This window comes from Bubalus kerabau, chromosome 12, assembly GCF_029407905.1.
Source record: "Bubalus kerabau isolate K-KA32 ecotype Philippines breed swamp buffalo chromosome 12, PCC_UOA_SB_1v2, whole genome shotgun sequence".
In the NCBI taxonomy this organism is placed as follows: domain Eukaryota; kingdom Metazoa; phylum Chordata; class Mammalia; order Artiodactyla; family Bovidae; genus Bubalus; species Bubalus kerabau.
This window is the reverse complement of record NC_073635.1, coordinates 31,339,865-31,400,812: the sequence shown is the minus strand read 5'-3', so window position 1 is coordinate 31,400,812 and position 60,948 is coordinate 31,339,865. Positions and strand designations below refer to the sequence as shown.

The 60,948-nt window shown below is 40.4% G+C and overlaps 1 protein-coding gene across 2 annotated transcripts; it reads right to left on the bottom strand.

Moving 5' to 3' along the window:
* Positions 1–4,641: 4,641 nt before the first annotated feature.
* On the bottom strand, positions 4,642–53,338 carry UBL3 (ubiquitin like 3). Of its 2 annotated transcripts, none has more exons than XM_055542455.1 (5): positions 53,260–53,338; positions 16,907–17,015; positions 12,394–12,480; positions 7,968–8,045; positions 4,642–7,664 (listed from the first exon to the last, which is right to left on the bottom strand). In XM_055542455.1, exons 1-5 carry the CDS (start codon positions 53,305–53,307, stop codon positions 7,612–7,614), a joined length of 375 nt encoding a protein of 124 aa, XP_055398430.1. In that variant the 5' UTR covers positions 53,308–53,338; the 3' UTR covers positions 4,642–7,611. The 2 variants fall into 2 exon arrangements, with proteins under 2 accessions (XP_055398430.1, XP_055398431.1); XM_055542456.1 differs by lacking the exon at positions 53,260–53,338 and adding an exon at positions 52,123–53,234.
* Positions 53,339–60,948: the final 7,610 nt, after the last annotated feature.

The window sequence follows — 60,948 nt, the reverse complement described above, 5'->3', positions numbered from 1 at the left end:
TCTACCACTAAGCCACCTCGGGGCTACTCACAGTTTCCTGGCCAGCTCACCCCACTCTTGTGTCTGGGCCTTTGCATTTCCATTTGACCGCATCACTGCCCCCCCCAGTCCCGACCTTTCTCTCTGACCCTCCACCATGCTCCTTTTCCTGGGTAAGGCCTACTCACATTTCCGGGGGAAAAAATTATTTTTTTTTATTATGATAAAATATATGTAAGACAGAATTTACCATATTAAGTATTTTTAAGTGTGCAGTCGGGGCATTACATACATTCATCATATTGTGCAAACATCACTGCCATTCATCTCCAGAACACTTTTGTCTTCCCAAACTGAAACTGAGTCTCTATCTCCCCAGCCCTGCCTTCCCCGACTCCTGGTCACCTCTATTCTACTTTCTGTCTCTGTGAATTTGCCTATTCAAGGTACTTTGACTAAGTGGAATCATTATTTGTCATTTTGTGATTTCTTATTTCACTTACAATAGTATCTTCAAGGCTCCTCCATGTTGTAGCATGTGTCAGAATTGCCATGCTTTTAAAGGTTCTGTTGTCTGACAATACCACATTTTGCTTCTCTAGTCACCTGCTTCGGAGAAGGCAATGGCAACCCACTCCAGTGTTCTTGCCTGGAGAACCCCAGGGACGGGGGAGCCTGGTAGGCTGCCATCTATGGGGTCGCACAGAGTCGGACACGACTGAAGCGACTTAGCAGCGGCAGCAGTCACCTGACTGAGTGGTTGTCATCTTTTGGATACTGTGAATAATCTTGCTATGAACACTGACCTGCAAATCCTTCTCGTTTTTATGATTCCCCTTGGACACTGTCTACTCCCCAAACCAGTTTTGATTCCCTACCATTCAGGTAACCTTCCCCCTTTGCCCACCAAATTTCTAATTTTGTTTTTTTCTCATTCCTATTGTCCTGGGGTGAAAACAGTCAGTAAAGCATGTAGGTTTTGCCTCAGTCTCTACTCTCTAGGGACCTCAGCTCAGAAATATATACAGTTAAGTCCCCTACATATGAACCTTTAACTTTCAAACTTTTAAAGCCTGGAAATCCCCAGAACAGAGGAACCTGTTGGCCGAGTCCAGCGGGTTGCAAAGACACAACTTAGTGACTGAACAACAACACTGTATGGAGTACAGTAGTTCAGTATCTTTATTCCAAGCCTTGGCAGGATGTCTGGAAGTAGTGATGGAGCTGGCACTGCTAAGAAGTGCCAACTGGAATCCTGCACTGCTCTACTTCTCAAGGTACTGTACAGTCTAAAATGTTTGTTTTTTATGTATTATTTGAGTGAAAAGTACTATGAACATATTACAGTACAATACTACACAGCCGGTTGTGTTAGTTGGGTGCCCAAGATAACTTTTTGGACTTACGGACAAATTGGATTTACAAACACGTTCTCGGAATGGAGGGCTTTCCTTGTGGTTCAGCTGGTATAGAATCCACCTGCAATGCAGGAGACCTGGGTTCGATCCCTAGGTTAGGAAGATCCCTTGGAGAAGGGAAAGGCTACCCATTCCAGTATTCTGGCCTGGAGAATTCCATGGACTGTATAGTCCATGGGATCGAAAAGAGTCGGACACAACTGAGCAACTTTCACTTTCTTGGAATGGAACTCGTTTGTATGTAAGGGACTTACTGTACTAAGGGATGGTCACATTTCAGCTAAAATGTGATGGTAGTTCTTTGGAGACATTGAGGATTAAGGAAGTCTTAGTAATTATCTAGGGGTCCCAAGACCATCCTCACTGGTAAGAAAGGCCACACTGGAGGGGAGGAGGAAGGGGAGGGTGCCTAGAAATGAATGAGGGGTGTGGTGGGGGGTGGTGAGAGAATAACCCTGATGCAGAGGACAGAAAGGAACAGAGAAATTCAGGAGTGAGTCAGATTTAGCTCCTGTTAACTAATCCATTCTTGCACCCAACGCGTGACTCTCCTCTGCATCCTCCCTGCACGAAAGGACCTTTGTTCCTTCCTACAGCCTCTGCTTGAACACTTCCTATAACAGCAGTCTCACTACTCGAAAAGAGCTGCTTTCATTTCTGCACTTCAGAACCAAACGGAATCAAAATCTGCCTACTTGCAATTTCTGCCCCCGAGTTCTGTTCTGACCACTGCAGCGGCTCACGAGGTACCATGCCTTTCCTGCATTACAGACCTTCAAACATGTGAAAGGTTATCTGCTTCTGTTTTTTCTTTGGGGGGTTTAATAGCTCACTGGTGACATCATTTCCAGCTCCTTCGGTACCCTGGTCACCTTTGGACACCCTCAGGTGTGTCACTGGAACTTCAAACGTGGGGCCCAACACAGAACCCAGATACAACGCCCCAGGAGGGGGCCTGGGGCAATGGTGGGAGGTGGGCAGGGGGGCGGTACTGCTCAGCCAGCGTGCACAACGGCTCCTACAATCCTGCCCAGTATGTCCATTCAGCTTTGGTGACTTGAACCCAAGGCGGCCAAGTTCCTCATTTCCATCTCCAGCCTCTCACCCCTTTTCCATTTCCACTCCATTTGTTGTAGTCTTTCCACTGTTTTCCTGTGTTATTGGTATTTAAGTGGTTCAGTTTCTGGCCATCTGCAAGGTGACCATTCGGAGCCACAAGTGTTCAGGTTTCATTCAGCTGATGTGAGAAGCCTGGGCATTAATATGATAATGTAAAAATTTTAAAAACTCCCCAGGTGGTCCCAGCATGCAACCAGGGTTGACACCCAGCAGCGTATTGCTGCCCTGTCCTTTTTGAACACAGTAAACGTGTACTTCTTATTTCCTCTCCATCCAGCTCATTCCAAGCGAACATCATTCTCTGAGGTGTTAAGACATTTACTATACGCACCCTTGATTTACGTGGCCAAGCTCCCGGTCTGCTTGTGCTAAGTTATGAGGCTGGAGAGCTGACTTGTTGCCTCGACGACCTTCTCAATGTCTTTTTTCCTTCCTCATCACAGTAACTTGTGACTATATGGTCATATTTACTTGTGAGATCTGCATGCCGAACTTTCATTTTTTCTCTCCTTTTCCTAATCTACTTCTACGGGACATCTAGAACCACGCGGGTGCCTGGCCTCTACTTCCAACAGAAGGCCCTTTGACAGGGTTGCAGGTTGGTCAGGTAAGTTCTTTGCCCAATCAGTGCTCTATTTATCTTAAAATAATCCTTACAACCCTACAAAATAGGTATTATTCTTAATCTACACATGAAACAACCAAAACCCAAAGGTTAAGGAACTGGACCCTGAAGCCCTGCGGTTTTCCTGCATAGTATCCTGTGTTCTGAGGGCTGAGGGGCAGGGGTAGTCAGGACGGAGATGTGTTAAAAATCAAATTTTTAAAAATGCCTGAGAAGCAGTGGTAGAAAGCAGCACGCTGATTAGTGGAGCTCTGTTAAGAAACCCCACCTCCCACCCGCGAGAGAAAAGCATGGTGCGTGATCAAGAAGCAGGGACTATGAGAGGAGCCAGGCTCCAGAATGCCAGAACATCCACCTTATTGAGCAGATAGCTGAGAACGAAATAAATCCCTCTCTTTTATCATCACGTGGAACATGTGGCCAGACCAAAGAGCAGCATGGATTAAACCTGGAGGTTACAGCCCTGTAACCTCTACATCCTGCTCCCTCTACTGTTCCCCTCTACATCCTGCTCCCTCGTTACTTAAAATGAGGTTTCTTCTACTACAATGTAGACTCCCTGTCCATCAAAATAAGATGTCTGTAGAAAATACAAATCAGATACTGAATGTCTGAATGTACAGTAACTACACTCTAGAATTAAGTCTCTACCTGAGACACTCTGTTTTCAAAACAAATTACTTCTAGATCTACATTAAGAAATATGTATTGTTCTTTTTGGCCGCACCAGGTGGCGTGAGAGATCTCCCAACCAGGGATGGGACCCCGGACCGCTGCAGTGGAAGCACAGTGTCCTAGCCACTGGACTTCCAGGGAAGCCCTCACTTCCTGCTTTTAATTGGTGGAATCAAAGGAGAGACTGGCACTCCCCTTTTCACAGCATTAATTTACAATGCCTACTGTGTATTCCTTTAAAGTTGTCATCTTGAAAAAGAGGCAGAATTATAAAAAATATCACAAGACATTTGATTTCACTGTCAAGAGTCACAAAATAACTTAATAAATGAAATGTTCTCATGTCCTAGTACTGGATTAAACTTTACCAAGACTTAGATGTTGACTTGATTTTGTCCATGAGCTCTTTCAGAAGTCAGCTCTCCAGTCACCCAGTCCGTGAAAGGGCTTCATGTATCAAGAGTCTTCTGAAGAAAAGCGTGCCAGGAGGCCGGCTGCGACAGACTGAGGGAGCCACTGCCAATACCCACTGCCACGGCCAAGAGGCCCGCTCTGCCAGGACAGGGAAACTGCCGAGGAGACGGCCAGCAGCCTGTGCTTTGGTTTCAACCACAAGTGTAGGCTATGCGTGCTCCTTCAAGCCCTCCTCCCACCCCCAATCACCTGGTTTGGCTAACCAGTGACTATATCACAAAATAATAATGGGAAAAAAAAATTAAAGAAATGCCTCTGACAGTTACCAATAAGGACAGTGTGAAGGCGTACTCCATCTTACTTGATCACTTTCTCTTTGGTTTAGGTAACACAGAAGAATAAAAGGGCTGACACAATACTGCTTTTACTGAAGAATGTAATGAAATAAACTGAAGGAAAAAAAGAGGAAAATAGTGGAGACACAAAATTTTTACACCAAAATTATGAACATTAGTCATTTAAAAGAAGAGAAATATTCTACAACAGATGAAGAAAGTTTTAATTTCTTTTCACATTAAACATCATATACCACAATCAGCTAACAGAAATTACTGTAACATTGGTCAAGATGACATAAAACTAAGGATAAATGCCTGTTATGAGGAAACCTCATTTAATGTCAGTGATGATGTCAGATACTATACTTTTCCATGATAAGATATAATTTATCTTGAATAGAAAGTAAATAAGTCAGATCAAGGAGACATGCTGAGGTTTTAATAAAGAAGAAAAGCTTTGCCTTTCCCAGAACGCTTAAAATCCAGGACAATTTAGGTAAAAGACAGGAATTAAATACCAAGTGCTAGGAGGGCCTCAGGCCCGTAACTCAGACTGTGTTCACAGGACTGGACCTCTGCAGCCCTCGCCTTTCCGTGCGCGAGCTACTGTTTCTGGCAGAGGGATCTTCACTGGGATGTGGCATCAATTTTAACCGTCAAACAGTCCAAAGAACTATTTTAAAAAGGGACAGTTGAGTATTTTCATGTATACACTATTAAGGCATCTAAATTTTTGGTGTTTTCAGTATATAATTTTACTGCTATATTTTTTTTTTTCATTTTGCACAACAATGATATTAGGTATTAAGTGACACATTTCTTTCTCTACTAATGATCCAGTTTATCCATTTTGCAAACTCCAAGTCTTGTGAAGGGAAATTTATAACGTGGTAACACATAGAAAAATACATAGAAAACCAACAGGGAATGTGGTTAGCCATCATAAAATTTCAATCATAATTTACTGATAGTCTTTAACTTTGGAAAAACAGAATAATTAGAATTAAAATAGTATTAAAAATAATTACCAGTAGTTTATATTAGGAAAGAATAGAGCCATAAATGGCTTAATTGCCCAATTAAGTAACTAGATTCTTTAGTCAACACTAACAGAATTCACATTTGAGCCAGTCAACAAAGCATATAAATATTTAACATCTCTTGAATAGAGCATCTTAGTGATAACAGAGACTACCTACTGCTACCCATTGTCATGACTGTGCACAAATTAACCAGGTTAAATATCAGATACACTGGGAATCCTCCCAAAACTAACAATAGAATATTCAACAAATTTTCTTAAAGATTCAGAAATAAAAATTGAACAATTATAACATGGATGAGACAGTACTTAAACAACTATCAACCTAATCAAAGACCTTTAAAATTACCACCAAAATGCACTATGATATTTTTTTATTTAGTGTGCAGAAAGAATCTATAAGTACAGGTTGCAGAAAGAAAATGTTTAGTACTATTTACATTCATTTTAAAACTCTGCTCTATACAAATTTAATTCTGATCAGTATGAACAATATTTTTGTAGATCTACTGCATATAAAGCCTTTTCATCAAAGCATTAACAATGAATAAAATAACCTGATTACCTTTCAACGAAGCTGACTGAAGCCGTTTACACTCACTGCTTAGAAGGGCCGTGGACACTCGTCTCAGTACAGAACATTATGTCAGCCTGCAACTTCATTTTTATAAAGGCTAGAGTTATTTATATGCAATATTGTTCTATATACTACACGCCAATCTATATTTAAGTTCTACAGTTAGGTATTTTATGAGGTTTTTATTAAATATATTCTACACATATTCTCAATTTCACCCAGGAAGAATTTCTTCCCAGTGAAAAAATATAAAATCTTTTATATTTTTTTACAGGTTTAGATGAAACTAGCTCATGCTTTAGTGCTGTGCAAATTGTTTTTAGCATATCAATTTTTAAATTATCGGTACAAAACAAAAGAATGGCATCCTTAATCAAGTATGCCTTGAAAATCAGCTTTCGATTTTAATACAATTGCAAGCACTAATACCCAAGGCAAACTACATAAAGAAACAAAATTAGTCCTATGGAGAATTTTTAATTTTAAGAATTCATCTGAGCTCTCATTAATGAGTAAGTATGACACGGGACACAGAGATGAGCAATAATTACGGAAAATTGAATTTGCTGATATTCAAATACATAAAAGTGGTGAATCCATGAGGTTTTCTAATATTTCTGTGCAATCATGGAAATCTACGAGTGACTGGAACCCCCCCGCGTTAAGGCTAAGACGCGCGCCCGCCCTCTTGTGCTGTGTGAACAAGCCCCCGTCAGTCTGCCTGGAGTGCGCGTGTGAAGGAAAGACACCTAGCGTCACGAGCCTCTGCTGAGCGCCTCCAGCAACAGGCACACTGTGTCTTTTCATCTGTCGCAGTGAGAACAGCGCGCTTGGGGCAGGATTCTGTGCCAGTGCAGCCGCCACGGCTGCCTTCGGTAGAATTCACCCAACATTTTAGGTTCTTTTCCATTTTTTCCTCTCAAGTTGGCCCAGCAATTAACTTCATTAATTGCTGAGTGTCTTCCAGTGTGGATTTACACATATGAGTATTTCTAGGTACCATAAACCATGTTATAAATTCTGCTGATGAAGAAAATAATTGACAATCATTTTTAGTGCAAAATTGTATTTGGAACACTTGATTTGTTAGTTCTGGTGATGAAAACTTTTGTGGCAGCAAAATGGTTTCTGCTATGAAAAATCACTTGTTAACTTTTCCCCTGGAGATTGACTTGCATTCAAAAATCAATTTATATTTTAAAACTGCTTAACATAAACAAAACTACTAGAAATAAAAAGTCATAGTGAAAAATGTCCTTGGTTCTTTTTACTTTCATGAGAGAAGATGACAGTTTTCACGTGGTGGTTGAGGTCCATGGGTCTACAGGCAGACTCTTCCTGAAGGTTCTGAAGCGATGCCGAGTCGCCCCTGGCCCGGCAGCACGCAAGACAAAGACCACGCCACACCGCGCCTGGCAGACCGCTTACAGGATGACACAACAGTTACTCTCTCCAGTCTTTTCACGATTCCTCTGACCTAGGGAAAGTGAAGAGAAGCCTTGTTTATAAAGATGCTTGGGGGAAGCAGAGGGATTCCAGCATAATAAGAAACAGATTTTTTTTTTTTTTTGCTTAATGTTGGCATTTTTTAAAATTAAAAGGCTATAATAAATACCCTTTTAGTTTTAGCCTGTCTCCAAAATGCCTGGTTATCCGCTTAGCGAGCTCTGACTATAAACTATGAAAACATCCTTTCCCCAGAATATCCAAGAGAACTGGAACCATTTGTGAATGCCTGCATCTGTGGTGCAAGGCAGAAAGCTCCCAGCACACAGCTCACCTTGGGAGTTTGGCTCTGGCAAGGTCTCTCTGGCCACCAAATGCATCACTGTTGTTTTGCCAAAAGGAAGCTTTAATGCTGTGTGAAAAGAAGACAGTTTGTTACATATACATCAACCTGTTGGAATCACTCACCAGAATTGAGACCACTTTAAAAATTGACTGCTTTCTGTATGACTTCCTCAACAGATAGCACTTCTTACTGGATACAGCATTTCTTACATAATGAAGTTAGGTTAATATTATCAGAAGCAATTTTTATAATTCAGAAATTATTTAGCTATGACTATTAGTTTGACATATAAAAACATACTGTGTAAGGAAGGGGAAAGAGAAAATACATAATTGCTTAACCTAATTTTATTTAGTCACCTAATAAAATTCCTGCATCAAAGAGGTCACCACAATGTAGAAATAGAAGAAATGACATATTAATGATTTTAAACATAATAATAATACATAATTTTATTATTTTCAACCTTATATTCTTCAATTAGAAAACAATTTTCTTTAAAAGGTTACTTTAAACGAATCACTGTTTGGCATTATTAGTAATCACTGTTTTCTAATCAAGCCTTTAAAAGGTTTTTCTCATTTATAAGTAACAATTTTTATTATGAAATATTTCAGAAAGAGTAATATAACGCACCCATGTATCTATGAACCAGTTACACAAAGTAAATCCCTTTGTCTTTCTGTGTATAAAATGAGAAGGAGACAGTGGAGCTACGGCCTGGAGTTGTTTCTGCAACTGCAACGTTCTAGTTCTGAGTTTCAATCTATCCCCTCACTTGGAATTGAAGGCAGGCTCAGATCAGTACCCAACAAGCTCAGCCCTCCTGCCACCCGCTGTTTAAATCTTCTCTATAGGATGATGGTTAAGAAGAGCCCTAATAATCTTCAATATTCCTAATATTTCATATGATCAAGGTGACTTTCCATCTTATTTAATGCTAGCCAGCAGCCATGAAATTAAAAGACGCTTACTCCTTGGAAGGAAAGTTATGACCAACCTAGATACCATATTGAAAAACAGAGACATTACTTTGCCAACAAAGGTTCATCTAGTCAAGGCTATGGTTTTTCCTGTGGTCATGTATGGATGTGAGAGTTGGACTGTGAAGAAGGCTGAGCGCCAAAGAATTGATGCTTTTGAACTGTGGTGTTGGAGAAGACTCTTGAGAGTCCCTTGGACTGCAAGGAGATCCAACCAGTCCGTCCTAAAGGAGATCAGTCTTGGGTGTTCTTTGGAAGGACTGATGCTAAAGCTGAAACTCCAATACTTTGGCTATTTCATGCCAAGAGCTGACTCATTGGAAAAGACTCTGATGCTGGGAGGGATTGGGGGCAAGAGGAGAAGGGGACGACAGAGGATGAGATGGCTGGATGGCATCACTGACTCGATGGACATGAGTTTGAGTGAACTCCAGCAGTTGGTGATGGACAGGGAGGCCTGGCGTGCTGCGATTCATGGGGTTGCAAAGAGTTGGACACGACTGAGTGACTGAACTGAACTGAGCCACTATTTGGTCTATTCTAAGTTGAAGTGAAGCCTAACGGCCCCAAATACACAGTAGGCTGAAACAAGAGTGCCCTTACTAGATAACCTCCTGGGCCTGCTTTAACACTGAAATGCAAACAAAATTTTATATTACCAAACATTTCACTAAATGTATTGGGAAAGCCTGAATGAATTTGCAACGTCCACACACCAAGCTGTGGACCACTCTCACACCACTTCCTGACCACAGGCAGCCAGCCCTGCACTAAAAGCACATCCTGCCACTCACTCACTGTGAGATGGGTTCTGAGTGCCATCTGCCTCCTCCTGATGCCTCAGTTTCCCCCACCCAAACTGGGAGACAAATTCGAGCACCCGCCCCTTACCACTGTATTGATTAAAAGAAACAATCCAGAGAAGTGCCTACCACAGGGCTCGGCCCAAAGAAGCACCCCATAAATTTTACTGCAATCACCATTATCATCTTTCTGAGCAGCAAGAAAAATGGGTCTCAGAGAACAGGTGTGCAAACTGAGATGCAAATGTGGAGAAACACTGTGGTCAGGCCTAGGAAGCTGCTGAGGGGCTTACCCATTTAGGCTACACATCTGACTAATGGGAACAGTTACTGTTCTTCTCCATCTGAATTTTAACTTGAAAGAGCAGACACCGACACTAATGGCATCAGAGGAGAAAAAGGAAGGGGGATACGAGACCTGAGACGCCCTCTCTCCTTCACTGTGGGGGCTCTGCCTTCTGCTGCGGCAGTGCACAGCAGCCAGGACACAGGTCCCCACGCTTCACACAGGAGCCACCGGGGGCGACACAGCCCTAGCAGGCAGGGAGACGGGGAGGGGGACTGGGTGCGCAGAAATCTGCATTTAAAGGAAGATACCGACACCCACAGGGTGGCAGGGTTACAGTACAGAGCAACCCTCGAGCCGTGTAGAGCACGCCCAGGCCTGCTCCACGCTGGCCATTCAACGGTATGATGCTGTGCACCGTCTCCTCAGTACTCACATTCAAGAATATAGGAGACAAAGAAAAACAGTAACCAAAGCCCCTCAAGGGGTGAATGTCATTACCCAGATTTACTGATCAACTTAGAGGATCCAGGTTATATTCTCATATTGTCTAAATCACAAGACCAGAGAGATGGTTGGTTTTAAAAAGATTGACAGCAACATAGAAATAATGTAAGTCAATCTATTAATCGTTCAAAAACAAATTCCAAAAAACAATCAATGATTTGATTTTAACACAAATTCTATGATCTTTAACATGAAGTTGGAGCTTTAGGGCCACAACAGAGAGGTAATTAAATTAAGTAGGTGAGAAAATGCTCACACAGGTCAACACTTAAAGGGAAGTGGAGTCTCAAGACGCACTCGTGGAGTCAATAGGTTAATTCAGGCCATGTCTCCCAGTGACATTCCAAGAGTTACTTGAGGCACAGATAATCAAAAGAAAGGCTAAAATACGGTCCCATTTTCAATGAATGTGAAATACAGCCAAGGACAACACTTGTAATTACATACTGAAACGTTCTATCTATCTGTCATAATAATCATTTGCATTCATCTACTCCAGCCCTCGTCACACAGTATTTTAACAGTGAATTTTATCTGCTTCTACTATCTAATACCAGAGTACCTTGAAGGAAGAGATTCTATCTTTTTCAGTCCTGTACCTTTAACTGTTTGGCACTATTGTCACGTAAGAAATAAATAGATGCTGAATGAATGAGTGAATGAATGAAAATAGCCTATCTTTAAGGAAAATCAGATTAAACATTTCAATTGTTAGGTTTAGAGAAAAAAACTCATGACTATATGTATACAAAGATACATTAAAGTAGATCACTTCCTCTGCCTACAAATTTCTATTGTTAATTATCACAATATATTTGAAATACCTGTACTTAAAAACAAATTCTGCTCATGGTAGAAAATGCATCCCCGTGCGGGGGCACTACTGAGCCACGTCTCTTCATTCACACGTGAAGAGCAGCGAAAACTGACACAGTGTGTAATGCGTGCAAGCGCTGCTCTGAGGCCCTATGGCCATTCTACCTTACTGACGAGGGAACCACACTAGGATAGAGAGCAGCAAGTGGCCGGAGCACGGTCACGGAGCCAGTGCGCAGCGCAGCTAAGCTCCGACATGGACAACCTGGCTCTAAGGTCTGCTCTTCCAGTCGCTATATGTCACCGTTTCTCTAACATGACTCACTCACCGGTACTTCTGCATGATTAGCAATTCCATCAATTATAGTCAAAATGAAAACATCCCTTCAATATTATATCTGAAAATCCACCATCATAAACTTTGCCAAGTTTGTGTGTCTGGATTTAACTTAAAAATATGACATCTAAATTATATTGCTATGCTATGCTAAGTCACTTCAGTCGTGTCCGACTCTGTGTGACCCCCATAGACGGCAGCCCACCAGGCTCCCCCGTCCCTGGGATTCTCCAGGCAAGAACACTGGAGTGGGTTGCCATTTCCTTCTCCAATGCATGAAGGTGAAAAGTGAACGTGAAGTCGCTCAGTCGTGTCCGACTCTTAGCGACCCCATGGATTGCAGCCTAACAGGCTCCTCCGTCCATGGGATTTTCCAGGCAAGCGTACTGGAGTGGGGTGCCATTATATTACCCAGAAGTAAAATTACACTACATTTATAAAATAATAAGTGTGGATTCCCATCTCTAATGGCTTAAGAGTTTATTTTACAAGGTGGTAAACACTTAAGCATAGAGCTGAAATTAGAATGCAAAATGTAAAAATGTAGACATACCAAAAACTAGGCAAAATTCATAGAGTTTGAAATTGTATGTTTTTAGCAAAACCAGACATGAGCATCTAAACAAACAAATGATGCTGCTGCAAGACAGGCACTAAGTCCCATTACAAAGGTGGCCATTACCTCCTAATGTGACATTTCCGTGCAGAAATCTTCCTTGATAAATAAGGCGTAGAATATTTGGACTGCTGACCTGCTCTTCTTCCCAGTCTGAAAAGAACCAGGGAATTGTTAGGTGCATTTCAACATAAAATTAAGGTATTACCGCATTGTTCTAAAATTCTGATCCCATTCAGATGAAGAGTATCAGAGAGGACACCTGGAGCTTCCTGCTAACTGGAATAATCACGACTCTCGCAAGCACTGTTCTCACTACTTCTCACTATACAGCAGGAACTGCTTAAGGTTAGTCTTTGCTTCTTAAAGAACACCAAAATGTGCCAGAACACAGTCCTGAAGTTTAAAAACTAAAACAAATGAGTTGGGGAAAGTCTAATCCTAGTTAAAAAGAAGTCAGTTGAAAATTAATTTTGATTATCAAAATAACAAAACATCGCAATATTCCGGTATCTGTACCTGTTAAAACATGTATTTGAGGCTGGAAACAGTAGGTTTAACAAAGATTTTTAAAAGCGTTAGTATATTGGTAAAGAGCATAACAACAACAAAAAATTATACCTCAGTAACTAGAAAATAAAAATTTTAAAAAGCAGAACAGTGTCTACTTTTTCATAATGTGGATAACTTTATTGCTTTTTTAAAGCCAATTGATAAACACTACAGAAGATACAATTTTAGTTCACTTTACCCAAAATTCTCAGAATGAACTTGAAAAGCAACAGATATCACAAGGTACCATATATACAAGTATGAAATCTAGGATAATGTGCAAAGACAATGGAAAGACAACTGGTGTGTAGGATGGATAACAGAATACTTCAGTTTAGAGAATACCTTACCTTATTATGGTAAAATACGGAATACGATTCTGTCAAAACAGTAGTTTGAGGACACTGTATCATGACAAAGTATGGGGTTAGTAATTTTCACTACCTTGTAGATATAGAATTTGAAGTTGTGACTTTGATAGAGATTTGAAAATTCCATCATCACCTTTCTTAAGAATTCTAGCATCATGTGTGTGTTTCCTACAGAAGTTCCTGCTTTCATGAGATAACTGTCAACACAAAAACTAGTTTAAAAGACTCTCAAGAGCAAGTGACAGAAGATAAAGGAGGTGAGTGGAGGGTCTCCCTTTTGCCTTGTTTTGACTGTTCAAGATGATGAAGTGCGTTTGATACCACCAGTGCCTGTGGGTGACTCAGCATGGCCGGAAAGAAGAGACGAGCGAGCCCCTGCCCCGCCCCCAGCCTTTCCCGCATCCGTCCCCCTTCAGTGCCCTCTGACTCCCATGGTCCCAGGCCCCTCTCCTCCAGAAGGAAGATCGAGTTGTTAACACTTTGGTATGGATTACTTTGAATTCATCACACCCAAGATTATTGTGAATAGAATATTTCCTTTAGCATTGTTCATTTGGTCAATAAATTTGGAAAACTCAGCAGTGGCCACAGGACTGGAAAAGGTCAATTTTCACTCGAATCCCCAAAAAGGGCAATACCAAGGAATGTTCAAACTATCGCACAATTGCACTCATTTCACATGCTAGCAAGGTAATGCTCAAAATCCTTCAAGTTAGGTTTCAACAATAGGTGAACTGAGAACTCCCAGATGTACAAGCTGGATTTAGAAATGGCAGAGGAGCAGGAGATCAAACTGCCAACATCCACTGGATCAGAGAAGAAGCAAGAGATTCCAGAAAAACATCTATTTCTGCTTCACTGACTATGCTAAAGCCTTTAACTCTGTCAATCACAACAAACTATGGAAAATTCTTAAAGGGATGGGAATACCAGACCACCTTACCTGCCTCCTGAGAAACCTGTATGCAGGTCAAGAAGCAACAGTTAGAACCTGGACATGGAACAACAGATTGGTTCCAAATTGGGAAAGGATTTTACGTCAAGGCTATATACTGCCACCCTGCTTATTTAATTTATATGCAGAGTACATCATGTAAAATGCTGGGCTCGATGAAGCACAAGCTGGAATCAAGAATGCCAGGAGAAATGTAACTAAGATCATGGCATCCACTCCCATAACTTCATGGCAAATAGATGGGGAAACAATAGAAACAATGACAGACTTTATTTTCTCGGGCTCCAAAATCACTGCAGACGGTGACTGCAGCCATGAAATAAAAAGACACTTGCTCCTCGGAAGAAAAGCTATGACAATCCTAGACAGCATATTAAAAAGGAGAGGCATCACTTTGCTGACAAAGGTCCATATAGTTAAAAACCTATGGTTTTTCCAGTAGTCATATACGGATGTGAGAGTTGGACTATGAAGATGCTGAGCATCAAAGAATTGATGCTTTTGAACTTTGGATTTGGAGAAGACTCTTGAAAGTCCCTCGGACTGAAAGGAGATCCAACCAGTCCATCCTAAAGGAAATCAGTCCTGACTATTCATTGGAAGGACTGATGCTGAAGCTGAAGCTTCAATACTTTGGCACCTGATGCAAAAAGCCAATTCACTGGAAAAGACCCTAATGCTGGGAAAGATTGAGGGCAGGAGAAGGAGGAGGCAACAGAGGATGAGATGGTCAGATAGCATCAATGAATCAATGGACATGAGTTTGAGCAAACTGGGAGATAGTGAAGGACAGGGAAGCTCGGCACGCTGCAGTCCATGGGGTCTCAGAGTTGGACACAACTTAGCCACTAAACAAACAACATCACTCTCAGACATTTGAAAATGCTTTTCACAGTCTTACTTATCTATCTGCCTGGCTGTGAAGACAATCCAGTATTCTAAGTTTAGTTACTTCAGCTCTTCTGAAATTCCTTCTTACCTATGACCTTTAGCTCCAGTCTCTTTCTGATTCAGGAGCTAGTATTGACTTGTTCCTTGGTTATCAGCAAGAAGAAAGACCCAGTCATTTCAAAGTATTTGTCTAAAGCAGTATTTCTTAAACTCAGGTCTATGAATCCTTAAGACAGGTTCTTTGGGTCTGAAAGTCCCAAAGAATCATCAAGAGTTTTTAGACTGTCTTTTCATTTTAATGATAACCTGGATGAGATTATCTAGATAATTCAAAGTATTACCTTACAACCAAGTACAGCCTTGGGACTTTAGTGCTCATGTATGCGTTTAAGCTTATGACTGTACTGGTACCAAGCAGTACTTCTTTAATTGTCAAGAGGTTAACAAGAAAAGAACAAAGGTCGACTTAATACATAAATGACATGTTCCTGTCAGTGAAGGCTGAATGACAATTTGGTACACTGTGTGCATGAAGGGTCTGTGGTAAATCCACCCATAACTGGGTTATCTACAGCCAGCGGGAGAGGAGGCACGCCATTCTCCACAGTACCATATTCATGGGGCAAGCAGTGAGTGAGTGTTAGCAAAAATATGCCACGTGGCACATTAAAGTTGTTAATTTGAACATTACTGGTTTTAGAGCTATATTTGCATTTTCTTTGTAGATCTGTTTTAGTTTTATGGTTGTATAGAAGTTAATAAGGATTAAAGAGTTTCTTCTAAAAGAGCTTCATATAACATTATTTTAGGTTGAGCACTACTGATCTAATTGATTCATTTTGTATACACTGTGTTCTTTGTTAATACAAGTCTTGTGCTTTAAGAAGTACAAACTGTTTTGGTTAGCTCCTCTGTCCATGGGATTCTCCAGGCCAGAATACTGGAGTGGGTAGCCTTTCCCTTCTCCAGGGGATCTTCCCAACCCAGGGATCGAATCCAGGTCTCCCACATTGCAGGTGGATTCTTTACTGTCCGAGCCACCAGGGAAGTCCAGTAAAATTAGTGAAATCAGCACAAACAGTCGTATCACTAGGTACACGCAATTAAGAGGATTAAACTGATTTGGGTTAGCTTCATAGGAAGAATATAAGCGGAAGACTCGTTTGAGGATGGTATGAGTCTTATTACATGGAAAAAAAACAGACAAAGGATCTCTCTCTCTCACACACACACACATAAATGCACACACTCCAAAATTCTGTCATGGATATTGGCTTGAAAATGCAAAGCATAAATGGATTTTATACCTTCTTGACCTTGTAGTAGTTCAGAAAACACAGGAAGTGACATGAATGAAATATTCACTTTCTGTCAAATGCCACCTAAGCAGGTTGTGTACAGAATAGACCAAAAATTTAAAAAATGTGTTATAATTTGTTAAAGATAGTTTTTCTTTGTTTTTACTTTGTGCTTTGGTGTAAAGAGAGTTACTGATATGAAAGTGTGTGTGTGTGTGTGTGTGTGTTAGCTACCTTGTGTTTTCCTTTAAAAAAAAATTTTCTTTTACATTAAAACAGCTTTAAGGCCACACAGCGACCTGATGCCCAGGCTCCTTTACCATTCTGCAGTGAGGGAGCTGAAATGCCAAACCCAGCAGGGATGCAGCAGCCCCTTAAACTTTAAGCCTTGTACCATCAATCATTTGCTTGTTTTCTTATATTTTACTTACAACTTTTTCAAAATGTCTGTGAAACAAGGCAGGGCACAAAGAATCAACATTATTCATTCTCAAGAGAAAACCACTACTCACCCATAGGCCAGTTGTCATACACGTGCTTTGCGATGTCAGAAGCAGAATCATTAGGAGAAAATAGGAACTCTTTCGTTTTCCCGCTCACCAAGATGAGGCGCAAGTTTATCTGAAAGAAGACAATGATTCTTTTAAAGTCTTAACATTTTTAAAGTAAAATAACAACTTTTCATTTCAGTCACATTCTCAATTAGTAATAATGCCATTTTCTGTTTTTTATTTACTTAAATTCTGATAAGATTCTTTTTAAAGGTCTAGAATTTGAGACATGATTTTCATTATTTAATACGTGTGTATGTGTGTGTGTGAGAGGATATATTTACCATATAAATGAACAAAGGGAAAGCAAAATTCATTATGCTTTTATAATGTTCATTGTAATTGTTCGGCAGTTTTCCACTGAACAGCTAATACACGTTGTTACCCTGCAGATCACATCACTAAATAGGAAAAAAAATTCAGTTGCTAATATGCTTCTTAGAAAAAAGGAAGAGAAAAAATAAACTATATGCAACTTTTTATCCTATAAAAATCATTCAAACCTAAACAAATTAACCAGAAACTATAATTTTGAAGAACTTCATTAGAGTTAATTGGAAGAGTCAATAACAGTAGTTCCTTTAATCCCAATGACATGATCATCCACTTTGGTGGAGCTCTGTATAACAAAGAACACAGGTGCACCCTCAGTGGAACACCTAAGATGGACAGTAGAATTAACATTTTTGAGAGCCACTGGATTTACATTTCCAAGTCAATACAGATTTGCTTACACCATTCTTAATATAGTTTCCAAAATGTTCACTTAAAATTTTTCTTTGTCCATAATTCACACTTTTTTTCAACCACAATATTCATTCATCTCCCTTAAATATAGGTGAGGTTTTCTATACCTATAAGGCCTGTTATGTGAGAGGAAATAACACCTTCCTAAAAAAGAAGGGTACAGCCAGAGCCCAGTTTCTCTACACACAGAGCACAGAGACTGCCAGTGCACCAGGTCACCCAAGCTCTCCTCCTCAGTTACTAACATCTTTTTATTATTATTAAAAAAAAAAAAAAAAAACAGTAAATGTGTAAGATGACAAAGTCTACAACGAATAAACTGGAATCTACTGCAGCACCACCAAGATACCAGGTCACTCATTTACTATCTGCCACCACCATGGCCACTGCTATTCCCAGTACCTCAAAATCACCACCTTGAAAATGTACTGATAATTATAAAATATCTCCTCAAGCAAAATGTTATACACACCCAACTCTGCATTCAACAGGATGTAACTGGATTTCACAGCAGATAGAGTAGAATCAGGTTCCATATTAGAAACCGTATTCTAACTGCTATGTATCCTATTATCTCAATTTTTAAAGTATTTCAAAAGATAAAAGAAACAGAAGTCTATATTTCAGGTGAAAAGCCCTTTTGATATGACCTGTGAGAATTTTTTGCTGTCTTTCCTAAATAAAATTAAATTATACCAAAGAACTTAATACAGGAAGAGGTCTGATGAAACAACACTGTTGGAAAGAAGTAATTTGATCCAGGAACCTTAAGTTCCATTAGAATAAAATTCAAGGAAGAATTTACAATAATGATTCAGTTGTAAGAAAGCACCACCTTCTTTCTTTCCCACAACAAATAAGTAATGAGTGACTGCTAAAGCAAGGAGCCTACCGTCTACATAATAGAGTGTGAGTTTTAGTTCTCACTCATACATAACTATTCAACACTGTCTCTTTATGTGTGAATATGGGTAAATATCTATTTGCTCTGAACTTACAAGGAATCTTTTAATAGCTTCAAACTACTGCAGAAGGGCCCTTCAGCCATTAATGCCCAAGAAATTATGCCCTTCAAAATGGGTCAGCCACATGTCTGCTTCACTCAGAAAGAAATATAATTAAATCCAGGCTTCCTAAGAGTTATGCAAATGATAGGAACCTACTATTTCCTGGGATCAACTTTTAAGTTAAAAATTAATTTCTACTGAGCTTTTATTCAAGTTATAATATTTTAAAATAACGAAGAAAATAGAAGAGTACTTGACCATGACCTTCCACAAAGGTTACACTGGCACATACTTTACATTTTCCCTAATATCCATCAGCAAGAAAATGGACAAATAAATGATAGTGCATCCTCATCATGGAAGGTTCCTACAATCGTTAAATGACATGAGATACAGACCTATATGACTTGATGTGGAAAGACATCCACAATGTATTAAACAAAAAAATAATACACACACCTCCACCTCATGAATACATAATGCTAACTGCATTCATGCTGCGAAGTTCTTGGCTTTTCCTATTTTAAACCTGATACAATCACTGTCACTAAAAAGCTCTTTCACATTTCAAAATCAACAGTCTAACAAATTTATGTCTATCAAGATGATCAGAATGTTGAAAACTTTTGGCCTGTAGATGTGTCTGACACAGTTCATTTTTGTTTTAAACGTTTACAGGTGGACATTAACTTTTCAGTTTGACACATATACTCTCAATTTACTCACACTGGTCTGCTTTATACACTTATACCTGGATGGCCACAGAAATTAAGTTTATAATTCTTGGTACAGTTTGAAAGTGGCTTTGAGCTACAAATTGAGAAACAAAAGAGTAAATCTTGAAGCAATCATCCAAACATCTAGCTATATAGGTTGGTCAGTAGCTAATTGTTCTTATAGTACAGTTAGGATTTCCTCAGCGGGTAAAGAGGGCAATGCAGGAGACAAAGGAGATGTAGGTTTGATCCCTGGGTTAGGAAGATCCTCTGCAGAAGTAAATGACAACCCACTCCAGTGTTCTTGCCTGAAAACTCCCATGGACAGAGGAACCTGGTGGGCTACAGTCCATGGAGTCGCAAAGAGTCGAATACCACTGAGCAACTAAGCAAGCACAGTATAGGTAGAATCTATCATGCTCATTCAGATTAAATGTCAATTACAGCTCCTCTCAGTAAACGTATAGCAGTCCCTACAAATGTGAGCTACTTTCTTTAGAAAGATTAAGTATTAATTATTTAAATACTTTTTAATGAAAGACCTTTTTTCTTCTTTGAAGCCAAGGTAAGTCAATCTATAATTTACCTTAAAAGAATCTCTGCTTGTGGGGTACTGGTATTCTCAACACATCAACAGTGGGTTACAAACAACACTCTTATTTACAGCTTAAAATGTGATATACTCATATACACACTCATCTAAAAACAAAACTGTTCATCAGGACTCTGAATGACTTGGTAGGAGATGGAGTTCTTATTACGGAATAATATACCCAAGGGATGGCACTTAGACCATCCAAATGAATGATATATATTTTATAATTACTTTGGAGGCAAAACAAATCAAAACAAGACTATCAGTGAAGCAGAACTACCATGATCATTTCCTGTAAAGCCAATGGAAACAAAAGAAGCTCTTTCATGCATGTAATTTCAAGTTTGTTTGTTTTAAGATTTTCGGTCAAATTGATTGTGATTCCTATTTGTTGGATTATATCAATTATATCAATTATATAATTATATCAATTATATCAATTCCAGTGGGAAAGAGGTTAGACTTTCTTTGCAAATCACTTTTTAAAAGTTCTCAATTTATCTCAAGGGGATTATATCGAGTTAAAAAAAAAAAAAGTAAATTCAAAAGATGACATGGTATATATGATTCCATTTATACAATATTTTTGAAATTACTAAGTAAGAGATGGAGAGAAGTGGTGGCTGGGTTCTAGGAAGAGGGGAAGAGAGAGAGCGGCTGTGTCTATAAAGGGACGTACAGGGATCCTCGGGGTGGAACTGAAACGTGTGCCGCTGGGTAAGCAGCCTGTGACTCTGCACAGAACTACATCCACACAGACACTAATGAGGGCATGCGAAATGGAGAGCTCCGAATAAAGCCTGAGGATTTCATCAGCGTCCACTCCCCGAGGCTACCGAACCACTTATAAGATGCTAGCTATCATTAGGGAAAACTAGGTGAAGGGTGTATGGGATTTCCTTGTATTATTTCTTACTATCCCATGTAAATCCATAATTATCTCAAAAAGATTATTTTAAAAAATTAAGAGCTTGACTTCCTAAAAATGTATATGGTGGTTTATGTTTGTCTTTACTTATCTTTCTTATTTTTATCTGAAGGTGAACAGTGCTTTTTAAAAAATAATCCTGTATCAAAATAGCTACTTCATCTAGAGTAAAAATACAAACTACCAGTGACTTAAGGTATGAGGCTGAAAAGAGATAAGCGTATTTTTTTTTCTAGACCTATGGACTTAAATGGCATGTTTTGAATTTCTGTTAACTGTATGTTAAAGAAAAATGGAACGAAGGAGGAATATGTTCATGTTTCTACACAGGACTGATTAAAAACAAATTATTCAAATAACTGCGGTGCTTAGATATGATAATTACATAAACTTTCTTTTAGTTGTTCATTTATTCAGACATTTTCTGAAACAGATACAGTGCTTGGTGCCTGATTACAAAATATTTAACATGAAACTTGTGGAGATTTCATACCCTGGAAGCTAGGAGACATACAAACAACTGATTGTGGAGGAGGGGGTGGCTACAAAGTGCTCAACAAGAATTTGCTAAATGAATATAAAAGAGAAAAGAAAGCAGAACCTGTGAGTTGGAGATTCCAGAGTAGGGTATGTAATGTACAGTGGCCAGAAGTAAAACTGCGACTACCCACGCACCTAGTTGGTACTCAGTCTAGCGGACTCTGATGCTACCACCCACCTCTCAGAGTCCTGGGAATGACAGGAGGGATGTTAGCAAGCGGGAGGCTGAGAGCTGAACCCAGGGCACCACCACCAATACCCGCTGGGTGCCGCCCTGCTCAAGTGGCCGGTGGCCCAGGCAAACTCCTCAGCAAGGTCTCCATGATTATCCTCTGTCACCCCAACCCCTCCTGCCCCACCATGCCCCAGTCGCATGGACCTTCTTTCAGGGCCTCAAGCTGCCAAGCTCTCTGCCTCAAGGCCTGTATCCAGGTTGTTCCTCCTGGCTGAAATGCGCGCTGCCCCACTCCAATCCACACACACTCTAGGCTCACATGCTTGAGAGGGGATGGCATAAAAAAATTCTCCTGCACCTAGTCACCCTGGATGAAGTGATAAAACTACATTTTCAAACAAAGAGCAGGAGAAGAATTTCAAAATATAACTGAAGAAGCCAAGAAAGCATTCCTACTTTTTTATTGGAATGAAGGAGTACTCCTAATTGTGAAGAAGTTGTAAGGCATTCATGAAAACAGATTTTACCTTCTAAGAAAATACACCTGGATTCTTATCTCTGAATTTACTTGTATTATGTACTCATAAACTAACGTACACTGAGATTTGCTAAATGGATTAAACCTATGGGATCTTTACCTTCTTTTTAACACTTAAAATGATGAAAATGATGTAGATTCCAATGTACATGAACTATTAAATCTGTAGCAGTAAAAACTCAATAAGAAAGTAAGTGAAAGAAAGAAAGTAAAGTCGCTCAGTCATGCCCAACTCTTTGCGACCCCATGGACAGTAGCCTGCACCAAGCTCCTCCGTCCATGGGATTTTCAAGGCAAGAGTACTGGAGTGGGTTGCCATTTCCTTCTCCAGGGAATGTTGCCAACCCAGGGATCGAACCCAGGTCTCTCACATTGTAGACAGATGCTTTATTGTCTGAGCCACCAACATCTACTCTGAAAAATAGGTAAAGGAGAGGTCAAAGAGTCCTCTAGCTTAAGTTCCCAAGTAAAATTATCAGGGAACACAAGCCCTGCCACAGACCACAGTGATAAAAGAAAAACAGTTGCCCTGAACAGGGGAAAAAATAACAAGGCATTTTAAAAATCATCCTATTCTTTACAATATGTTTGTCAGTCAATTGATTATTCAAAAGTGATAGCCAGCTCTCCTGTCCAAGAAGAACTCATTCTGGGCAGCCATGAAGACAACGATTGTCCCCGGCCGCCTGGATCCACAAGCTTATTCAGCTCGCAGACGGCTCGCGTCGACCTGTGACTAGGGATCCCGTCACTCAGTGGTGCCCCAGAGAGCCATGACCTCATGTGCTCCTGACAGTGAGGTTCTCATTTATAACTGGACATCTCTGGAACACTCATGAATTCTTACTTGAATATAACTGCTTTATTACTTATTATTTATTAAATTTTAAAGTCACAATAAATGATTTTACTTAGGATTCGTGTGGCAAATTACTTTGCTGCGAAACTCCACAAAATGAGCAGAAAATGGAAAAGGCAAACATGATAAATGCGTCTACATCAGTACATAATGTTCAGTACAACTGCCAGTAAAACAGCACAGAGGTCTGCATCTATGCAGGACATGCCACCTGAGCTAAGAATGTCTATTGCTTTTTAACATAATCACAGAGTGCTCCTCATTAGGGGTGAATGCATCAAGGCTATTCATTTAGAAAAACACAAGACCTGTGTGTTACTGAAGTTGTTACTGAATATAAATCCAGCATCATCAAAACATTTAGCATTACAATACAGAAAGCAAATGCAATAGCAGCAGATGGCTTCAATTAGATTGTAAACGCAACAGCAGAAATCACAAAGCCTTGGATTGCAGGAGACCCTGGTTCAATTCCTGGGTCAGAAGATCCTCTGGAGAAGGGACAGGCTACCCACTCCAGTGTTCTTGGGCTTCCCTTGTGGCTCAGCTGGTAAAGAATCCGCCTGCAATGCAGGAGACCTGGGTTCAATTCCTGGGTTGGGAAGACCTCTGGAGAAGGGAAAGGCTACCCACTCCAATATTCTGGCCTGGAGAATTCCATGGACCGTATAGTCCATGAGGTTGCAAAGAGCTGGATACAACTGAGCGACTTTCACTTTTCTTTCTTTGGATTCCTTCTATGTCTTTACTTCCTTCTACTTCCTCCCACCATCAGCCAGTTTGTTTGTTTCTTGTTGTGTGTTTTTTTTTTACAGATTAGGTATCTGTGGCAGCATTACGTATTACACATCCTAATGAAGGCATGCTACAAGTACTGAACCAACTAATCATGCTCCCTAAAGTGCGTCAATAAAATCATCAGGGGGCCATTAGAGAGGAAGAGAAAGAGACCATGATCAGGACTTTGTCTCTAAGAAGCCACAGCAACACTGAAGAGGTAACCTGACAGTCCAAGTGCTTACTAACAATCCTTATTCCAAAGTTTCAAAGCCCTCTGAATTGTCTACAATCGCTCTACACACTTTTCAGTCTTTAAACTGCTATTATTTTGGTAATTTAAATCTGAATAAGGTAACCCGAGCATATACAATTAGAAAATATGTGGAAAACAAAAACTTCTAAGCAGTCTTGCTATGCTGCAGCACAGCTACTGTACAACACACCTGTATATATGAATTACTTCTCAAATGAGAATTTAGCAAAGAATTCACAACTCTGTAAGACTCAAACTACTCATCAAACTACCATTCTGGTCATTTTTGTCGTGCTTGATGTTACTGATGGTGGTGACAACAAAAAGACTTACTGACTACTTAGCATGTGTCAGAAACTGTGCTAACCACTATTGCATAAGGCAGATAGTATCTTTACTTTCCAGATGAGCCAACTGAGGCTTAACTGAGGTTAAGCATCCTGCCAGAGTTAAGAGGGAGATTTCTCCACTTCATTGCACAGCTGGAGGCTGGTTATCAGCCTGACCGCTCACCGCTCATCCTGGACACCGTGCCAGCACTTCACTGTTCTGGGAGCTAGGTTTGTTAGTTGTAACACAACTACTACCGACATGTTTCATACTGCAGAGTTCACAAAATTTATATAAAGTCTCTGGATACTCACACCACCCTCATTTTCTCACCTACCCAAGGTCACGTGCCTGGTGGCTAGACAAGGGCTTACATCCAGAGAATACCCTAACTACTCAGAATCTACTTTAAAGCTCAAATGAGACAGTATGTGAAAGTATTCTGTAAACTCTAAAACTTTCTGCAAAAACATAAAATAGCATATTATTATCCATGTTCCCTGATTAGGGAGGAAGTGATTGTATTCAATGATCTCTCGAGTTCCATTTAGATGTAAAACTGCAAGTTAGAGGAGTTTTTAAGTTTTCCTTTGCCATTAGAAGCTAATTTTAAAAAACAGATTCCCACCAGAGGACTATTAACATTTTTTACACAGTATGATGACGCTCTACAAAATTTTTCTTTTTCTCAAAATAATGTTAAGAATCTCTCCATGATATTAACCACGCATTCAGCCGGAAAAAAAAAAGTACCTGCTATGCACAAACTGCGTATGAAAAGAAGCAAACGGGCAAAAGATCACCTGTGAGAAAGTGCCATGAAACAACCAAGACTCTGGAACAGGGAGCTTCGGGGGCTTCACTGAAGGCCTCGCTGAGGACCTAAAACAGGAGCTGGAGATGCCAAGAGTGGGCAGCACGACACTCTGGGCAGTGGACCAGCACGTATGAGGACTTCAAGGAACAAAAGGAAGAACCTGACAAGTGCAGGGACAGACTAGCAACTGAGGAAGGGTGGCACAGATGAGGCTGAAGAGCTCGCAAGGGCTGGATCCGTTCACACAACCTGGGAGGCGTCTGAGTGTTCACCGCGAACTGTGAGACCGTTTAAAAGTTTTAAACAGCGAGGCTCATGATTCAAATTCCACTGAAGATCGCCTTGACTGCTGTACGGATAAAGCGGCTGATGAGATAAGATGTGAGCCCAGACTGAGCCCCGAAGAAAAGTTAACACTTTCAAAGCAAATCAAGAGCTGGCAAAGGAAACTGAGAGGAGGGAGCTAAGAACACAACACGAAATAGCTGTGCATGAGGGGCCGCGCAAGCCAGGAGAAGAAAGTGTAAAGGGAAGACCAGGTGCGCTCCTATTTTAAGTTCTGCTGAGAGGCCAAGTACAATGAAGACAGAAAAGCATTTTCTGGATTTATATCCTAGAGATCACTAATGACCTAGAACAGTTCCGGGGCATGCAGCCCATTCTGTGCACAACCTTTGTAAATATTTAATGACTACTTAATTTCCCACTAAGTGAAAATACAGCCATTTTTTCCTATAAAAATGAGTTTCCTACATAGGAATTAGATATTTTTTAATTCAATTAAAGAACATGAATTACCTTATTTGAACTAACATTGCTTATAATACAAACTAGGAGGGAGAACTCTCAACACAGGAAAGGAGCTGCAGAAAGGACACACAGGGACACAGAGCCCCTCTGTCTCAAAGGCTGGCTCCTGCGCTGGCGCTGCATGTGCCCTCACCACTAAGACTGATGAGTTGCCAGCCTCCACAATCAGGGCCTGTCGGGCCACTCAAAACGCCAGCACCATGCATGCCTGGGCCCTTGACAACTCCAGTCAATGGGACAGAGGTTACAGTACCTCGGGAGGAAGGCCCTTCTCAAATAAATCACTGCTCAGGAAAAGCCTTTTGCCTTTCCATCTTTTCACCACCTGGAACATAAGGTGATATCCGGAGTTACCTTTAGACCACCAGATGGAAATCCACAGGTGAAAGAGAGAAGAGCAGAGAGACAGGAGGAGCCTGGTCCCTTGAGAGCCGCCTCAGGCCACTGCACTAACCCTAAATGGTCACCATCCAGATTTCTTGCTGCAGGAAGCATGTAAACCCCTCACTTTTTTTTATGCCACTAAGTACAATTCTGCAGTGACGTAACAGTTAAACACAATGCTAACAGATTCGTGCAATGTTCATTTCTTTCCTTCCTCATAAAGAGTGTAAGAAGCAACCTTTAACACAAGAGGACATCAGAACTATAGCAAACTTCATTGCACTAGGAGTGGCCACGTATCTAGTTCCGACCAATGAGGTACACAGAAGACTGTCCCAGGCAGCCCAGTGGTAAAGAATCCACCCACCAATGCAGCCAATTCAGGTTTAAGCCCTAGGTTGGGAAGATTCCCTGGAGATGTAAATGGCAACCCACTCTAGTACTCTTGCCTGGGAAACCCCATGGACAGAGGAGCCTGGTGGGCTACAGCCCACGGAGTTGCAAAGAGTCAGACATGACTGAGTGACTAATTCTTTCTTGCTTTAGAAAAATTATGAATTAAAACACCCAAAACCTGGGAAATGTTTTGCCTAATTCTTTATACAAAATTGACCCTGCTTTTTGAAAACTGACCCTTACGAAACTGTATTTGTTTCAATATGGAAATGGTATAAAAATTAGTCTATCCTTCCATTAATTAATGTTGAGCAAATAAATATTTTTAAAATACTACTATTAGTTCCCAAGCTACATGAACTGACCCAACCCAGGGCAAAACAAAACAGCAACTGAAATGTCAATCCAGGATAACCCAGCACTACAGCAGAAACCCTGTGCCATCCATCACACAGAGCCAACAAGCACCAACACAGACTTACAGGCCTGAGCACAGCAGCCTAGAAGGAGGCTCTATCCTACACTGAGAGGTCAGGGGAGTTCATCTGGTGGAGTGTGGATAGGGGAAGCACCTCTTAAATACACCTGCTTCAAACTTCGGAGATCCTCTCATTTGGACACTACAGAGCCATAAATGAACGTACTTTGAGAAATCATCATGAACTGCCAATCTGCCATGGATCAAAGGAATCAAGGATATTAACGTTAGAATTACTTTACCAAGTTAGAAATTTCCTGAATAAATTTGGGAGGCCCAGAAACCAAGGAATATATTTAACCCACTGCAATACAAACACCTTCATTTTATTCTCAGTTTTCTGAATACTATTTAATCCCCAAATATGTACTACCTTCTCAACTCAGAACCCCAAAACAAAAATTCAGACGACATTACTGGCATTTTGTGGAAAGTCTCAGGAAGTTGTGCTTCCTGAATTGCACAGAGATCTAAGTTACTAGGTGAGTTCCATACCAGGGCAAACAACTGGCTTTATCATTCACAAGCTGATTAAATGATTCCAATCCACAGAGAGAAGCACTCAGCGGAAGGTGTCTGAAAAACTCGCTTAAGGCAATAGGGGAAATCCATATAGTCCTTTCTTAACTTTGTTTTCTGGGACCAACTCGTGAACAGTTGCATGATCCATATATGTCTAAGGGAGATAAGCTTATCGTCTTCCAATATACATCAAGTAACCAGTCTCTGCAGGGCGCCATTATAAATATCCTTTATCAAACAACGATGCCTTTAGGATCTATTAGGTAGATGCTCAGGGACGTTTCCCCCCAAACTTTCAGGATGCTTGCTAGGAATTCTGCCACTTTTTAGGATTTTTTTTAAGCCAGCAGACTCTCTGAATTAGAAGAAATAATCTAGAGTTCCCTGGTGGCCTAGTGGTTAGAATTCTAGGCTTTCACTGTCATGGCTGTGGGTTCAATCGCTGGTTGGGGAACTGAGATCCCACAAGCCACGTGACGCAGCCAAAAAAATTTAAAAAATAAAGAAAAAAATCTATTAAGTAAAACACTAGGAATGAAAGCATTTTGTTAACTTTATGAAAAGCACTCCATAAGTATACTGCAATTTTATCAGTATTATTTAATTATGTCAATGTTAGTTATTATGTTACTATGTATAGAGTTCCTTCTTTCCCTCAGTTAAAGCACTGAAGGTATTGAAGAAACTAATTATGAAATATAATCACGGAATTTAGGGAATTTACTTTTAGAACCAACTAACAGTACAGAGATTTTATCACAGAAGTTGCTTGTGGTGGCTATCCAGAGAGTCTCTCTCTTGCTACAGGCTGAGATAATCAGTTTTAAACTGTGTCTAAAATAAGAGCAACTATGCCATCAAAGCTGACCTCTGGAAATCTTATAACCAAACTCAATTTGGTTATAAAATTTGCTGTTTGGAGGCCTTCATTGTTATTTTCTTGGTCTTAGCTAAACTCGACACAGTAGAGATAGAGACAGCGGTCTATTGCTGTATAGACCGCTATACAGACAGGTAAATTAGGAGTTATCTATCCCATGCTGTGTTATATCCTGACTCAAGATACGGAACACAAACTATATTAGGGGCATGTAACAAACCTCAAGAGCAAGGCAATACCATGGCAATGCTGCCATGTTATGTCCTCTTTATCCCTGGACATTTTGTTCTGCTGCTGCTGCTAAGTCGCTTCAGTCGTGTCCGACTCTGTGTGACCCGAGACGGCAGCCCACCAGGCTCCCCCGTCCCTGGGATTCTCCAGGCAAGAACACTGGAGTGGGTTGCCATTTCCTTCTCCATTGCATGAAAGTGAAAAGTGAAAGTGAAGTCGCTCAGTCGCGACCGACTCGAGGCAACCCCATGGACTATAGCCCACCAGGCTCCTCCATCCATGGGATTTTCTAGGCAAGAGTACTGGAGTGGCTTGCCATTGCCTTCTCCACATTTTGTTCTGAGGACTGTTCAATTCCTAGCTACGGTGCAAAATGCTAAACCACTTCAATTTTTAAAATCAGACGTAGAAGGTGGATATACAAATTTAATTTGTCCGTTTTATTCTTTCTAGAATAAAAGAACAAAAGCATTTTCTAGTTTAGAGTTTGAATGTCAATGTGGGGAAAGGCTACTACTAAACAGCTCAGTATGCTATAATGTTAAGAATAAAACTATAAATTACAATAAATTTCAGTTCCTCTTTTATTCTATCTCCTGTTTGACAGATTTGTAGAGGCAGCAGAAACTCTGAATTTTTAAAAATCTGATTTAAGTAATTCAGGCTTGCTCTTGGGATTTACGTTTCAGTCCCCTCCCCACCCTTGGGGGTGGGGGTATGTGTTGAGAAGGACAGTTTCAGTAATGGTAATAAGAGACTGGGTCTCTCAGGGGAGGAACAGGGAAAGGGCCATAAACAAAATTGTTTAAATGTATTAGAAAGGACAGGGTTTCCAGAGGCTTTTGATATTTTAATGTAAACCTGTGATCCAACTCTACAAGCAGAAAGTAATCATAGGAGAAAAAACATCTCCAAACCAACAGAAGATCATCAAGTTTGTTAAAAGGGATATTCAAGTGCAAATCCACAGGTACGGATAAACTTGCACATGGGGCCAATCCCTACTCAGACCTACTCAGACCTAGAACTAGGTCAGGGTTTTGAGACAAGAGCAGGTAGCTGGGTGAATGGCAACCAAATGCCTTCTCTGTAAGCCAGGGATGCCAGTGAAACTTGGATTCGGAGTTTTTAAACTTCTGCTTTTATTCAGTTCAAGGATTATAGAAAAATAACTTCTAGCGTGAACTGTTTGCAAATGTTTATTTTTAGCTCTCCATTCACCCTTAACTGCATAAAGGATCAAAAAACAAAAGGCGGCAACAGCAGCAAAACAAAACTAAAAAATAAAAAAACAGCCATACTTTACCTCCAGCTCAGATACCCTCCAAACTTTCTAATTCATGATGAAATCTAAATTTAGACAAAGGAAAAAAGATTCTATCCTATACATCCTCTTCAGTCAGGAAGAGAAAGTTAATAGTATCTGAGAACCACAGGAATTCAGAGACACTTAACATCAATTATTTAAATAACTACTAACCTATCACAGAGCAAAGGAAAAAAGAGAACAAACTTTAGTTCTTAGTTCACTGACCAGAGGTACAAGCACAATTTTCTTCCTTTTCCTTGCAATAAAAAAGGAAGATAGCAACCTAATGATTTCCCACATTAACACCAATCAATCAACTGAAATATATTTCTCTGTCCAAGAACTATTTTTACATCTTTAGGCAATTTTCTTAGATTTCAAAGATTGTTATTTATTGAAAATGTTCTTAAGTCACATAATCTGTGTAAGTGCAATTATGCTCAAAATCTGTGGTCAATGTTTAAGTTTGTATATTCTGACAGCAAAGTCAGAACATTTTCTACTTCTTTTGAGAGGTAAGAGAAAAGCTGAGAATGCTAAGAATATTGCTACAGCAGGATTAGAAAAGAAAGTTACGACACTATGACTTCTTCAGGTCTCAATGTTCATAAGACAAAAAAAAAACCACTTTAATGTTAAACAGCCTTTGAAACGTTAAATTTTTCAGCACCTTCAGTTCAAAACTAAAAGTGGCATAAATACTTGTCTTTATATGCTCTGTATCTGTAAGGCTGATAATGTTAGGTAATTATCGCTACTTTTGAAGCTGTAATGATTATTGTGGTTTAAAAAATCATTCTCATGTATATTTCATTCACACATACCAAATGTCATATGTAATATGATCTGTTTCAAAATCATTCAGGAAGAGCAAGTAAACACGACCGACCAGGAGCTAATAATTGTTGAAACTGCAATGTGGATACATGGGGATTTATTATACTTATCTCTCCACTTTTGTCTGCAATTTTTCATAAAACTTAAAATAAGTATTTACAAAATCCCACCTAAGGGACTCAATGTTGTAATTTAAAGAAGCTGAGTCAAACTGTAAAGCTGGTCATTTAACTTTGGGACAGAAAATGAGAAACTATCATAGCATAAGACGGAAGAGAAAGGCCAAGTAAGGTGTTTTGTTGCATCTATATCAGAAATCTTGGAATAACAGTTATAGACTTAACAAGAAATGCAGCCACCAGGGAATAAAATATTCCACCAAATCCAAGAACTAAGAAGGATGTTATAACAGTACTTTTACGAATCTGGAAGAAGTTAACCTACCTATTCAGATAGTTAGAATACTTAATAAAGCAGCTATATACTTTGTCCAATCCATCCCAGATAATCAATTTATAATAATGAATTAATTAAACAACTAGAGCATCGCAAATTATATCAATTTCTTTCTTCTGAGCAGTTTTTCAAAGTAAAACAAAATGCACTCTTCTTTCCATCAGAAAGATAACTGTAGTGTTTTTAAGTGAAAGTCTTTTAGTCATGTCCAACTCTTTGGGACCCCATGGACTGTAGCCTGCCAGGCTCCTCTGTCCATGGATTTCTCCAGGTCAGAAGACTGGAGTGGGTAGCTGTTCCCTTCTCCAGGGGATCTTCCCAACCCAGGGATCAAACCCAGATCTCCCACGTTGCAGGCGGATTCTTGACTGTCTGAGCCACCAGGCAAGCCCAAGAACACTGGAATGAGCAGCCTATCTCTTCTGCAGTGGATCTTCCCGATCCAGAAATTGAACTGGGGTCTCCTGCATTGCAGGTGGATTCTTTACCAGCTGAGCTATCAGGGAAGCCCTTTCACTAGAAAAGACACCATTAAAAAAAAAAGAGAGAAAGAGGAAAGTTGGAAAACAATCTGATTAGCAATTTGGAGAGAAACAATCTAGAAAGAATCCAAGGACCACCCTCTCACAAAGAATTAATGAACAACACTCACTAATGTTAAAGGTGGACTAAAAGAACGGAGATCTCCATCACAGGGAATAAATTAAGGGTAATAATCCCTTTTCCCCTCCCGTTTTTCTACAGACAACTGCAAGGATAAAATGTCAACCACTTAGAAATGTGGAAGATTCTACAAAGCTTAACAGAATGATTTATGTTGTTTGCATACGTCGAACAATGCCTCCTAACTTATGGTACCCCCAACACTCAGCATTTTCTTTTCTGGAAAGAAGCTTCTCTAATGAAGATAGTAAGTGGTATGTTAGTGACCCTGCAGAAAAGATGTACTGGAGATAGGCAGAATCTCACTGAGAGGTCCTCAGACTTTTTATAGTGAGAGAGAATGATTTCTAGGTTTAGACTACTCCCAGATTCCTTGCAGTCTTACAGTTTATTTTACATTCATGGTTCCTATATCTGAAATGGTATTAGAAATTTAAAAAGATTAAATTCAAGTTGTTTTTTCCTTGAGTTATCTTCCACTCTTCGTTCTTTCAATCAATCTAAAGAATCGGATACGGACACTGTCCAAATCAACATGCTAAGTTACAACCATGATATAAACAATAAACTCAACTGCATAATAAAGACATTAAAGATTACCCCTTTACCTGGCTTGCTAATATTTGTTAAATAAATGCTACCTTTTTTGTGTGTACACAAAATGAACTGGCTCATTTCTAATACACACAGTAGTACTGAAGAATACAGTCTACCTTTCCAGAATTCCCTGATAGCTCAGTAAAGAATCTGCCTGCAATGCAGGAGACCCTGGTTCGATTTCTGGGTCAGGAAGATCCGCTGGAGAAGGGATAGGCTACCCACTCCAGTATTCTTAGGCTTCCCTTGTGGTTCAGCTGGTAAAGAATTTGCCTGCAATGTGGGAAACCTGGGTTTGATCCCTGAGTTGGGAAGATCCCCTGGAGAAGGGAAAGGCTACCCACTCCAGTATTCCGACCTGGAGAATTCCATGGACTGTATAGTCCATGGGGTTGCAGAGTTGGACACGACTGAGTGACTTTCACTTTTCCCAGAATTCCAGAGATGTTACACTCATAGCATAGGCTCTCAAAACAGAATACCTAGATCTGAATCCTGGTTCCATCAGTCACCAAGATATTGCTTAATTTCTCATGTTTCAGTCTCCTTATTTGTAAAATGGGGATAGTAATAACTCCTAGCTCACAGCATTGTAGGGGAATTCTACTGAATGAATGTGTGTGGAGCACGTGGGATAGGGCCCACTTGGACACTGAATACTAGGATAAACAGTATTTACATAGAAAATAACAGAAACGACCCAAGAAGGCTAATCAACCTAGGCTCCAAAAGGACTGTGTTAATGAGACTGAAATCTAAGCAAAGTTCCAATACATCTGATGTTACTTTTGATTTTTTAAAAAACCTATTATTTGTAGTATCTGATTTATTACACTCAGTTCATCAGAGAAAAATAAAATACCTCTGAGGTATAAAACTGCAACACAAATCAGGACTGAACTTGTGTTTATTATTTATAACTATACTATGCCATTTCACAGCAGTCATGGTTCTTGGGTAAACTAAACAAATTGCTTAGGAAGCTATTCTGCCAAAGTGTCTTGGTAGGGCTAATTTTGCTGTTTAGTCGCTCCGTCATGTCTGACTCTTCGCAACCCCATTGACTATAGCCTGCCAGGTCCCTCTCTCCATGGGATTTCCCAGGAGAGAATACTGGAGTGGGTTGCCAATTCCTTCTTCAAGGTCTAACTTTAAAACTCTTAAAACAAAGTAAGAGATGGTGTTATTATTGTTTTGCAGATATTAAATTTTACTTTGAACTGGGAGATTCAATCCTTTCCAAAAAGATCATGCTTATTTCTTTGGATGGATTTTCTACCATTTTCTATTGTGTATCTTTTATTCATTGAACATGTATTCCACAGATAGCAAAGTTTAGTATGCCGGTAAAAAACTTTTAGTTGCTCTGTATTTCTCTACTACAAGGCCATAATAAAAACTATGACTTTCTTCAAACTTACTTTCAGTTTATATTAGTATTGTGTACTGATTTTGTAAAGAAATACATGTTATGAATTTACTGTACATAAATCCCCAAAAGAGAGCTGCTCTTGAGAGAGCGGCTCTCAAGGAATTTAAATGAAATTCAGAATGTCTTATAAATAGTTGCCAGGTGACTGCAACTGGTCCTCTACAGTCTTATTAAATTACTTAAATTAGAAGATCTAGAAATCTAATCTCATTTAGGACTGCTGAGAAATAGTGTTGATGTTCTTAATTTTGATATAATTAATATCATCACTGGAATACATTACCTTGGTGGAATACATGTGGCAAACAAAATAGCTTATAAACTAGCAGAGCCCGAACTCAGTAAGTCAATAATCTTACACAAATGTGAATTCTGAAGAGCAAACAAAAAAAAGTATATATTTTGTAATGTACAGTTATTTGTACTTGAAAATTTGTAAAGTACAGTTAGAGACTCATTTTTATTTATTTTTGACAGATGACTGGAGAGTAAATAAAATTTAAAGTATAAGGTTCTTTAAAAAAATCATAAACATATATACATATATATATGTTATTATCTTTATGTATATATTTCCAAACCTAGAAACAGGATAAAGCAAAGTACTAGTTGGAGAAGGGAAAAGCTTAAAACAACAACAGTTGAGAGCTTTTTTAAGAGCAGAAAGACATTAAGCATTCCTACAAATCTCAAATATTATTCAATAAACTCAAATGCTTCCTTCTTTGATTCTACTGAAATAAAATATTCTGATTTAAGTGAATTTTTGTTTTGCTTTCACTTTAGGGGAATTACTGAATTAAAATTAGCAAAGTGTTTCTAGTCATTGGTGCTCCATATTAGACTCCACAGACTCCCCAAAGATGATGACTGCATTTTAAAAAGCAAAAAATACACCTAGTGTTCCCAGCAGCACTATTCACAATAGCCAAGACACGGAAATGACCTGCAAGTCTATCACCAGAGGAATGAATAAAGACGATGTGGTGTGTGTATATGTGTGCAGGGAATTCACAGTAGACTGCGATGGCCACTTGAGCTATTCCAGGAAGACTTCAGTATACAGCTAGCGGTTCTACTTGAGATTTCAGATATGACTTGCGAAAATAAAAATATAATAATAAGCTTACATCTGCACTCTGCAGTATAAACAACCTAAGAATGAGCCCATCTCCACTTCAGAATAAAGATATTTAGGGAGAATGTTTCCCAGTTTTCTGTTTTCATTGGCAGTCTGTCCTAAATCCCACAGGAGTGAGGCAGGCAGGGCTCTGGGAAGTCTGAGAGCGCTCTGCCTGCTTCCTTGGCCAGCTGGGAGTCTGGCAGAACCACGGAGAGGCTAGATGTCTCAGTCTCTTCATAAACCTATCTTTCTCTGGGTGTAAAGAGTTAAACGCAAAACACCTCTTAGTAAACCCTGCATCAGAGCACAAACTCAGTGGCTGCTACTGAACCAACAGGTAACAGAGAGACTGACCTGGGCAGGATTAAAAAGGATCAACTTCAGAGCAGAAAGCAAGTATTATTAACGCTTGTCCAGATTATATATAATAGCAAAGCAAAATATTTTGACACAGAAGGTTGAGAAAAGGTAGATATGGACACAGAAACTGAAAAACTGCAGTGACTTCAAAAAAGTGGACATGCTGAATTCTTCTATGTCTAGCACAATATGGAAGAAAACTCTATGAATTATAATGAAAACAATGTTTTGACTATAGTAAAATATCTGACAATGAGTTAAGATCCATGCAACCTTTACCAAATTACATAAGGACTTTAATTGGTCCTTATCGAATCACCCCTGCAATCTCTGCTGTTGCCCACAGCTATTCTTGCTTGGGTTTCTCCTTGGATGGCTTTCCTGAGAGTCAAACTTTAAAAAACATTTTTTCACCATAACTCCATTCCTTTTCTCATTTAAAAAATTATCCTACCTGTAACTAGAGGCACTATACTTTTGGGCTGCTCTCTCATCTCTTCGTGAATTCATGTAATGTCATATAGGTATTTTTTCTTCAATTTAATGCCCACACTAATTTATATTTTTAGCCTTCTCTCTTCTTTTCTGAGGGCTATTCCACATTCTTACTTCTTATTCCACATTAGAAAAGGTCAAAGATGACTTCCAGGCCCCTCTACCATTTGCTCTTTCTAAAAGAATTCCATTAGCTTGATTACATGTCTTTCTATGTCATGTAGACCAAAATCCAAAAAGTTAAAAGAAAGTTGATGACAGTGTACACAATGACAGCAGCAAGAAGTGCCGACAGTGAGAGAACAAAAATTACAAAACGTAAAAGCGAAAGCTGAGCAGTTTGGGACCATCTGAAATACAAGCCAAAAAAAATTTACAGAGCTCTTTGGTCCAGTGAGAGAAATAATTATGTAAAGTATATAACCGCACTGTCCAATACCACCTATAACTATTCATATTTAAATTCATTAAATAAAATTTAAAATTCCATTCTTTAGTCACACACCACTTTCCAAGTGCTCAACAGCCACGTGCAGCCAGTGGCTACTCGACTGGACAGCACAGATACAGAATATCACGATCACTGCAGAATGTTCTACTGGCCGAAGCTGCAGTGCTGGCTCAACATTCACCTGGTGTTCTCTATACAACCGGCGCAGTGCTACGATAGGAACAGGGGCACAGAGGGAGGAGGAAGGTAAGGCTTCTCTCTGCCCTCAGCTAGTACACAGTCTGTCTAGTGGACAAAACAAAAATATTTCCACGTGCTAGAGTAGAGGTAATACCGTGGATGAGAGGAGGACTGATTGGGAGGCCCAGCCCTCGGGATTCCAGACTAATCAGCTGGGACTGCAATCCTTTCATCTTAAGTTTCCTGTGGACCAGACCTAGTCCCCCGGCTGTTATGATGGTACAACAGGTAACGCTGAGACTCATCACTACCTAGCAATTCTGGGCTCACTGGAACCCGAGATGCTGAAACCTGAACAGGATGTGTGTTGGCTCTGTCCCTCTGAGGACACTTGCTGGTGCTTCACCTTGCTGGCAACCCGGAAGGAAAAGGCCGTGCTGCCATTCATTTTCCCCTTGGTCCTTCCTAGGGAAACAGCTGTGCCTCCACTGTCCCTTTGGTTTGGAACTCCTACCATGTGCTATACTTAGAATGACCAAGCGCCTGACCAAGTAGTTAAGGCATTACCAAGGAATCAACACTGCCACGAAGCACAAGTCTTCAGTGGGGGGAGGTGTCCCAAAGCAGAAAGGGCAGGCTAAGCAAGGATGAGAGAAGCAGGAACGGTGACTGAGGGTCTGTGGGCCAGCAGAGGGTTCATTATAGCCCCACACAGGGCACACACAGTGGGCAACTGCAGCAGATGAAGCTAGATGGGAGCCCAGCTGCCAAGAGCCCTAATGCTACCACCTAAGGAGCGGGGCGTGGACTGGCCAACCGTAATTAAGTAGAAGAGCTAAACAACGAGATCTCTGTAATGAGATCTGTGTTTTCAAAAGACAAACCTGGGGAAAGGGTGAAAGGCAGATAAATAGAAGCAGATAAAGGGGGATGATATCTGGATGAAAACATGGCTGGAGGCAGTGGAGATAAAGAACAGGAAATTCATTCAAAAGACACTGTGTGTGTGTGCTGACATCAGAGAAAACTAACCGGCTCTGACTACTGACAGGGTCTATCTGGCACACCGGCAGGCGATAAATGCTTGCTGCACAAACTAGTGAGGAAGATACTGATCACGCAGATGACACAGAAGGGCAGGGAACAAAAACTATGAGAAACACAAAAATTTAAGGGAAAGACTGACAATGAGAGAAACTGAAAAGGAACAAAGAAATCAAACAAGGACATATTCCTTCTGCCTGGCATGTGATCCCCCAAGACACTAGATGGCCCGCAATTTCCTCAGATCCCTTCCCAATGGTCTCCCCGATCACCCTCTGTAAACTGGGCAACACAGCAACTGTTCCTCAGCACTCTCCAAACCCTCTCCCTTATTCTTCCCTGGAGAAAAAAATGCCGCTACCTCACACACTACGTATTTTACTTTTCATTGTGTTTAATGTCTATCTCCCTACTACTTAAATGTAAGCTTCACTCACTGCTGCACACCAGAGCCTAAAAACGTGCCTGGCATAAGCACATGCTCAACAAATACTTGCTGATTAACTGAATAACAGAAAGAAATAAACAGAGCAGGACTATTATCCATAGACAAGTAGGTATGGAAGTAAACTGACAGCTAACATGGAAGTTATATCGATTATATTGAGTGCTAAAGGTAAAAATCTATGTAATAGTCCTTTAAGTACAAAAGGCTCAAACACCATTTTCTTCAAATATATGTTTTTATATATATCAAATATATGCATTTAATAGTAACACAGGCTTTCTATTTAGTCACAAAATAATGAGAGAGATTTTACGGCTTGAAAAATCACTCATAATACTTGGAAGCCACACTGCAAATCTACCACTTCAAGTATTTAAATCTTATTAATACTTCTTCAACTTCCATTACAAATTTCTAATTTCCTTTCTGAAATTTTGGTTATTTTAAAATGTTAAGCAAATGCAAGAAGCTAAAGTTGAAATACCAGAATATAAGTATAATCACAGTCATTAGCTTTAAGATATAATGAAGATGATATTAAAATGGTGAAAAGTTAGAAATGCAAATATATCCAAGAACACAAAATGGGCCCACCTAGCTGGCTGGCTTCAGGAAAGTGACAAAATATCATTAATTCTCATCTTCCTCATCAATAAAATGCAGCTAACACAAGCACCTACCTACCTGGTAAACTTGTTCTGAGAGTTTTTTTTTTTTTTTGAGGATTAAGTCTGTTTCAAGTCATTAGCTTAGCACAGTGCCTACAATATAATTATTTCTTAAGCCCACAAATACTTATGAAAAACCTACTATATAAAAGGCATCATACTTACTGGCCACAGTGGCCAATGAAAGAGATACACCTACCTAACAGAATTGTCGACAATTAAAACAAATCTAAAGACAAACCAATGAATTACCAAGTGTGACAAGTGCTACAGAGGGAGCCCGTGGGGTTCTGAGTCAGAAATCGAGGGATGAGGGAACTCAATTTTAGATGTGAGCAGGAAGAGTGCCTCTGAGGACAGGAAGCAAGACGGCATTGCCCACAGCTGTAGGGCACAGAGGACACTGAGGAGGATTTCCGGCTCAGCCCAGGTGTGGGAAAGAACCTGTGACCCATCTGAGAGGACCCAGGATAACTGAAGCACAGGAAGTCAAAGGAGATAAGATTACAGAGACAGGCAAGAGCCAGATGATGCAGGACTCCAAAGGGCCACTTTAAGGATCTGTGATTTTATTCTATGGGAATTTATTCTTCAATGGAAAGCTGCTGAAGTTTTCTGTTTGTTTTTTTTTTCAGAAGGAAAGATGATCCAATTTATGTCTCACAAAAATCACTTAAGCTATTTTTGGAAAGTGTATCACAGGGGAACATAAACAGAAGCAGAACAATTAGTTCCAAGACTAATGCCGTGTCCGGGAGAGAGCAATGGTACTTGGCAATGCGGTGGTGGCATGGAGAAGAGAAGGAGTTGATGAATTCCAGGCGCAGTTTGAGATGGATTGAATTTGGGGGATGAGGGAAAGAAGAGATCAGAGATGACTCCTAGATGTCTGACTTAAGCAACTGCCTGGCTGATGGTGCCATGGTAAGTAACACAGTTAAGTACTGAATTAATTTTAGCTACTCATAGCTACTATCAGGATAGAAAAGAGAGAGGGAAAAAAAACTTGGTAATCCTAGAGCCAAAAGGGAGGGAGGGGAACTAAAGCACACACAGAAAGGGCAATTAGGTCAAGCCATGAGGAAGAGCGATATCAGACCAAATTCCCCACTGAAAGCAACTACAAAAGTGACCTAAGATACCAAACAAACAAACTGAGCTACCTGAAGGTACAGCCCGTTTTCCCCTTGAGGCATCTGCCAGTTACCAGTACAGGGCATCCAGGCCAGGCAGAACAGGAGCCGGGAGCTTGTGGCAGTCCCGCAGGGCTGCGAAGGCAGAAACAGGACTTCAGTGCTACACCAGAGGAGCCAGGATTGAGGATTCCAGATAAAAAGGAACTGCAAAGAAGGAGCCCAACATCCTGCTCAGTGTTTGCCCTCCAGGAATGTGCTGAATCATAAACAACATGGACTGAAATGCAGAAAAGCTCCTCAAAAAGATGTTGGGAAGAGGCTAAAAAAGCTAAGCAGAGCTTTTATCAGTCATCATATTTAAAATTCAGGGCCTGCCAAGGAAGAAGCATCTTGGTAAACACTTCAAACTTTTAAATAAGACCTCAAAAGAGCTATGTGTTAGAAGCCTATTTGAATTTCCTGATTACCCCGAATTCAGGCTTATTTCTTATTAATCACTAATGAATCAAAGTGATCAATGTTTACCTAACTACCTCCCAGAGAATATTAATATTTTTTATGTTTAGAAAGATAATATCATTCAGACCCACTATAATGTTTCATGACAATGTAATTAAAACATTACCAGGCATATTGGGAAAAAGGATCAAATGATCAAAAGCTAGACAACAGAAATGGGCTCATGGGTGATAGGGATTAGTATCACAGTTATCAGACAGAAACATTGCAACAATGTTTATATACTCAAGAAAAATAAGTAAAACATTGTGAGAATTTGAATCTGTATAAGTTTTAGAACTGAAAATACAAAAACTGAAATTAAGAACTTAATAATTGGGTATAACTGTATACTGGATAGAGAAGATAAGGGAACTTGAAGACAGTTCAGCAAAAATATCCAAATAGATACACAGAGTGGGAAAAAGAATGAAAACTGAAATGACCTAACACACATGCATTTGTAGTCCCAGAAAGAAAGAACTGAATAGAAACAGTACTTGAAGAACCCCAGCTTACGGAGAAGGTGCGGAGAATAAGGAACCCTCCTACACTGTTGGTGGGAGTGTGTAAGTTGGTGGGAGTGTAAGTTGGTGTAGCCACTGTGGAAAACATTATTGAAGTTTCTCAAAACAGAATTACCATACAATCCAGCAATCCCACTTCTGGGCCTATAACTGAACAAAACTCTGATTCAAAAAGATCTATGTACCCCTATGTTCACAGCTTTACTGACTATGCCAAAGCCTTTGACTGTGTGGATCACAACAAACTGTGGAAAATTCTTCAAGAGATGGGAATACCAGACCACCTTACCTGCCTCCTGAGAAATCTGTATACAGGTCAAGAAGCAACAGTTAGAACTGGATATGGAACTACACACTGGTTCCAAATCTGGAAAGGGGTTCATCCAGGCTGTTTATTGTCACCCTGCTTATTTAACTTATATGCAGAGTACATCATGAGAAATGCTGGGCTGGAAGAAGCACAAGCTGGAATCAAGATTGCCAGGAGAAATGTCAATAACCTCAGATATGCAGATGACACCACCCTTATGGCAGAAAGTGAAGAGGAACTCAAAAGCCTCTTGATGGAACTGAAAGAGGAGAGTGAAAAAGTTGGCTTAAAGCTCAACATTCAGAAAACGAAGATCATGGCATCTGGTCCCATCACTTCATAGCAAACAGATGGGGAAACACTGGAAACAGTGACAGACCTGGGTTCCAAAATCACTGCAGATGGTGAGTGCAGCTTGCTCCTTAGAAGAAAAGTTATGACCAACCTAGACAGCTTATTAAAAAGCAGAGACATTACTTTGACAACAAAAGTCCATCTAGTCAAAGCTATGGTTTTTCCAGTAGTCATGTATGGATGTGAGAGTTGGATTATAAAGAAAGCTGAGTGCTGAAGAATTGATGCTTTTGAACTGTGGTGTTGGAGAAGACTCTTGAGAGTCCCTTGGGTTGCAAGGAGGTGCAATCAGTCCATACTAAAGGAAATTAGTCCTGAATATTCATTGGAAGGACTGATGCTGAAGCTGAGACTCCAATACTTTGGCCACCTGATGTGAAGAACTGACTCATTTGAAACGACCCTGATGCTGGGAAAGATTGAAGGCAGGAGGAGAAGGAAAGATTGAAGGCGGGAGGAGAAGGGGACAACAGAGGATGAGAAGGTTGGATGGCATCACCGACTCAACGGACATGAGTTTTAGTAAGCTCCAGGAGCTGGTGATGGACAGGGAGGCCTGGTGTGCTGCAGTCCATGGGGTCGCAAAGAGTCGGACACGACTGAGCAACGGAACTGAAGTGAACTAAACATTCAGAGCAGCACTTTTCACAATAGCCAAGACATGGAAACAACCAAAATGTCCATCAACAGATGAATGGATAAAGAAGATATGGTACATATATACAATTGAATACAATTGGGCCATAAAAAAGAACAAAATAATGCCAATTGCAGCAACATGGATGCAACTAGAGATTTTCACACTAAGTGAAGGAAGTCAGAAAGAGAACAACAAATACCGTATTGATACCATTAGTATACGGAATCTAAGACATGCCACAAATGAACCCATCTATGGAACAGAAACAGAATCAAGCACAGAGAGTAGACTAGCAGTTGTCAAGGGGAAAGGGGTGGGAGAGGCTTGGATGGAGAGTTAGAGATCAGCAGATGCAAACAGGTATATATAGAAAGGACAAACAACAAGTTCCTACTGTATAGTACAGGGAATTACATTCAATATTCTGTGAAAAAGCATAATGGAAAATATGAAAAAGAATGTATACACACGTATCAATGTAACTGAGTCACTCTGCTATAAAGCAGTAATTAACACATTTTAATTCAATTATATTTCAATAAAAAATAAAAAAAAAAGAATTCCAGCTTAGAAAATTCACAAAATGACAAAAATAGCAAGCCATAGACTTAAAATGCTCTACAAATTCCATGCATAAAGAATACAATAAAAGCTATGCATAAGCGCATGATAGTAAAACTGCTAAAAGCCAAAGACAAAGATAAAATCTTGAAAATAGCCCAAACACATTAAGTTCAACAGAAGCTAAACAGAAAAACACATTAACTTCAAAGGAAAAATAGTAAGACCACAAGTTGACTTAATAAAAACAGTGGGAGCCAGAAATTATAAAATAACCTAAAGGTGCTAAAGGAAGAGACTCTTTAAAGATGAAGGTAAATAAATACACTTCCAGGCAAACAAAACTAGTTATTACTAGAAGACCTGCACGACATGAAATCTGACTCTGTGAAAGTCAATAGAGAGCAAGCAGCAGCACAAATTACCGACAATCAGATTTTAAAAGCACATTTCATTACAGATACTACAAACATCAAAAAGATAATAGAGATATTATAAAAAAAGAAAAAAAATCTGAAGCCACATTGAAAAATTTAGATAAAATAGATAAATGCCTTGAAAAGCAAAATTTGTCAAAACTGACAAAAAAGTAATAGAAAACATGTATAGTCCCACATGAATTGAAGAAACAGAATCAATAATCCTCAACCTTCCCCCCACGAAAACTCCAAATTCCATCACCAGTGAACTCCTCCCAACATTAATGGATGCAATAAAATCAATTTTCACAAACTCAGAGAATAAAAAACATTTCTCAGGTCATTTTATGAAGTCAGAATAACCTTGACAGCTAAATGTGTCAAAGACTTTACAAGAAATTAAAAATCACTAGTCAATCTTCATGAACAAAACTGAAACAATGTAAATGAAATATATTGTAGCATATTAAGAAGATAATTCAAAATGAAAAAGTTAGGTTTATCCAGAAAATCAAGGATGCTTTAAAATTAGTAAAACGTGTATCCCTACCTCACCACAGTTGTTAACACATATCTAAACACACAGCCGCTACATTCTTAAGAATTTTATCCTAAGAAAATAATCAGACAAGGCACAGAGGCATACTCTAAGACAGGCATTACAATATTGTTTTTAATAGCTTTTAAATGCTTTATGAATATGGAATAGCTAAACAATTTTTGTACGTCATTCAGAATCAGTTCAAAATTATAACATGGTTCTATACTTATTTGTATGGATAGTTGTTAATGGTATATGACTAAATGAAAAAATCAGGAGCATTTCTATGGCAAAAACACTAATTTTATAAGAGAGTAAACAAAATCAAACATCTGTCTTGAGAGAGCATTTTGTCTAGACATAATGAATTGCCATGTTAATTTATGTTCATAAACACGATATAATGCCTAACTTAAGATAATTTTCCTCAACAGAAAGAATATTTTCTTTTGAAAACCTAGTTATAGAAGACTGCCCATATATATATTTTATTTAGACCATAAAAAAATGCTGCTAGACTTTAATCAATTAACAAAGAATCTGCATCATACATAAGCAGATACTAGTAGGAAGACAAACACAAAATACCCTGAAAGCACTAAATCAACCTATGTGTCTGTCACATATATAATGCAACCACTTCAGTGTTGTTGCCTAGAGAATCCCAGGGACAGGCGAGCCTGGTGGGCTGCCGTCTATGGGTTGCACAGAGTCAGACACAATTGAAGCGACTTAGCAGCAGCAGCAGTCTTTGAATTCAAAGTGGTAAGTTTATAGGAAAAAAATTCTATTGTATAATATATATACAAGAGGACTCAAAGCTCCAACAAGTTTAAAGAAAATTCCCTTGAATTTAAGCAGTGAGTAAGAAAAGTGTGTTACTTGCTGCTGAGTAGTGTCCTACTCTTTTTGATCCCACAGACTTTAGCCTACCAGGCTCTGTCCATGGAATTCTCCGGGCAAGAACACTGGAGTGGGTTGCCATTTCCTTCTCCCAGATGATCTTTCCAACCCAGGGATTGAACCTGGGTCTCCTGCATTGCAGGTGGATTCTTTACCATCTGAGTCACCAGGGAAAAACCCACCTGCATTAAAATCACTCCAACCCATAGGTTACACAGCATTTTGCAAAGATACCTGGAGCAAGGTGTTGGGAGGGGATCCAGGTATTCTGCTGAACAGAGGGCCTGAGGGGTGAGCACTGTCTGCTCAGGTACACAGGGGAAAGGCTTAGGGTGTTTATCATATTGCCATGAAACCCAAATTCCTACCCTAGCTATGTGATTCCAAAGAAGACCCTTACCCTCTCTGAACCTAGGCTGAGATAAAGTAAAAACAGCTCTGCCGATAATCACTCTGTGACAGAGACAGACAAGGCCCGCAGAAGACCAACAGGTAATGAACTCTCCCAGGGCCACACTAGGGCTCCACAATGACTGACAGCTCCTCCAGCCCGCTTCCTTTTTCCTGCCTCCTAAACAAAGACCACTGGAAGATCCAATTACTAACCCACTTCCACTCTGTGTCTGCAGCATTCTACTGAGCTAGTCTCCTCTTCCCCGGCTCCCTCATCAGCATCATGAGGCAAACCCCGGTGAGAACCTCTGCGATACCCTCTTCTGTGACTGCGTGGCTACAGCAAGTCAGTAAATTTGACTTGTTCCACTACAGATGTATTCCTGGTGCTCTTCACCAGGGGGGTAACAGCCGCTTCTTTTTCTACTTACCAACCTATTTCTCCAGGGTCACTGAAAGGATGAAACTAAATGTTATCCTGTCAAATGCCAAGCATCTGCCTGGGAAACAGCTAGGGCACAACAAATATTAGCATCTCTCCCCTCGGAGCTCAAAATAAAGCTCCTCGTGTAATTTTATTTTTTAAATTATCTAGTTCATCCCTGCAAAAATCTACATCTCTCCAAAACTCAGCCAGGAAATAAGCCCCTCAAGTAAACAGAACTCTGAACAACCAAAATAGACATGACCAAATGAAATAAAAGACGATGCACTTTCCCATAAGAATGCCTGAAAATCCCACTTGGACGTCATTTACTCATTTTTAACACACTTGGTCCTAATAAACTTTGGAAATCTGATTTCTATACCCACAGCAAATTAGAATCAGCAACTATGAAGTTAGAGAGGAACAGTTAGGCATACTGACCACAGAAAAATACTCAACAAGGCGGGAGACGGGAACACTGTATCAAACAGAACTGAAAATACTTAGAAATCTGAAGTCATCATACAGCTTCTAAAGTTTGACTGAACATCCCAACCATAAAATACTTCAGCATACAATGCCAATATATATAATATATTCATTTATAAACCATACATTTTCTGCAAATCATAAAACACACTAAAAATTAAAATTTATTGTTTTAATTTTAATTAACTATCTTAAACATTGTTTTGATCACGCAACCACTAAAAATACTATTACTCTTAACATTAAGAGCACTGTTACTGAATATGACTATTTTTTGATCAGCATCTAAGATATACATCTTTAGTAAAATAAAAATGTGTTGTTCAGTTTTGAGTTCTACAACTCTTTGAGGTACTTTAACAGTGAACCTCTGCTCCCCATTTCCATTCAAAGTATCAAAGATTCTCTTAAAAAGTACCTAGGGCTTCCCTGGTGGTTCAGTGGTAAAGAATCTGCTTGCCAACGCAGCAGACGCTGGTTTCATCCCTGGTCCAGGAAGAACCCACAAGTCACAGGGTGGCTAAGCCCATGCGCCACAACTATTGAGCCTGTGCTCTAGAGCCCGGAAGCTGCAATTACTGAAGCCCGTGAACCCTAGAGCCCACGCTCTGCAACAAGAGAAGCCAACAAGCAGCCTGTGCACCACAACCAGAGAGCAGCCCCTGCTCACTGCAACTGGAGAAAAGCCTGAGCAGCAAGGAGGGCCCAGCACAGCCAAAAATAAATAAATAATTTTTAAAGTACCTATATAAAAGACTGTCATAAAAAACTGCAAGAACCTTGAGAAACTCGATAGTCCTGCTGTCTCTACATTGCAAAATTCTCATCCTGTCCCTCAGGAAAATGTTCATTAGAATGTGGACCTAGAGAAGCCTGGAGGTTTTCTCAGACCCAATCCATGTATTAATAAAAAAAAAGTTCAATTTCTCCTTCTTTTTTGGAGCACAAAATAAGCTAGAAGTTCTAATATTTTTATTCTCAAATTGACTTGCCTCATCTCACTTTGTCAATTACTAGTAGTCAACGGGCACAAAGCTTCAAAAGCTGTATTAGATGCTGAGCTAAGACAGCTGTAGTTTACAGAATAATGATAGTACGTTACAAAGAAACAGTCAATGAACTTCACTGAACTGAATCAATATTATTCAAATGATGGCTAAGTCACCAAAAGTAAGTTAAATTATGTGTCTCATATTACATGTAAGCAAACAGGACAGTAATCCAAAATAGACTGGGATATTCCCCAAAATAACCATCATGTATTCAAAAAATTTACTGATTCAGAATAATGTATTACCCAGGGTCTCCAGTTACCATGAATTCTAGTCACTTTCAGTTTTCCCCTCCAGAAAGAGAGGAATTCTTAAAGAGCACATTGAAGTTCAGTCTCCTAAAATGTACTTACTATTTCATGCTACGAAAACTAGTAGAGCCATCAGTGCTTTATCCACTAATTTAAAGTAACTTCAAAACTTACACTAAAAATACATTTTTCATATTCAAAGTAGTATCAGATATCACAGACGTCATGCTTAACACCATTATTATTAGTCGTAGTAGTACGGGACAATATTTATGTTTCCCATAAATAACAGAAAGAGTAATGCCTTACGAGTCAAGAAAATAATTGAACAGTTTTTAAATGTTTTAGAAATTACGGTAGATATAATAAACACAAGACATATATATTCATGTAAATTTGACATCATGTTGGGTGAACTCCGGGAGTTGGTGATGGACAAAGAGGCCTGGCGTGCTGAGATTCATGGGGTCACAAAAAGTCGGACACGACTGAGTGACTGAACTGAACTGAAGAATGTGAAATAGAAAATGGTTCACAGGAAGGAAAGATCAGTGTGGACCAGAATGGACTAAAAACCAGTTTCACAAGAGAGGGACATGAGCTGGAGTAGGATTCAGAGCTGGAAAGGAAAAGTCATTCAAAATGGAGGGAAATAATGTGTTATTTGTTTTCTCAATAAAACTGTCTAACTCAAGATACCAAATTTAAGACACATTCAAAGTAAAACAATTTAGAGAAATATACCATAAGAGACATGTTATTTAATACGTTGTTCATCAAGTCACCTACATATGCGTGTGTGTGTGTATATATATTAGCATACAGATATTAATATATAAATGGTACTTATCCACCCTTAACCTTCATAAAACCTCCAACTCATATTAGGAACAAGAGCTCCAGCAAGAGAAAGAAAAATTTAAAAGAGCTGTAAGTAAAGAGAAAAATTTAAGGCATTGGATCTTAATATAACTTTTTCTCCAAAGTTAAAACTTTTCTATTCTCTAAACCTCTTTCGAGCATGACATTTTCCCCCTGGTATACTCTGTATCTGTTATTAAACTTAGAAAAGTGATAAAACTTCACTTTGAAAAGAAATTCATTTGAATAATTTCCTGTCCACTAGAGGGCTCCAATATTTCTTTCACAAATGGAAAAGATATGACATTACAATAAAAATAATCATTAAGCACTGAAAAAAATCAAATTATCATTAGCTCACTTTATCCCAGACTAAACATAGTTACATCTGCTACAATTTCACATTCATAGCTTAAAAAGGTACAGGATTCTTTATTACCTGAAATGCTTCAAATAACCAAAACTGCTTTGCCATTATTCTTACATTGTCAATGTCTCTCTTACAAAGGGTTTTCAATTTTATAGATATCATAAAGTATAATTTCAGTCCAAAGCTCCAAACAGTAGTTCCAATTTTTATATAATAAATTTTATAAATATATTAATTTACATCTTGAAAACTTTCCAAATCCAGAAAATGAAATTACCAGCTTATCTAACCAGCCTTAGGCTTTATTACTGAAAGACTAAACATTTTCTTTCAGAAAGCCTAAATCATTAACATAATTCATGCTACAAGTATAAATAATGAATACAGCCACATCATGAGCTATGATTTGGGCCGAGGGGGAAAATCAATCACTTAAAAACAATGTATTATAATGACACTGGGTTCAGGACAGGATATTTTCAGATTTTTCTCACAAATTAGTTATTACACTGAAATGTCAGTAAATCTCAATTCAAACTCAATCACCTTTAGCAAAGAAAAAGCCAACATTTTAAGTAAATACAGTTATACCATTTATAGGACATCTTTACAGAATGTTAATTGAAAAAGTATACTGCAAATTATTTTTTGTAAAGAATATAGCAAATCCATTCACTAGGGGTACCATTCGTACCCTGCCCTAAAAGACTGACTTGCTAAATTTGGATTCTAAGGAAAAGAGACCCCTTATGGTACACAAAAAAATATACTGAATGTTTAAAAATAAATTTTCAATGTCAGTAACAAAATAAGTCATGCTAAAAAAATTGATTTAAAAAAGTGAGTCACAATAATTTCTATAAGGAGACTTTACCAAAAACATCAACTGCTTTAGCAATTATTAGAACTCAAGAGTGAACTATCTCTATTGAAACCATGACAGGGTTTATTATAATTTCACTGCCCCACCTCTTCTCCAAAATAGGATTTTCCTATACAGGTGACAAGCATCATTAACAGGTGAAAAAGCGTAACATTTGTTTCTAAATAGCACACACTGTCACCAATGAGAAACTTAAAATGCTTACTGCATCTAGCAAATGTATGTATTCATACTTGCAAGAATATGCATCCCAATCAATTTAGAATTATGCTGCAAGGGAAGTATCAGATTGTGGAGAGGTGGGGCTGAGAAGGCCGATGCTTTTCAAGAGTAGTGACATTTTCCTCACTTTAAGTCAGAATGTAAGTGCAGACTGTCAATTATTGATAATGAAAACTTTAACAAACATGAAGTATTGAGTCCACGACTTCTAACCGGTATTTATCATGTTATATTTCAAAAAGCTGTAATTCTAGGTACATATCAAAGGAAGACACTTCTTAAACAAAAATGCAATGTGAGTAATAGCAAATGACGGTTTAAAAGGTTTTAATGCTGGAAAAAAACCCTCAAGGCCTCCAGCGAGTTGTATGGCTAAAAAATGAAACATAAAAATTATTCAGAATCATCTAATCTGAGCTGTACCCTAGACACATTCTGAAACAGCATCACCAAGGAATTATATGTTTATTACATAATACTGCTTTGCCCTTGCCTATCACCTTTAATCAAGGGATCTCAAAGCACCACAGAATCATCACGGCCTTAAAATACAGTCTAAAACAGAAATAGTTGTATTTGATAACTAGAGCTATTAATACAACCTTGCCATCCCTTCCCGGCACCCTGATCCAAACACTAGCTTCCAAACCTCCTCTGACTTGGAAACGGTATTCTCCAAATCACCTCAATTTGTGAGTGAAGCTACGCACATTCAGCTCCTTCTCCTCACTGGGCCTAAATAAAGAAAGTTGTTGCACTGTTTTAATCTCACAGATCTATTGCACGACAACTTCTGTGACAGATATATAGTACATAAGGTGATCATACTGCACACTGTGCATGATGATATAAGATGGAGGTTTTAGCCAGACAGCAAGTCTTTGCTGGAGGGTACGAGCCCATAGAGGATCCATCGGGGAAAGTGGGTTTTCCTGCTCCATCCAGAGACCTATCTAGGCAACTTCACCAACAGGGTGAAGGAAATCCAGTCTGGTTAGGCTTAAGCCGGCAGGAGACTATGCTCCAGTGTGCAGCCCAGGAGGGAAAGGAAAACTAAAAGGACAATAATGCTCGAGTTTTAAGATTCAGGAAGGAGAGTGTTGGGTTGCTCTGTGGCCACCCAAGAGACAGAACATAGTGGTTCCTTTGCATTTAAACAGCGCACTGAAAGGGAAATCAAACACAAGTAAAATGTCTTTAAACCAAGGTCAAAATATGCCATTTAGAGCCATTTAATTTAATTTTACAGCCCGTAAATGGGGTTCACTCTAACTGAAACATCTGACATTTTAAAATTTAATCCTCAGCAAAGTTCAATTTTGTTTTTTCACTGAAACATACAAACGCTCAAATGTTAACTTCGAATATATGAGCATAACTATGTTAACTTCAATTCTTTCATAAAGGAGATTATTCCCCTTCCTGTTAATTGCATTACGTTTGTCCCCAGGACAGACAGCAAAGAGTAATTTCACCTCACACAAACCCACCTTCCCAGCGCGGTAAGCCTACACAGTTCCTGTTAGTCAACAGTCTCATAAGCTTAACCTACTTTATGAACAAAAAGAAAAGCGTCAATAAACAAGAGTACTTTGGTTTCCAGTTCTTATCATTCCAGGATCAAGGTTCAATCAATAATGTGTTTTATTAGCCTTTAAAAGTCCAGTGATGTCATACTACTAAATATTTGGTACTAAAAGTCCTGGAATATTCATTAAAAGTACCAAAATACAGTCAGCCTGGATTTGTGAACATTCCAAAACGTCTATTTCTGTGCCGTGCTTGTTCTCCCAAACGTTTCGAAAAGCTCACAGCAAATCCTGGCCGAGATAAGACGTCCCCACTTCTTGGAAATACCGGCTTGCACCTACTGCATTCATGACCAGTGTCACAGGGCAAGATTCCCGATTTCCTGCCCACCTCTGTATCTAGCAGGGACACCCGGCCTCAGCTCTGCCGTTTTCAGAAGCTTTCATACACAAGTGTTCAGAGGCTTCTAGCAAAGCGGAAGAGATTTTTCTCCACTTCAAGGCACCTTGCTACATGTTCCCAACTTCTCCATTGTCTTTAACCATTTAGAAAACGCAACCAAGTAAGATCCGTATTCAACGCAGCGCTTTCAACGAGAGCGACACCAGACCCTCCAACTTCTTCCACAATCTCCCGGGACCGTGGCTTCCCCACCCCCACCCCGCAAACCTTCACCCTACGCCTGCATCCTTTCTGATTAAACGAGATTGGAAACCACAATTAAATCAAAGGCTGTCGTTAACTCTTAATCCTTCACTTACCATATCCGCCGGGACATTACTGGACATCTTGCCGTTTGACATATACCCAGATGTTTACGCAAAGAAAAAAAAAATTTTTTTAAGACAACAACAAATTAAAAAGAGTCTTCTGTTAGTCTTCAAGCTAACAGAAATCAATCTTCAAGATCTTGATTGGTTCGAGATGTGCTCTCCAAAAATAATTTTTAAAAATAAAATAATAAGTTCTTTCCGATCCGAAGTGCCGGCCTGGCCGGGCGCAGAGGAACAATCGCCGGCAGAGCTGTAGCCGGAGCGGAGCAACTCCCGGGTCGCCGAAGTCAGCAGCAGCGGCAGCAGCAGCCCCAGGACCGGCTGCGCCAGGTGGACCGAGCCGAGTGACACACGGACATGGAGCGGGGTGGGAGGGGGTTAAATCGCCTTCCTCCTTTCCCAGCCCCGCCGTGATTCACACTCGCTCCCGAGTCGAGTCCTCATGAAGCGGGAGGATGACCAGGCGCCGCGGCACACAGAGAACTTATGTGGCTACACATGGACTCGTCCCCGGCGGCCGGAGCGGGGAAACGGCTCTCAACTCGCGCGGCCGGGGCCGCGGAAACCCGCGCTCAAGGGCATTTAACTCGTTGGCAGCCGAAGTGCTAGCCCGGGCCGGCGAGCCCGGGCGGGGAGCGGTGGCGGGGGGGAGCGGAGCGCGGGGCGCTCGGCCGGCCAGGAGCGAGACCCCCACGGCCCGTTGGGACTCAGGCCGCGGGCGCCTCCGGGCAGCCGCGGGGCTCGGGGCGCATCGTCTCCGGCTTCCCAGCGCTCCTCTCCTGCCTCCTCCGCCTGTGCCTCCCCCCCACCGTCTCCGCCTTCCGCTCCCCTCCCCGGCCTCGCGAGCTCCCCGCGACGCCGACTTCGGCCGGACCCCGGAAGAGGCCGGGTCCTTCCTCTCCTCAGCCCGGGAACCGTTTCCTCTCAGAGCTCCCTCTGCCTCCTCCTCCTCCACTTTTCAGTCCCCGACGCCGCAGCCGCCTCCTGTCATCACCCCTCAAGCCAACATGGCGGCGGCGGCGGCAGCTGCCGGAGCGCGAGCCGGGGACCCGCGGAAAGCACGGCCCCCCTCCCCACCCGCCTTCCTCGCAACCACCGCCTCCGCCTTCCTCACCCCCCTCCCACCTTTCCGCGAACACCGAGTGCGTCACTACGGAGACCACCCTGGAGCATCACGGGAAATGTAGTCTATGCGGTGGGGGTGGGGGTGGGGAGCGGGACACCAAACGCGTTCTAGTCGGACTCCTAGGCCACGCCCCTCTTAGCAACAGTTGCTAGGAGAGGAAAGCTTGCTTTAGCCTGGCGACTGCCCAGGAGTTTAGGGAAACACCCGCTGCCAGGAGGGCTGTGATCCTGCGAATTATTGGGGGTGGGGGGTGGAAAATGATTCTGCACAGAGAAATTCCCTCATGCACAAAATACTCTCAGATTTAAAACATGGTTTACCTCCAAGCAGAATCATTCATTTTAATGACAGCGCGCTCTCCACATCCTGCAATCTCAAAGCATTTCGTATAGTGATTTCATCTAGGTCTCTCCTCAACAATACATTTGGAGGATCAGAAGCGATCATTGATTTCCAATACTGTCATAGAAGTTCAGCAAGAGTAAGGATATTATTAAGCAGGGAGAATGTTTGAACATGTGTTTCTTGACGACCCAGGGCCATAAAACTACAATCCAGTTAATTGAAATTACCCAAAACTACATTCAAGACAATAGTGTATGAACCAAAAACTGTGTTAGACACAATAGTGTATGATGCAAAATATCTGTCAGGAAACAGCTACATACTCCAAACCACATGGGGTGACACAAGTTTACCAGGCTAGCCCTGAAATCCCACTTAACTCAAAATGTGATTGAAAACTTATACACCAGCAGTGATTACAAAAAACAGAAAATAATACCATCGGTGAGAGACTTAGATGAAGAATATGTCTTCCCCAGATTTAGGAACAAAATGCAGAGACCGCAAATGTCTGTCTGACTCATATCTCTCTCAGTGCTCCGAGTGTTTTAGGAAAGGCCATCTCAATATACCTATATAAAAATGCCAACAGACTTAAGAGTCTGAAAGCCACCTCTCCAACCTCCAGTTCTGTGACCTCATCTGTGAAACAGTCTTGCCTACCTTCCAGGGGTCAAGTAGGGGCAGTTGTGAGGATGAGTCCATGCATGGGAAATAAATCACTTTGTAAATAATATGCATCGTTTGATGTGAAATGTTACTACTTATTCATTCAGCAAACCCTCCAGGCCCTTGGCGAGGTACCGGAAGGTTAAAAGATGACTAATCCAGGCAGTGTCCTCCATTGGCTAGGAGCCTGTGTCATTCCCCCAGCAATCTCTCCAGTCAGGTGTGTCTATCATGATGGAAACTCTCAGGAAGTTTAGAGTACCTACCTGTCCAATAGATTGGCTGGAGAAATTCCAAACACTCCTGGGGGTGTACATCATCCTGGGGTGAGTTAGGGTGGTAACCAGGGAGAAGGAGGGTAGGTCAAATTCCCAGAAAGACCAAAGGACAGAAGACAAAAGAGACCCAAACCTTGCCTGAAGTAGGTTTCAGGACTTGATCTAGATATGTCTAAGTCAGTAGCTGCGTGAGTCTCCCTGGCCTCATTCCCCATGTATAGCAACCTCAGCACCCTCTCCACCAGCCCTCCAGGAAATAAGGACTGCCGAAAATGCTTCAAGGAGCTCACCAAGTTCGTCCTCCACCCCACTCCAAATCCCAACTTTTGTCCAGCTGCTGCCCTGCCCAAGGCTCTGCTGAGTCTGAAAGTAATTGAAAGACAAGAAAGACAAGAGAGCAGGATGTATAGAAGCCTCAACCCACTTCCTCTGCTCTTTCCCAATAATCATACAATGACAAGAGAGGTAATGACCTCCGCCGCCAGCCCAAAACCTTGGCATCTCTGACACATGGTGCTCTGTTTGCTGCCACAGCAAAACGCAACATCTTTCAAAAGTAAAGTCCCCGCACCTGGCTGTGTTTCTAATCATTCTTCTAAGAGGCTGCGACATTATTCTCTATAAAATTCATTATAGCTCTTCCCTAATAGTGTTAAGGCATAAGGAAGCATGACCAGACACCACTACAGATTTTTGCACTCTCCTGTCTTTACTCTGTACTTCCCGATTCAGGTGGATAAGATGAGAGGCTGGAGAAAGAGTCCCTGGATCCACAGTGAAAAAGGGTAGCATCTTTTTGATACCTTCAATCCACTGTCAGCAACAATCTAAAGGAAGTGAATGACACAGCATTTTTGTATTGAGAAAAGCAACTCCGTGGGAAATCAGAAGCCTTGCCTCTGCCCAATAATTTGCTATGTGACCTTTGCTAAAATGCTTTGCTTCTCTGAGCCTCAATTTCTTCATCTGCAGAGATTGGACTAAAAGTCTTTAAGCTGCTTCTAAGAGTCTGTGAAGTCAAGTTCCAGAAGAATAACACATGACACCCATGATCTGTTAAAAATATCTCTCCCAAGTGACTGCTCACATGTATAAGGGTTTTTTTGTTTTTGTTTTTTTTGGAGGTGGGGTGGGGTGGGGTGGAGCCGGTGTGATGGAAATATTCTAAGATTAGATTATGGCAATGGCTGCATAACTCTAGAGTAAATACACTATAAACCATTGGATTTCATACTTTATGTGGATGAGTTTATTTTTTATTTTTAAAATTATAGTTAAGTATACATAAAATTTACCATCTTAACCTTTTTGGGGCACACAATTCAGTATTAACATTCACTTTATTGTACTACCGTCATTATCATCCATCCACAGAACTCTTTCATCTTGTGAGACTGAAACTCCAAATCAATTAACAACCTCCCATTCCCCTTCCCTCCAGCCATTGGCAACCATCAGCCCCTTTGCCACCTCCATCCAATGTTACCCAAGGTTGACCTGGTCTTCTTTGGTTCCAGTATAAGAGTCAGTTCAAGGTTTTACTTTGTAGAAGTATACTACGTTTCTTTCTCACCAGAAAACCTATATGAAGCCCCCCAACACCAATGAGAAAACTATCATAGAAGTGTCCTCAATAAATGTTAATTTCCTACCGTAATAAAAGATCAAGGACTTTTTCTCTGAAACAGGAGATAATTTGATAGTTACCGGTCTAGTAAAGGACTTTCCCTTTAAGTCATATATATATATGTATATATATAATTGGCTATGCCAGGTCTTAGTGGCAGCACGAAGGATCTGGTTCCCTGACCAGGGATCAAACCCAGGTCCTCTGCACTGGGAGCACGGAGTCTTAGCCACTGGACCAGAAGGGAAGTCCCCCGACTTTTAGTCTTTACTCTTTCCAGAACAGAATGAATGTACTATGTGTGTGTGTTGATTTAAGAATTGTGCTGTGAATGCCTTTTGGGGGATGTGAAAAAAAGAATTAAATTGTCTAAGGCAAGGTAACAGGCAGACACGTGCCAGGCCTGTTTTCGCTCCTGAGGAGCCCCTTACACATGAGTCGCAATTATGTCTAGCCCTTTAACCTTACACTCCCCCAACCAGACATTCTCAACCCTGTTCCTATAAAAATCACTAGGAGCCATTTAAAAAGATGGATGCCCCACCCCTACCCCAGCAAAAGTAAGTCAGACTCTCCTGAACCAGACATGACACCACTATCTTTCAAAGCTCACCCAAGTAATTCACTTGTGCAGCCACAATTGAGAAACACTGTGTAAGTCAAATTCCTTCAATTTCAGCTTCTTTCCTATGTGATCCAGCAATACCATTCCTGGGCACATAACCCTGAGAAAACCATAATTCCAAAAGATACATGCACCCCAATTTTCATAGCAACGCTATTCACAACAGCCACAACATCAAAGCAACCTAGGTGTCCGTCAACAGAGGAATGGATAAAGAAGATGTGGTGCATATATACAGTGGGACAATTAAAAGGAATGAAATTGTGGCATTTGCAGAGACATGGATGGACCTAGAAACTGTCATATGGGTGAAGTAAATCAGAAAGAGAAAAACAAATATTGTATATCAACACACATATGTGGAATCTAGAAAATGGTACAGATGAACCTCTTTGCAAAGCAGAAATATAGACACAGGCATAGAGAACAAATGGATGGACATAAAGGGGGAAAAAGAAGAGTGGGATAGATTGAGAGGTTGAGATTGACATATTAATATAGACACTGCTATGTATAAAATAGATAACTAATGAGAACCTACTGCATAGCATAGGCAACTCGACTCAGTGCTCTATGGTGACCTAAATGAGAAGGAAATTCAAAAAAGAGGAGATATATGTATAGCTGATTCACTTTGCTGTACAGCAGAAACAAACACAACACTGTAAAACAGCTATACTCCAATGAGATCTTCCCAGCCCAGGGATCAAACCCGGGTCTCCCACATTGCATGTGGATTCTTAACCATCTAAGCCACCAGAGAAGCCTTACGCCAATGAAAATTCATTCAAAGGTACAATCAGCTTCCTTCCTCTTTGTCAGTCTTGCCTTAATAATGAGTGGTAACCTGCAGGTACTGTGATTTGCAAAGGTGGCCACAGTCATAAAGATTAAAGGAGTAATCACCATTGCCCTGCTCTCCCCTCCCCCACCCCACTGTGCTCATTCAGCCACCCAGATGTTGACCTCTCCTCTGATACAGCCTGAGTCTCTTTATCTCAAGACATTTCCCTCTTTGCTCAGAGTCCAGTAAGAGATAGAGGTGGGGAAGGTGAAATTTTAAATACCATGTGGTGAGTTGATAAATGCCACCATGGGAACCGGCACCGGGCACCCGGAAAGCACACAGGAAATGAGGCAAATTTAGCTTTGAAGTGTCTGGAATTGACCTGAGTGAAGGCTGGTTGAGCAGGTGGGGTGATCAGGAAGAGCACACACACATACATACACACACACATGCACATACACACACTCTAACCAGATAGGAAACGCCTCACATTTAGAAACTTTGAATCTGTCCCAGACTGTGTATGCTAATTTACTGTTCAGTCGCTCAGCCGTGTCCAACTCTTTGTAACCCCATGAACTGCAGCACACCTTCCCTGTCCTTCACTGTCTCCTGGAGTTTGCTCAGACTCATGTCCATTGAGTCGATGATACCATCTAACCATTTCATCCTCTGTCGTCCCCTTCTCCTCCTGCCCTCAGTCTTTCCCAGCATCAGGGTCTTTACCAATGAGTTGGCTCTTCGCAACAGGTGGCCCAAGGATTGAGGCTTCATCTTCAGCATCCCTGTGTGCATTCTCAGTGTGTGTTCAGCCATTGCAGTCATGTCCAACTCTTTGAGACTATGGACCGTAGCCCTCTAGGCTCTTCTGTCCATAGAATTCTTCAGACAAGAATACTGGAGTGGGGGTTGCCATGCTCTCCTTCAGGGGATCTTCCCAATTCAGGGATTGAACCCGAGTCTCCTGCAGCTCCTGCACCGCAAGTAGATTCTTCACCACTGAATCACTGGGGAAGCCCTTCAACATCAGTTCTTTCAGTAAATATTCAGGGTTGACTTCCTTTAGGATTGACTGGTGGGATCTCCTTGCTGTCCTTTGGTTGAAAAAAATCCTGTTCCTTGTGGTTTTTCATTTTGCATTGAGATGATTTCTATCTGGTCGAACCTTTCCCTGTGTGTAAGAAGTAAACATTTTTGAAGGCTTGACACTGAGCAAGCAGAAACAGGGCAGCAAGCACAGTAAGGTCCAGGACCATGGTGGAGGAAGCCCCAGAATCTTGCCTGATGCACAGCTGGGAGGGGTCCCCCACAGCTGGAGGATGCATGTTCCCCTAGCTGGGCATGGGCCACACGACCCTGGAGTTCCAAGGGTCTTTTATTTTGCTGCACTGCCCGGCATGTGGGATCTTAGTTCCCCAACCAGGGATCAAACCTGCACCCCCTGCACTGGAAGCGCAGAGTCTTAACCACTAGACCCCCAGGGAGTCCCTTAAGGGTCATTGTAGTACAGGTATCAATCAGGTAACAGTCAGAAATTATTTCTTTCAGTTCAGTTCAGTTCAGTCACTCAGTTGTGTCCAACTCTTTGTGACCCCATGGTCTGCAGCACGCCAGGCCTCCCTGTCCATAACCAACTTCCAGAGTTTACTCAAACTCATGTCCATTGAGTCAGTGATGCCATCCAACCATCTCATCCTCTGTCATCCCCTTCTCCTCCCACCTTCAATGTTTCCCAGCATCACGGTCTTTTCAAATTAGTCAGTTCTTCGCATCAGGTGGCCAAAGGATTGGAGTTTCAGCTTCAGCATCCAATGAAAATTCTGTCCTTCCAATTAAAATTCGGGACTGATTTCCTTTAGGATGGACTGGTTGGATCTCCTTGCTGTCCAAGGGACTCTCAAGAGTCTTCTCCAACACCACAGTTCAAAAGCATCAATTCTTTGGCTCTCAGCTTTCTTTATAGTCCAACTCTCACATCCGTACATGACTACTGGAAAAACCATAGCTTTGACTAGATGGACCTTTTTGGCAAAGTAATGTCTCTGCTTTTTAATATGCTGTCTAGGTTGGTCATTACTTTTCTTCCAAGGAGTAAGCATCTTTTAATTTCATGGCTGCAATCACCATCTGCAGTAATTTTGGAGCCCCCCTCAAAAAAATTATTTCCTTATTTACAAATAATTTACATACCTAATACAGTCCCTGGGCTACCACATCACAAGCGAAGGAGGTGATACCCAGTTTTGCTACAGATAGGCAGCTTTGTTATTCCTCTTTTGGACTGTAGCCACCTTTCCTTCCAACTATCCGTACCCTCCTTCAGGGTCTGAGCTGGGCTTTCTTCATCTCTGTAGTCCCAGTGCTTAACATATTGTAGGAATAGCACCCAATACCTTGTCAGCAATCACAAGGAAGAGACGAACCTCTACATTCTCTTCCCAGTCCCATGATTTTGCAAAGTCAGGGATTATCTTTTGATGTTCTATTCAAACCTAGGAGTGTGCCTCATTAAGGCAGAAATGATATTCAGGCTTCGCTCATTTGTTTTCCCATGACTAAGAGAATATGCCAATGGAAAAAACAATTTTTGTGTGCAGGCTGGAATTCACTTTGAAAAAGTGAGTTCTGTTTTTTAATGGTAACATGTTTTTAACAAGTTTTTTTTGCAAACATACAGCCATGGGAGTTGGGCAGACTATATTCGTGGGCCACCAGAAAAGTAGTACCCAAATGACCTCCTGCTGATGTCCTGCGGTGCCTTTCTTCCCGACCCAACCCCACTTTTGCCCACACCATTGCAGGGTTTTGCCCGCACTGTTGAATATCTAAAGTCGAATCTAGAAGGAACCTTGGCAATGGCATCATCTCCAATTCTTTCAACAAATGAGGAAATAGAAACTCTTAAAAGGTACCCATGTCTTCTCTGTAATTTTCCTATGAACATAAGAATGAGTTTCCTCTAAGATGTTCCAAGAAACCAAAAGGCAGAACGGTTCCTAGCAGCATTATGTAATTGTTGAATTATTACATGATTCTGTGTTAAGTCATGACAAATATACCAAACCAATATAAAATGCATCATCAAATTGATTTCCTAAAACAGTCATTATGCTTGGTTTTCACTGCCATGCAAATCAGTCCACCATCATATGATTATTCAATGAAAAGGCATTTTTTAACGCCAAAAGTAATAAAACTCTATTCAATAAAAAAAAAAAGAAAAAAAAATCCTGTATAAGATTATACTTCCATCAGTGTAGGCAAGAGACTTCTCTTGAATACTAATCTTGTGGCATGAACTGGAAATTCTATTTCTTTTATACCCTAATAACCTCTACAATAGTCACTGGACTTTTG

Coding starts and splice junctions, on each gene's coding strand:
- UBL3 (XM_055542455.1), bottom strand. CDS start 53,307: ATGCTCCAGGGTGGTCTCCGTAGTGACGCACTCGGTGTTCGCGGAAAG. Junction 17,016..53,259: donor CACTCGGTGTTCGCGGAAAG/GTGGGAGGGGGG, acceptor GTCTTCTTTCAG/ATAAACTTGCGCCTCATCTT. Junction 8,046..12,393: donor CGGAAATGTCACATTAGGAG/GTAATGGCCACC, acceptor CTTTTCACACAG/CATTAAAGCTTCCTTTTGGC.